General features: G+C 39.4%; 11 protein-coding genes across 11 annotated transcripts; 5 read left to right on the top strand and 6 right to left on the bottom strand.

Annotated features, from left to right (window-relative positions):
• The first annotated feature begins 798 nt into the window (after nucleotides 1-798).
• LOC6043421 lies at nucleotides 799-2,660 on the top strand. The gene is made up of 4 exons (XM_001858935.2): nucleotides 799-1,413; nucleotides 1,477-1,641; nucleotides 1,697-1,865; nucleotides 1,925-2,660. Exons 1-4 carry the CDS (start codon nucleotides 1,214-1,216, stop codon nucleotides 2,627-2,629), a joined length of 1,239 nt encoding a protein of 412 aa, XP_001858976.2. The 5' UTR covers nucleotides 799-1,213; the 3' UTR covers nucleotides 2,630-2,660.
• On the bottom strand, nucleotides 2,654-4,325 carry LOC6043420. The gene is made up of 4 exons (XM_001858931.2): nucleotides 3,792-4,325; nucleotides 3,564-3,732; nucleotides 3,212-3,511; nucleotides 2,654-3,156 (listed from the first exon to the last, which is right to left on the bottom strand). Exons 1-4 carry the CDS (start codon nucleotides 4,139-4,141, stop codon nucleotides 2,758-2,760), a joined length of 1,218 nt encoding a protein of 405 aa, XP_001858972.2. The 5' UTR covers nucleotides 4,142-4,325; the 3' UTR covers nucleotides 2,654-2,757.
• Nucleotides 4,326-4,926: 601 nt separating this feature from the next.
• LOC6043419 lies at nucleotides 4,927-6,840 on the bottom strand. Its single transcript, XM_001858926.2, has 3 exons — nucleotides 5,826-6,840; nucleotides 5,462-5,761; nucleotides 4,927-5,405 (listed from the first exon to the last, which is right to left on the bottom strand). Exons 1-3 carry the CDS (start codon nucleotides 6,354-6,356, stop codon nucleotides 5,007-5,009), a joined length of 1,230 nt encoding a protein of 409 aa, XP_001858967.2. The 5' UTR covers nucleotides 6,357-6,840; the 3' UTR covers nucleotides 4,927-5,006.
• Nucleotides 6,841-8,612: 1,772 nt separating this feature from the next.
• On the top strand, nucleotides 8,613-10,105 carry LOC6043418. The gene is made up of 4 exons (XM_038262347.1): nucleotides 8,613-9,099; nucleotides 9,160-9,325; nucleotides 9,384-9,861; nucleotides 9,922-10,105. The coding sequence occupies exons 1-4, from the start codon at nucleotides 8,687-8,689 to the stop codon at nucleotides 10,059-10,061; spliced, it is 1,197 nt and encodes a 398-aa protein (XP_038118275.1). The 5' UTR covers nucleotides 8,613-8,686; the 3' UTR covers nucleotides 10,062-10,105.
• Nucleotides 10,106-10,778: 673 nt separating this feature from the next.
• On the top strand, nucleotides 10,779-14,140 carry LOC6043417. The gene is made up of 4 exons (XM_001858916.2): nucleotides 10,779-11,938; nucleotides 11,992-12,188; nucleotides 12,623-13,769; nucleotides 13,885-14,140. The coding sequence occupies exons 1-4, from the start codon at nucleotides 10,867-10,869 to the stop codon at nucleotides 14,064-14,066; spliced, it is 2,598 nt and encodes an 865-aa protein (XP_001858957.2). The 5' UTR covers nucleotides 10,779-10,866; the 3' UTR covers nucleotides 14,067-14,140.
• A 270-nt stretch (nucleotides 14,141-14,410) lies between these two features.
• On the bottom strand, nucleotides 14,411-19,272 carry LOC6046748. Its single transcript, XM_038260832.1, has 5 exons — nucleotides 18,286-19,272; nucleotides 18,123-18,228; nucleotides 16,348-16,537; nucleotides 14,803-16,082; nucleotides 14,411-14,735 (listed from the first exon to the last, which is right to left on the bottom strand). The coding sequence occupies exons 1-5, from the start codon at nucleotides 19,213-19,215 to the stop codon at nucleotides 14,536-14,538; spliced, it is 2,706 nt and encodes a 901-aa protein (XP_038116760.1). The 5' UTR covers nucleotides 19,216-19,272; the 3' UTR covers nucleotides 14,411-14,535.
• A 272-nt stretch (nucleotides 19,273-19,544) lies between these two features.
• On the bottom strand, nucleotides 19,545-20,910 carry LOC6043413. The gene is made up of 2 exons (XM_038260831.1): nucleotides 19,802-20,910; nucleotides 19,545-19,744 (listed from the first exon to the last, which is right to left on the bottom strand). Exons 1-2 carry the CDS (start codon nucleotides 20,868-20,870, stop codon nucleotides 19,545-19,547), a joined length of 1,269 nt encoding a protein of 422 aa, XP_038116759.1. The 5' UTR covers nucleotides 20,871-20,910.
• A 5,765-nt stretch (nucleotides 20,911-26,675) lies between these two features.
• On the top strand, nucleotides 26,676-28,683 carry LOC6046750 (methylthioribose kinase). The gene is made up of 5 exons (XM_001863870.2): nucleotides 26,676-27,553; nucleotides 27,609-27,777; nucleotides 27,845-27,991; nucleotides 28,052-28,183; nucleotides 28,244-28,683. Exons 1-5 carry the CDS (start codon nucleotides 27,198-27,200, stop codon nucleotides 28,640-28,642), a joined length of 1,203 nt encoding a protein of 400 aa, XP_001863905.2. The 5' UTR covers nucleotides 26,676-27,197; the 3' UTR covers nucleotides 28,643-28,683.
• A 2,572-nt stretch (nucleotides 28,684-31,255) lies between these two features.
• Nucleotides 31,256-32,840, top strand: LOC6043410. The gene is made up of 5 exons (XM_001858882.2): nucleotides 31,256-31,700; nucleotides 31,778-31,946; nucleotides 32,007-32,153; nucleotides 32,210-32,341; nucleotides 32,398-32,840. The coding sequence occupies exons 1-5, from the start codon at nucleotides 31,315-31,317 to the stop codon at nucleotides 32,809-32,811; spliced, it is 1,248 nt and encodes a 415-aa protein (XP_001858923.2). The 5' UTR covers nucleotides 31,256-31,314; the 3' UTR covers nucleotides 32,812-32,840.
• Nucleotides 32,822-36,380, bottom strand: LOC6046753. The gene is made up of 3 exons (XM_038262345.1): nucleotides 35,615-36,380; nucleotides 33,127-34,768; nucleotides 32,822-33,071 (listed from the first exon to the last, which is right to left on the bottom strand). The coding sequence occupies exons 1-3, from the start codon at nucleotides 36,302-36,304 to the stop codon at nucleotides 32,842-32,844; spliced, it is 2,562 nt and encodes an 853-aa protein (XP_038118273.1). The 5' UTR covers nucleotides 36,305-36,380; the 3' UTR covers nucleotides 32,822-32,841.
• Nucleotides 36,381-41,443: 5,063 nt separating this feature from the next.
• On the bottom strand, nucleotides 41,444-48,028 carry LOC6043407. Its single transcript, XM_038265061.1, has 5 exons — nucleotides 47,693-48,028; nucleotides 42,410-42,744; nucleotides 42,202-42,348; nucleotides 42,001-42,150; nucleotides 41,444-41,941 (listed from the first exon to the last, which is right to left on the bottom strand). The coding sequence occupies exons 1-5, from the start codon at nucleotides 47,898-47,900 to the stop codon at nucleotides 41,528-41,530; spliced, it is 1,254 nt and encodes a 417-aa protein (XP_038120989.1). The 5' UTR covers nucleotides 47,901-48,028; the 3' UTR covers nucleotides 41,444-41,527.
• Between the last annotated feature and the right edge of the window lie 12,920 nt (nucleotides 48,029-60,948).

Genomic DNA, 60,948 nt, shown 5'->3' with positions numbered 1-60,948 from the left:
TTCCTCAATTCCTGACTAGGTTTTAAAAAAGGTTTTATCAAGGCTTTGAGGATGTTGTTAGGATTCAGTTGTAAAGCCTTGCACTCCTATGTAGGTTTTATAAATAGGCCGTGACAACCTTTTGGGTTTTAACAGAGGTTTATCGGGGTTCTGGGGAGGCTGTTACGACTTAGTGGTTTTAATGTTGGTTTTGAATGATAGGTTTTGAAGCGGTTGTGACAGCTTTGATAAAGCCTAAAATGTTATTTGGGCTGATGGATGAAACAAATTTTCTTTGCGTTTGGAAAATGAAAAAAAAAGCTTTGTGTGATGTGTTATATCAGATGTAAAGGACGTGTCTAAAAATTGTGTCTGATTAATTTTAGAAGAACTTTATGATTCTCGCTTACATTAAAGAAAATTAATTCTTGATATCAGATTTGACATGCCCCTGCTCAATAGATTTTGCAAAATGTATGTGAAAGCTACCAGCACCACCCTTCGTAAATTACTTCAATAGCTACAAACATCATCAAACGTACACTCAAACCCCGATGGTTTGACACCAACTGTTGTCAAACGAACGGGGTCACTTTTTAGTTTGACACCCCTTTTACACAGAGTTCACACACACTACTAAACGTTTATTTTGTTAGTGTGCGTGAGCGCCGTGTAAAAAGTGACAGTTCGTCACTTTTTAGTTTGACTTTGACCAACCAACGGGGTACAAACTAAAAAAGTGTCAAACGAAAAAGTGACCAACCACCGGGGGTTGAGTGTACGTGCAAGAATGGAACAAAAATAAAGTAAAATACAAAAATTACCAACACTAGAAAAAATACCACGTGTTGTGTTAAAGCCAACCATGCTTACCAAAACCCATTCACATAGAAACCATTCAGCAGTGGTGTGAATCAAACAAAACGAAAGTGAGTAGAGAGAACAAACAAAACTGAATGATTTCACTCAACAAACACAGGCTCAACATTTCGGCACATTCCACGCACGCACATGAATTGGTGAAGTTTTGGGCGAAGTATCGAGCTGCGTTTCATTTCATAACATTACCATTGACACACACTGCTGATATCGGCAATCAGTTACCGGCTCGCGCAGAGTAATTGGAGTCCCGCGGAGATCTCTTATCTCACCCCGAGTACGTACTAACTGATATAAAACAGGTCAGTTACGGTGGATCGCTCCGTTAGTGACAAAGTTGCTCAGCGCCCACACGATGGAGTCGAAAAGTATTCTCGAAAAGTACCCGTACCTGACGAAGGAATACCTGGAGGGTATTCTGCGCAGCGATCAGTGCGAAGGTTCGATTACGGTGAAGGACTTTGAGGTGGTGCCGGCGCTGGGAAAGGGTGAAAACTACTCCAGCGATATCCTGCGGGTTAAGGTGAACTATGTCACCGGCAGTAGCAATCATCGGTGAGTTTGAGTTTCTTTTGGGATGGTTTGGGTTAATTGGTAACGATGGGACTTGATTTCCAGCACTCAAAGCTACATCGTCAAGTCTTCGCTGGCAAGCGAAGGAATGGCTGAGATGTTGGAAGAGTACGACGTGTTTCATCGGGAGATTGGCGTGTACAAGAACGTGATGCCCAAGGTGGAACAGCTGCTGGCCTCCATCGGCTACACGAAGAAGTTGGCACCACAGTAAGTTTGGAGATTGAGGAGGGTTTGAATAGATGTAACGTTTGACTAATTTCAGAGCGCACGCGATCGTCTCGACGAACCCGAAGCACTTTGTCTTTGAGGATCTATCCCTCCAGGGCTATCGATCGGCTGATAGAAAGCAGGGCTTGAGTTACCACCAGCTAGAGATGGTTTTGGAGAAGGTCGCCAAGTTTCACGCTGCGACAGCGTTCCTGTTCGAGCAGGTAGTACTGAGTTGAATTCAACGCCCGATCGTTTTCTTGTTAATTCTTTCAAATCGTAGGACGAAGAAATCATGAAGGACCACAATTACCGGAACATCAACGAAGAGGTGCCCCACTTTTATCCACTGTTCCAGAACAGTATGGTGGCGTGTGCTGAGCAGGCTCGAAAGTGGCCAACCACGGCCAAAGCAATCGCCGATAAGCTCTTCAAGCTGGAGCAGACCGTCATCCCGAAGGGCTGCCAGGTGTACACCCGAGACAACACTACCTTCAACGTGCTAAACCACGGTGACCTTTGGGTGAACAACGTGATGTACAAGAACGATTTACGGGGCAACCCCGTGGACTGCACGCTAGTGGACTACGCGGTCGGGTTCTTTGGATCGCCTGCGATCGACCTCAGTTACCTGCTGTTTACGTCCTCGTCGGACGATGTCACGACGGAGCAGTTTGACTTACTGCTGCAGTATTACCACGCGGAATTGGTGGATTGTCTGGCCAAGTTGGGCTACTCGAAGAAACTTCCATCTTTGCTGGATATTCAGGTTGAGATGCTGCGGAAAGGGTTTGTTGGTATCATGTTTGTCACGTTCCTAATTCCGCTGCGGTTGATCGAAGATACGGCTAGTGCTGATTTGGGGCATTTGCTTGGATCTTCGGCGGAGGCCGTGGACTTCCGACGACGGATGTTCAGTCATCCCAAGTACCAGGGCAGGATGGAGTATCTGTTGCAATACTTTGATAGGAAAGGATATCTGGATTGATAACTGAGAAATAAAAAAACACGATCAACACAACGAAAAAAGTTTTGTTTTATTTTTACATATTTGACAACACTTAGACCTATAGTTGACCACCAAGATACTCTAGATTCTAGTAGAATTCCAACCAACTAATCCAACGCGCCGTTCTGCAAGAACATTGGCAACAACGGTTCTATGATCTCCCGATACTTCGGATTGTTGTAAAGTTGCCGCCGGTACTGCGTAGCATCCTTGCAGCTGTCGAAGGTGTTTTGGGCGGCGAGGAAGCTGGCGTACAAAAACGGCACGAAACACACGACGATCGCGACCTCCAGGAAGCCACATTTGACCAGATCTTCGTTGAGGTCGGCCAGTGTGGGAACCGGTCCGGCGTGACCAATCTGCTCGAGAGTTGCCACCAGCTGCTGGTGGTACAGCGCGATCAGTTCTTGCCGGTGACCATCGCGCGCCACACCTTCGCATACGAGGTACAGCAGGTAGAACAGATCGACTGCGGGACTACCGCAGAAGCTGAGCGTGAAGTCGACCTGTAACGTGAAAGGATTAATGGTATCGATTGCGGAGATCTTTACAAAATCTTACGAGTAGAATGTCCTGCAGCGATGACCTATTCTCGTCAAGCCTCATCAGCATGTTGTTGTAGTGAAAGTCTCCATGGTTCAGGACCTTAATCATACCGCTACTGTTCGATTGGTTGTAAATTTGGGCACCTCTAACAAAGAAATTGGGCAGCAAGTTCTTGAACTTCTCAGCATACACCTCGTAGCCCTCCCATTTAGCCAACTCTTCCGTGAAGATGTTAAAGCTTTCCTTCATAAATCTGGTACCTTTTGTTGGTTTGGCTTGAAACAGACCATGCGATAAGTTACCCAAGGTATCACTCTGAAATAATTTAGGTTTAAGACGTTCTTTTTGATTAAAACGACAAACGTACCTTCCCATCCTGCAGAAGCTTGTAGGACGCCGCGTGGAACTTTGCAAGCTTCGTACAGATCACTTTGGAGTTTTCCAGATCAAAAAGACCTTTGCGCGTTTCGTAGTCCAGGGATTGCGCATCTTCCAGAATGATAACCGGTTGCGGTTCAGTGGATGCGTATAGTAGGCTGGAAACGGTTCAAACGTTCAAAACTCCGATTACGATCGCCTACTAGATTGCACTTACTTCGGCGCCAGCTGCGCATCCGCAACGCCCGCCTTCTTCAGCATCTTCTGCATCGGACTCACCAGATTCTTGTACAGATTCAGCTCGTTCTCGAACGCCGAATCGTCCGGCTTTTGGTCCGTCTTGGACGCGATCAACTTCACCACCAGCGCCACAAACTCCATCTGCCCCTGGTGCTGATAGCTGACGTGCACCTTGTAGATCGTGCTGGCGTAATGTTCCGCAGCATTCGCGTGCAAGTTGATAAAGAAATCCTCCACCGTAACGGAAGCATCCTCCGTTGCTTCCCGCAGTATCCGCTCGAAGAAGGCACTGTTCAGCCAGGTGGTTGGATCTTTCTTAGCCGGCATACTGGAGTGAGCTCAAAACCCCGTTGTCCTAACGTCCTTGAAACAGCTGCGGCTTGCGCAAAAATGAATTAATATCAACTTCAGTCCCAGAAACGCTCACGTGGTACGCGGGCTTGAACTTGAATATCAACTAAACGGGTAGATCGGACACGGCAAGTGATTCAGAAGACGGTCTTTATTTACCAATTTTCATTTAAAAATAGCCCGAATATTGTCGCCGCGCTGGGAATGAAAATTTCCACGACAAAACAGCGGGCACAGCGTGAACCGTGATGCTTGGGAAAGTCGGAAAATTGATGATGTTAAACTGCGTTATACAGACGGGAATAGGTTGCAAAGTTTAAATTTCAAATGAGTCCGAGAATTGCTACCATGCGGTGAACATCTTGAGATAACGTGACTGGTAGACAGTTGATGTATTAGCAAATCGCATCATTTAAATCCCCAGGAAGCTGTTTTTTTTAATGATGTACAACTAATATTCACAAAAATATAATGTTTTAATCAGGCTGTGAAGTCGAGTACTGTTGAAGCGACTTGGACTCTGACTTCTGAAAATTTAGCAACTTTGACTCCAGCTACTGACTGACCACCGACTTTGACTTCGAATTCAACAACAACTCCCAAATAAGGTTGTTAAAAATTGGTCGATTTTGACTCCGGGTGCTTAAAATAATCCGACTCTGGCTTCAACACCGACTACACTGCCTATCCGGCTGCCGGCTTCAACTTCTTCAAAGGAGAAAATGCTTAAGTTCTATTCTTCGAGACACGAAAAATGAACATTCTGTGTAATATATGAATTTATTATACATTTAAATATTTTACTTCGTCATGAAGTATTGCTCATGTAAACCCACCCCCATCAATCCAGGAATCCCTTGTGCAAAAAGTTCAGCAACAGCGGCTCAATAATCTTCCGATATTCGGTCCCATTGTACAGCTGCCTACGGTACTGCTTCGCATCCTGGCTGTTATCAAACACGTTCAGCGCCGTTGCATAGTCGGCAAACAGGAACGGAATGAAGCACACCGCAATCACAACCTCCAGGAAGCCACACTTGAGCATGTCCTCGTTGAGCTCGAACAGCGTCGGAACCTTGCCGATGTGGCCAACTTTGGCCAGGGTCTCCACCAGCTGCCGATGGTAGTGGTAGATCAACTCCTGGCGGTGCTTTTCGCGCGTTTCACGATCACAAACCAGGTAGAGCAGATAGAACAGGTCGATTGCGGGGGAACCAACGAAGCTGAGCTGGTAGTCGATCTGGAATGGTTGTTGATTAGCACTCCTCAGGGTTTGTAATATTACAATCTTGTTACCAGCAGAACATCGGCAACGGACGTCCTGTCGCTGTCGAATCGAACCAGCATGTTGTTGTAGTGGAAATCGCCATGATTCAGCACCTTGACGGCAAAGCTGTTGTTGTGTTGATTGTAGATGGCAGCACCGCGGCTCAAGAAGGTTGGCAGCACACCTTTGATCTTTTCGGCGTACTTTTCAAAGCCACCCCACTTGGCCAGTTCCTCGGAAAATATGCCAAAGTTCTCCTCCATAAACTTGGTTCCAATGTTTGGTTTGGTCTGGAACAGTCCAGCGGAAAGATCACCGAAACTTTTGCTCTGAAATTAGGTAACACAATTAGTGTTATCAGTACAGGTGATAGCCCAATCACACTGATAATACCTCAATGTCCTGGAGTGCACAGTACGAAGCTGCATGAAATCTGGCCAGCTTCGTCGCGATGGCTTTGGAGTTTTCCAAATTCATCAAACCTTTGTGAAGTTCGTACTTTTTCGAAGTAACATCTTCCAAGATGATCACCGGTTGAGGCTCCGTAGATGCGTACAAAAATTTGGGAGCCAACTGCGCACCTTCAACCCCTGCCTTTTTCAGCAGATTCTGCATCTGGTTGAGCAGATTCTTGTACAGGTTCAGCTCATTCTCGAACGACGAGTCATCGGCAAGCTGATTCACCTTGGAAGTGATCAGCTTGATCACCAGCGCAATTGGCTCCACCTTGCCTCGCGAACGGTAGCTGACCTGCGCTCGGTAGATCGTACTGGCGTAGTGTTCTCCAGCGTTGGCATGCAGATTGATGAAGAAGTCCTCAACCACCAGACCCTTATCGTTGGTCACCTGACGTAGCACCTTCTCGAAGAACTCGTTGTTCAACCAGGTGGTGGGATCCTTACGGGTACTAACGGAACCGGGCATTTTCAACTCCAAGCCAAGAAACAATCAATTCAACCCAGTGAAGACTCTCAGGTGACTAAAATCGTGCAAAAACCCAAATCCAAGTTCGCTCGAAACCCGCTGTTTATAGCGCAATAACCTTTATCAAAGGGGCCAAAAAGTGATAAAAGTTAACCGTTAATTTACAATGTCCTACGCCGAATACCGGGACGACGGTTTGAGAACTCGTACGAAGATTATGAACTATTGCACTTGTTATGGTGTTGCTTTGGTGTCTATTGGCAAATAACAGCTGAGACCTGGCGGTCCCGGATCAGCGTCGTCACTTTTGTCTTGAATATATAAGCGAAACCCGTTATCACAGATAACAATTGCAATACAATTATCTGCTGACGTACGACTAGTATACCTGCTGTATCTGACACCAATTTCACGGATGAATCCAGCTCTTTTTGCCAAATTTATGGTCGTGTGCTGAATTTTTCTGTTGCTATTACGATACCAAACAATAAATATAACAATATATTTAAAAGGGTGACAATAGCGATGAAGAGAGATGTGCTAATAATACTAAAGAGAGGACTCGTATTGATCTTAAATTCTCAGGGATGTAGTTAAAACTAACCAAACCAGGTTTTTATCTAGGTTATTGCATTATATTTTCATATATATTTTTTTTCGTTTTATTTAGTTTTGACTTTTGATATTAATTCGAGTTCTGCGATCCAATTTTAGTCAAATTTGAATACACTCAAACCCCGATGGTTTGACACCAACTGTTGTCAAACGAACGGGGTCATTTTTTAGTTTGACACCCCATTTACACAAAGTTCACACACACTACCAAACCTTCGTTGTGATAGTGAGACTGAGCGTTACTTTTTAGTTTGACTTTGACCAACCAACGGGGTACAAACTAACAGAGTGTCAAACGAAAAAGTGACCAACACCGTCAAACCAGTTAACTGAATCCAAATTCTGAAACGGAATCTAATTAGAATCGTATAAAAATTCCGTTTCAAACGCAACAACCAGTTCCGTGTTCGAAGCGGTTGTTGCGTTTGAAGCGGAACTTGTGTACGATTCTAACTAGATTCCGTTTCAGTATTCGGATTGATTTGACTAGGCGGGAGTTGAGTGTACACTCAAACCCCGATGGTTTGACATCCACTGTTATCAAACGAACGAGTTCACTTTTTAGTTTGACACCCCTTTTACACGGAGTTCACACACACTACCAAACGTTTGTTTTGATAGTGTGCCTGAGCGCCGTATAAAAAGTGACAGTTCGTTACTTTTTAGTTTGACTTTGACCAACCAACGGGGTACAAACTAACAGAATGTCAAACGAAAAAGTGAACAACCACCGGGGGTTGAGTGTAGTTGATTGCCTATTAAACTGCAAAATGATTTTTTTTTAATGTTTGATCACCGCCATTTTGACCGCCACCTTGGATTTAAACATTTAAAATCACTTTAGCGCAGTTTAGGGGTCATACTTAAATACCCAGTCACGAAATATTCTAGCAGAGCTGGTTCTGCCAGAATCCTACTAGAACGATCGAACAATTCTACTAGAATGCTGTAAGAATATCCACCTCTGTTAGAACGCTGCTAGAATCCTGCTAAAGCGCCGTGAATGGGTTAGCTCGACAATCAAAAATAAGACAAGGAAAAAAAATTTTTCGTGATTCAATTAACCGAAGTTTCAAAAATCCGAAGTGAAATATTTTCGAAGCCTTCGGATAATCGAGTCTGAACTTTAATCGGAACTCGTAAAAATGGCTTTAAAAGGAGCTCTATAATATAATGGTCCAAAACCGGGCTTCCTCGGGGCTACCCTTTGATCAAAGATTGGCTCTTCATTAGGCTAAATCTCAAATTTGAGTTCATTTTGACCACCAGAAGCCCTCCCTCTAATATCTTGAAGTTTATATCAGAAAAATCGTCAAAACTTTTCCAGAATCTAACTTTAAAACCCTTTTCATTAAACAATGTTCAATCCGTTTACCCTATGGACTACAAACAGTTATCACGTCCAGTTTGTATCGATTATTTTGTTTATGACGAAATGATTTACAATAAAATAGAAATAGAATTGGGTTGATAACGTCACATCAGGGTGTCGATAACATCATCATGTTTAGGGCAGACTGGAATCACTGAGACGTTTTGAGATTTCCCCACATAATCTCAAACCACTTTCACCCCAATCTCCCGGTTGACAAACCTGCCACTGCACGCGCCCCTTCCGTCGGCGCTTGACCGTTATCGTGCTGCAATAGGCTGTATTGGTCAACTGCTTCAATTGCCAATCGATCAATCATCCAGGTGCCATGTAAGCCCTCGAGATGGGGGAGGATGTCGGTAAACATAGCTCTCGAGAGTATTCCAAAGTTGGCCGGACACGTCAGTCTTTGGGCAATCCCGTACTGGACAACATGGCGACCCAACTGTTAAACAACGACCTGTTTCTGAACGTGATCAGGAAGGCCCGGAACGATCCCTCGATCGTCCTCTGCCATGGGTGCAGACTTCGGTCTGATGGCGAGCACTGCGATCGTGGTGGGTTTGAGTCGTACAAGACTGCAATTCACTTCCGATCGAGCAGGTACCAGCAGGAACAGGCCGTCAACTTGACGGTGAAGATCGGTGCTGGAGGATCTAGCGAGGAAGATTCGCAGGAGGTCAGACTGTATGGAGAAGTGCTGCCTGCAATGGCTAAGGTGTTGAAAGAAGCTGGGATCGATCTTCAGTATCCAAGGCAAGTTTGGAAGCTTAGTTGTAGGGGGAACACTATTTAAATGAAGATCGTGCTTTGTAGATTAATACATGCGTCCAACAAACCTAATACGGTTCTGATATTGGAAGACATTCAATCTCTTGGTTGGATGAAAACGAATCAAACGTTTGCAACTTTTGAGGATGTTCTACCGGTTATTCAAAGCATAGCTGAGTTGCACGCGGTATCGTACTTCTTACACCAAACGGTAAGTTCGATATTGATCATATCGTATGGGCATCCACATACCATATTCCTGGTTTTAGTCTACCGATCTCTCCTGCTACGACGCATCGTCTGGCATCGACACCTCAATCGAAAGCAAGTTTGAGTCCATCTCCAACGAAATTAAATCATGGAAAAACTGCGAGGAAATCGCCTCAAAGTTTGAAGCCTTAAAATCTTCGTCAAAAGCCAAGCTTGCACAAGTCTTCGCGCCAAACCCCAAAGGCACCGGATACAACGTGCTGAACCACGGAAACCTCCAGCGGCAATGCTTGCGCTTTAAGCCGTCCGCTGGGACGATGCTGACCGATTACCGTTGCCACTGGGGCTCTCCGGCTTTCGATTTGATCTGTCTGTTGGATAAGATTGTGACACCTGCGCTGAAGGCAACCCATCGGCGGGAGATTGTGTACGCATACTATCAGCACTTTGTGCAAATTTTGGACGCGATCGGATATCTTGGGGTTGTTCCGAAGTTGGTCGAGCTGCAAATGGAGCTGCTGAGGAAGGGGGTTTTGGGTGAGATGATTCATCATTTAAAAATCAGGTTTGCAGAATATTCCTTTTTTCTATTTACAGAAGTCTTCCATGAAGTTGAACGAGCTGGCACAGGTTCGGATTTGATCAACGGCCACTCAGAGTCGAACGGTTTTTCAGGTCATGATCATATGAAATATTTATTTCATCAAGAGTTTTTACATAAAGGGTTATTAGGTTAAAAAAAAATTAAAAAAAGAATTACACACAAACCAAACTGTTGTTGAGATTTTTTAAACAAATGTGGCGTCAATCTTGTTTGAGAAGTCCAGGATAGATATGTTGAAAGTATGGTTTTTCGTTTATAATAGAATCGCCTCATTTCCAAAAGTTATTCCTTTTAATCTTTCTGGTTTTGGCGAGCAGTCTTGTCGAAAAAGAAAAACAGATTTTCTCTACTTCACCGACGTTTCGGCCTTTATTTTGAGGCCTTCTTCAGGGGGTTTACAAAAAATGTCAAGCTTTTACAATTTGTATGTGTTTGGTTGTGTTTTGTGTACTTACTAGTTGTCTGTTTCTTGTCAAAAATGTTTTAGTCCTATTGTCATTTTTAGTAAACCCCCTGAAGAAGGCCTCAAAATAAAGGCCGAAACGTCGGTGAAGTAGAGAAAATCTGTTTTTCTTTTTCGACAAGACTGGATCAAAACAAAATGGTTATTCCTTTTTTCATCCCTTTTTGTCTTCCGTATCTCGAAATTCCCTCCATTCATTCCAACTTCAAGAATTGAACAAGTGGCCACAAAACGTGACTCTTACCATTCCATGAAGCAATTTGCATTGTACAAATAGCTTAACCTGATGGAAAGTATTCTACTCTGCACATGCTTATCCAGCCCGTTATCATAACGCTTCCCGGCTGCACTCGTAAGGTATGATATATTTACTACACTTGACGAGGTGGTAAATCAACGGCACATCTGGTAAATGCACGTATAGAGTAGACCTAATGATAAACTATCAGAAGTATTGTGTCCAGTAGCGTTCAGAATGGCGGATGAGAAGAGTCCCTTGGACGTAGAGTCCGGCGATGTTCCCGACTGGTTGAATTCCGGGTATTTTGAGCAGTTATTGAGACGGAAGAAAGAGGACTCAACTATCAGGGTGCAATCACTGGATGTGAAGTATGCAATCCCGAGGGGGGAGAACTTTGTCAGTGTGATATATCGAGTTCAAGTTGTGTTCGATACGAAGAATCAACTGGCGGTCAATCGGAGTTACATTGTAAAAGGGATTTCCTCATCGGAGTTTACGGTTAAAAAACTTGGTGAGGGTAGCTACAACGTTTACGAAAAGGAGATGGACGTCTACGAGAGGATAATTCCGGAGCTCAATCGTCTGGCCAGATCACTTGGAGAGCGTTCAGAGTTGTATCCTTCAACGTTAGCAATCGATCGAGATAACAATGTGATAATCTTCGATGATCTGACACGAAAGGGTTTCGTCATGGGAGATAGAACTGTCGGGTTGGATCGAATACAGCTTGAAATGTCGTATAAATTAATGGCCATAATGCATGCGAGTTCGTTGAAACTGGCCGAGATGCAGCCCACGGTTTTCGATGGGTACACTACGGGGATGATCACTCGTGATACGGATGCTTTTTATGTATTTTATTATTCTACCTTGGATGTTCTGGCGGATGAGATCAGTACATGGGATCCGAAATGGCACTATTATGCAAACAAGATACGAAAGCTTCGCCCACACTTCATAGAACAAGGAATATCTGTGTATGAACAAAAACACGAAGATGATCTACGGGTGTTTGTCCATGGCGATCTATGGATTAACAACATGATGTTCAAATATGACTCCGATGGAATACCAACTGATGTTGTGCTGCTGGATTTCCAGTTCTGCTGTTATACCACTCCAGTTGTTGATTTGTGCTTTCTGTTCTTCTGCTCTGCAAATGATGAACTTAGGCAAACGTATTTCGAAGAACTCATGCAATACTATTACAATCATTTAGCGAACTACACCAAAGGACTAGGGTGTTCCAAAAAGTTCCCAACTTATCATCAATTTCAAAGGCAGCTTCTCAGCAAGTTATTCTACGGTATGTTAACCACTAACATTATCGAATTGCCATAATCTTAATCAATGCTATAGCTGTCTTTTGCAGTTTCATTTGCTTGCCGGTGCAAATCAACGAGGACTCGACGGATGCTGACTTTGAAGCTGTGCTGGGAAATGATGAAAAGTCGGCCCGATATCGGCGAACCATCATGGCCAACAAGCGGTACCATAGGATCCTCAAGGGACTGCTGCCGTTCTTCGACCGGAAAGGGTTGCTGGACAAGTTGGAATGAACTTTTGATATTTTACTATGTGAATGCACAGTTCAATTAATTTTACAATTGACGCATTTCTTAAGGACACCACATAATTTCCTTCTTTCCACACAGCGAAAATCGTTAATTGAAATAAGTGTTTTTGAAAAAAGATAAATATTACTTATTTCGAGGTTGTATTCTGAAATACTAAATCTGTACAGTTTTTTTAAAGCCGAATGGCAATAATGAAATAGAAGATGTTTATCTTTTTTTGAGCCGAAACTCTGGGAAAAGGGAATATACTTCCTCAATTAAACGTGTTTTTTTTCTTGGTATATTCACTTATATAAGAAACAATTAGCTAATTAAACTGTATCTTTTGCTGACACCAAACAGACAAGCCTGTTCAACAACCACGAACCTGCCATGGTCGTCAGTTGTACAACTCGAGCTCATCTCATCGATAGATCAGTTCTGTTAAGCACTCTCGCGTGAGCCGGTTTGAAGTGCCGTTGCATTCGCCAGCTTCGGCGCAGTTGTGTTTAGAAAACCCAAGTGTAGAGATGGCCACCACGGATGATGTGCCCAACGAGATCGTCCGCAGCTGGATCAACGTCGAGTATTTTACAAAAGTGCTGAAGGCACATTTTGGAGAGGAGGTCAAAGTGTTGGGTTATGCCCTGGAGCACGGAGCACCGAAGGGTCAAAATTTTATGAGTTCGATTATACGCGCCAAAGTGACCTACTGCAGCAGTGGTCAGAACGAACGAAACGAACGGAGCACAATTTCGGTAATTTTGAAAACCGGTTTGGAGTCGCCGGACCTGGCCGAAAGTGTTCAGTACGTGTTTGAGGTTGAAAAAGATGTTTACGGAATAATTATGCGCGAGATAAGGCAGTTGCTAGAGAGCAGTGGGGATTGCGGCAGTCTCTTTGGACCAAAGTTGATTTATGAGGATGACGATGCACTTGTGCTGGAAGATTTGTCCGAGCAGGGCTTCAGACAGCCTGACCGCCGATCGAGGCTGGACCTGGATCACTGCAAGTTGTTGATGCTCAAATTGGCCAAATTTCACGCTGCCACAGCTGTTTTGAGCCGGAAGAATCGCAACCTGTTTGAATTGCACATGACGAGTGGATTCTACGACGAGCAGAACCCAATTCGAAAGTACTACCAAAACTGCGTCAAAGAGTGCACCTCACTGGCGGCTACAATCCCCGACCTTGCCAACTATGAAGATTTCTTCGTTGATCTCGAATGCAGCGTAATTGAGCGTGAATGCAGTACCTATTACCGTGACGAGGACGCCTTCAACGTACTTAACCACGGTGATCTATGGCTGAACAATGTTCTCTGGAAGTACGACACGGAGGGAAAAGTGATTGATCTGTCCCTCATCGACTACCAGGAGTGTTTCTTCGGATCGCCAGGAATCGATCTAAACCACTTTCTCTACACTTCGGCCAACAACGACGTCCAGCGTAACGGATTTGATGAACTGGTGCAAATCTACGTCACCGAACTGCGATCATCCCTTGAAGCGTTCATGTACGACGCCCCTTTGCCGACGCTGGAAACGATCCAGCACGAAATGCATAAAAAACGTGATCACGGTAAGAAACAGATCTTCGCGCAAATAAATCGCACCTCCAATTAGCACATCAATGTCAAACCATTTAAGCTGTGGATTTGCTAATCACACTCTTCCTCCACCCTCCCACATTTCAGCTCTGGTCATGACGACCTGCATCGTCCCGGCGTTGATAATCGAGCGGACGGAATTGGCCACACCGGCGAACATGCTCGACGACAGTGAGGAAGCGCTGCAGGCACGGCGGGAAGTTTTCACCAATCCAAAGTTTGTGGAAATTTTAAAGTTTCTGCTGCCCAAGTTTGCAGGGGAGGACTAAAGATTTTCTTTTCTTTCTGATACATTTTTAAACTCTTGATTTTGTATGCATTTAAATAAACGTGATCAAAAGCATTTTTTTAAATTACTCTGATTATGGAAAGCCTACTCACTTGGAAAATAATCTGTAAAATTGGAGTGATTTGCGCATCTGAATCTGGCGATATCTTGCGAAAATCGGGCGCAATATCTGGAAGCTGTTTGGTAAAATATCAATCGGTTCAATTGGTTGAACCGTGCACGACCGGATTGTTGCATATTCGCCAGAGTGCTACTAAACCTTCAAAAGCTGGAGTCGGATTCGGAGACTCAGACGCTAAATCATTGGAAACTGGAGTCGAAATCATCATCTTTAAATAACTATTGTATTTAATTGAATAAACATCAATAACATTCCTCTCGCTTGGCCACACGATAACAAACTCCACACAACTCTGTCACAACAGACAAACCGCCAAGCGCAGTCGCCATCAGTCCAGCTTGTCCAGCAGGCCCTTCCGGTCGAAGAACGGCAGCAGTCCCTTAATGATCCTTTGGTATCGCTTGTTGCCCATTATCGTCCTACGGTATCGCTGTGACCGCTCGTCAATGCCGAGCAGCGCATCAAAGTCCGCATCCGTCGAGTCCTCGTTAATTTGCACTGGCAGGGCGATCATGCTGGAGTAGACGGCTGGAGGTTTTTGTTTTGAGGTTAGGATAGCTGGGTTGTTTCGATGTTCTAAGGGGGGTTTACTTACCGTAGAATAGTTTCTTGAGTAGCTGCTTTTGGAATTGGTGAAGTGTTGGGAACTTCTTGGAGTATCCTAATCTCTTGGTATAGCATGCTAGATGATAGTAGTAATATTGCATGAGTTCTTCGAAGCAGCTTTGCCGGAGTTCATCATTTGCGGAGGTGAAGAAGAAATAACACAGGTCGATCATGGGGGTGGCGTAGCAAGCAAACTGGAAGTCCAACAGGACGATATCAATTGGTTTTCTGTTGGAATCGTATTTGAACAGCAAGTTGTTAACCCAAAGATCGCCTTGCGCAAACACTCGCAGATCGTCGTCACTTTCGTGGTCAAATACCTTCAGACCCTGCTCTATAAAATGTGGGCGAAGCTTCCGTAGTTTATTCGAGTAGTAGTGCCATTTTTGATCCCACGTGCTGATCTCATTCGTCAAAGCATCGAAAGTTTCATAGAAAAATGGGTAGAATGCGTCCGTTTCGCGGGTCATCATTCCCGTGGTGTAGCGATCGAATATTGTTGGGTGCATTTCAGCGAGTTTTAACGACGTAGCGTGCAGCTTGGCCGTCAATTTCAGAGACATCTTCATGTGTGTCAAATCCAGCCCAACGGATCTGTCCGGCATGATGAATCCCTTCTTGGATAGATCGTCAAATATGATCACGTTATGATCGCGATCAACGGTCAACGCTGATGGGTACAGTTCGGAACGGTCTCCAAGTGATCTGGAAAGGCGCTTGAGCTCAGGAACAACCAGCTCGTACACATCCATCTCCTTTTCGTAAACGTTGTACTCGCCCAGCTTCTGAACGGCAAGATCTGTCAGTGCCATTCCTTTCACTATGTAGCTTCGACTAATCGAGAGTTGATCCTTTTTGTGGAACACAACCTGTACCCGGTAGATGACACTGGCGTAGTTCTCTCCCTTTGGTAGGGCATACTTCACGTCCACGGATTGCACCTTGATCGTAGAATCTCCCTTCACCTTCTTCAGCAGTTGTTCAAAGTATTCGGAGTTCAGCCATGCCGGAATCTCGCACAATTCTTCGATCTTGCTGGAGCACTTCTCTTCCGGCATTCTGGACGTGCTTCTGAACACCGAACTACTGATAATGCATCGTTTGGTCAGGGCTACGGATGGTTTTATACACCTTATACTTGCATTCGAGTCTTCGTGAAGATGCGTCTGATTTACGACTTCGTTGCATGTCCGAGATGGTTGCGGTCTCTGGATTGGATCAGTGTAATTTATTCCATTTAGATTTGCACTATTTGTAGAATGCATTTCGCTTCGCGAAGAAAGCTCGTATCACGAAAATGAGACGTGTATCTTCCAGCCAGGAGGAAATACGTGAAGTAATTTCGTCACTTGTAAGATCGACCTAGTTCTAGACTGACACGCGCCAACTTAAACCTACATGTCGTAACAAGAAGATCCAGCATGATATATTGCTTCCAGACTGTTTGGACTTTCGGTAAATAACTGTTTTTCGTTCAAAAACTCTTACTCATTGTTGAGCATCTTTTTATTTAAATTCAGTTATAATCTAAGCTCAATCAAAATAACCCAACAGGTCGAACCTGCACAAGGCTTGCTTCAGAATCGGCTCATACCGAGGGTTGGAGAAGATTTGTGCCCGGAAGGCCTCGCCGGCTGCGCTTTCCTGCAGGAACACGTCCATTTCAGCGTTCTCCGAGTTCTCCATCATGGCCAGCGGCAACAGACAGAACACCGCGTTGACACCTGGAAAGAGGGGGGATCGTGACGGTTGAGAGGTTAGGATGGCTCTTTTTCAACGGTTTAAAGATTCCTTTAGGTTTAAAATTCTAAGGTTTAAAAAAAAATATTCAAAGATTGAAAGATTCAAAGATTCAAAGATTTAAAGATTCAAAGATTCAAAGATTCAAAGATTCAAAGATTTAAAGACAAAAGAATTCGAAATTCTGATTATGAAAGAGTTCGAATTTCAGCGCTCCAGAGATTTAGAGTTAGAGAGATTTTAACATTCTGAGATTTTTTATAAATATTCAATGACTAGGTATTTTGAAAGTAATTAATTTTATGGGTCGCTCTAATGATACACCTCACACTCAAAAAACTCCACACGTTGATGCTACGTGAAAAATCACGTAACCCCGATTTTCCCCTCACTAGGCCCGTTTTACGTGACACACGTAAAAAAAAGGTGAATGTGTTCTGGCAAAAAATGTGTACACTTTGAAGTTACGTGGAAATCCTTATAATATTTTTCCACTAGGTTTATTCATGTAGCTTTTATGTGTTTTGAAATGTAACTTCAACGAGACTCGAGTGCGCCATTCTGTCAAATTTCTACGTGATTATTTTAGTATGAAAATTGATAGCGAACGGCAAAGGTCTGCAGCTGGAGTTGTTCTCGCCAAATTTATTTGAAAATGGGACAGACGGTAAGTTAAGTTAAGTTTGATTTATTTTAATTACAGCTATTTTTTCCTTTTTGCAGAATCTGACCTCTGGAAGTAATCATCTTCATTCCCAGCGGCCACTGGAATTCTGACCCGTTCCAACCTTAGCGGCCGGTGTTACCGTGGTGCTCAACGCCACCGAAAATTGCATGGACAAGGCCAACGGGTTTAGCTGAGTGTTCTCCGGAGGATTTCAAGTCTAGATTGCACAACTCGTTCTTGAGCATCCAACTGGTGGTCAGATCGTCTAGGCCGGATGCGTTGTCCTGGCCGGATGCGTCGTCCTGGCCTTGAAACGGGTTCCCGTGTGCATGCAGGCCGGCAGAGTCGGCTAACTAAACCACTGGTAAAAAGGTCTCATCGGTGTTTCCGGAAAATTCTAATCTTTACAATGTTTGTTAATTATTGAAAAATAAACCAAGTTTGTGCAAATTGAACTGACATCATTTTTATTTCTATTCGAAAAAATAAAATAAAGTGAGGCTAAACTGAAATCTACTACTACAAAAATCATATAACGTTTACTAAAACAAACACGTAGAAATCATCAATTGATTCATTTAGCTTTTACGTGTGAAACACGTAAAATCGATGTGAACTGATCTGGCCAAATAAATTCCGTTTCTACTAGAGTCATCTTGTAGAAGTTACGTGAAAACTTTAGTGGAAAAATACCACATAGCTTTTCACGTAACATCAACGTGAATGTTTTTTTGAGTGCACGAAAAAGGAAACAGAGGAAGGTAATTTATCTTATCGCGCATTGAATCGCCTAATGTACATGACGTAGGCTCTCATCAATTGCCAAGTGGAACAAATATAAACAGCAATTACGTTGACTATTATGGGACAATTAAAGCCGGTCAAGTTTGTGATATACATACTGTGAAAGCCAGTCCTAACCACCTCCACGTGGATGTCCTGTAAAGTGGGAATATTCCCGGAGTAACGAAGCTTCCGCAAGGTTTCCGTTAAAATGGTATGGTAATACTGAAAAAAGATTTCTATAAGGATATTTCACATTGAGAAAGTAAACAGAAACCTCACCCGAATGAACTCCAACCAATGTTTCTCCCGAATGTCATCCTGAACCGAGCCATTTAAAAAGTAGTTAAGATCAACTCCGGGAGACCCAAAGTACGCTAGCTGGTAATCGAACAGCAGTACATCGTTCAGCGCCACCTTGTCCTCATACCTGAACATCAGGTTGCTGGTCCAAACATCGTCGTGGTTCAGCACGTTGAAGACGGCGTCATCCCTGGTGTAAACCTGGCATCCTTTTGCGATTGTGGTTTTTGGAAGATTTCGTATTTTTTCCAAGATTTCGCAATACGAAGGATCGCTCCAACTCTCCAAGAGCTTCACCACTTGGCGGGCGCACATTTTGTAGAAGACCAGAAAGTCTTGCCGGTGCGGGTTAGTCGTGATCGCACCCTCCATAACTGGTTCCATTACTTCCGGTTCTTCTTGGTACACAACCGCTGAACCTGCGTGTAGTTTCGCTAACTTTCTTAGAACCAGCTTAGTCTGCTCTAAATTCAAGCCAATACGTCGATCGACCATTTGGTATCCACGTTCCTTGATATCTTCAAACACCAGCATGGTCTTCGGGTCATCCGTTGTATAGGTACAGGCTGGCGAAATTTGAACTGGATCCCCAATGCTTTGCAAAAGTTTGCTTATTCTGGGTAGAATATCTCGATACACTGCAATCTCCCTTGGAAAGATGTTGTTCTTCTCCATAATCTTCCGTTGAATATCACCCGATGGAATTACTTTCATAATTTTAGTACTTTTCTGGCATTTTCCATCCATTTCGTACTCAATTACCACTCGGTACATTTCACTGGCATAGTTGTCCCCTTTTTTCGTAGCGGCTTCAACTTTATGACCTACGACCTTAAACCGACACTCATTCGCACCTAGCAGGATTCGCTCCAATAAATCAGTGGTAATCCAATCTCCGTTGATCGCCATTATGCTGACACTTGACTTTGTGCAGAAACCTGACTGGACGTGTTGAAACTTGAACGATGAATGTAATCAAGAGTCGTCGCAAATTATGGCTATATTGGTGGTGACTTTGTTGCCGGCCGGCAACGCACCTTTGAGTGCTAGGGAATTAATGAATGGAATTACGGTGTGTGTGGAAGATGTTTGAAGAGAGTTTTCGGTAGCCTTAAACTTTGAAGTCGTTGTAGGAATATTCAGATGTAAATGACAAACGAAAATAAAAAATAATATTTAACTTTATTTATTTAACTTTTAAATTTCTTATGTTTGACATTTTCTATTGTATCATACGATCACTTCAATGTATCCAACAGTCCCTTCCTGTCGAAAACTGGCAGCAAAGCTTGTATTATCTTGTGGTATTTCTTGTTAGACATCACTGTCCGCTTGAACTGACGAGTTCGATCATCGTTTCCGGTGAGTCCTTCGAAATCGGCATCGCAAGTGACCTCGTTGATGGCGATCGGAAGTGGAACGATGCTGGAGTTGACAGCTGTTGAATAGATTGAAAATAATTATTTTGAATATCAAATAAAATGAGCAAAATTACCGAAAAACATCTTCTTCAATAAGTGTTGTTGAAATTGATGCAAAGTTTGTATCTTTTTAGAACAACCAAGACGATTCACATAATCCGAAAAGTTATTGTAATAGTACTGCATTAGTTCTTCAAAACAATTTTGCCGAATCTCATCCTTAGTCGAAGTGTAGAAAAAGTAGAGTAAATCCGCTGCTGGAGTCGTGTAGTTGCAAAACTGAAGATCCAAAAGTACAACCTCAACAGGTTTACCATCAGAATCGTTGAGAAACATCATATTGTTAGTCCAAGGATCTCCATGGTTCAGCACGCGTAGATCAACTTCGCATTCGTGATCGGTTACAGCAAGACTGTTTTCGATAAAGTATGGTTGCAATTTCTCCAGTTTGCCGCAATAGTATTGCCACTTTGAATCCCACGTTTTCATCTCTTCGATTAACGCATCAAAACTAGACTGAAACATTGAATACAACGCACTTGTGTGACGAGTCAGGATCCCAGTATTAAATCGATCAACTATCTCCGGCTCCATCTCAATCAATTTCAAAGAACAAGCGTGCAGTTTAGCCAATCCCACCAGAACCTTCTTGGTGTGCTCCAATCCCAAACCACTCACTCTATCCGCCATTACGAATCTTCCGTGGTTCAAATCTTCAAAGATGATCGCATCGTGCTCTCGATCAACGGCCAACGTCTTCGGAAACAGCTTGGAACGATCACCAATCGAGCGCATCATTTTATCGATCTTCGGAATCACCAACTCGTACACGTTCATTTCCTTCTCGTGAACATTGTAATCCTTCATTTTTAGGTTGGCCGCCCCATCCGTGGGGGTGTACTTGACGATGTAACTTTCGTCGTGAAGGGGTTGAGATTTGCTTTGAACCTTTAGCGCAGATCGAAAAATTATACTGACGTAATTTTCACCCTTGGACAGTGCGTAGCTCACATCTATTGAAGGCACCCTGATTGAAAAATCATTGCGTTCTTTTACGAGAATGTTCTCAAAATAAGTTGCATTTAGCCACTCGGGAATTTCGTCCGTTGAAAAAGGCATAGTTACAACGATATTGTTGGACATTAGAAGAGCCTATCTAGTATGAGTTCTAGTAACGATGAAGATAAACTGGTCTATTCCTTTCTGCCAGAGATATTCAAGTCCATCTGGGCTCGGTACGTGAGAAAATTATTTATGACATTGTTTACAACCTAGTTTTTAAAGATAATTTCAAAGTCAGCTTGTTTAGCAGATATTGTAAGTTATTGTTATCATGTTAGGACTGAATAAATCCTAATATTTTCACTTTTGTTCGAAGATGATAAAAACTAAAAACTAAAAACTAAAAACTAAAAACTAAAAACTAAAAACTAAAAACTAAAAACTAAAAACTAAAAACTAAAAACTAAAAACTAAAAACTAAAAACTAAAAACTAAAAACTAAAAACTAAAAACTAAAAACTAAAAACTAAAAACTAAAAACTAAAAACTAAAAACTAAAACTAAAAACTAAAAACTAAAAACTAAAAACTAAAAACTAAAACTAAAAACTAAAAACTAAAAACTAAAAACTAAAAACTAAAAACTAAAAACTAAAACTAAAAACTAAAAACTAAAAACTAAAAACTAAAAACTAAAAACTAAAAACTAAAACTAAAAACTAAAAACTAAAACTAAAAACTAAAAACTAAAAACTAAAAACTAAAAACTAAAAACTAAAAACTAAAAACTAAAAACTAAAAACTAAAAACTAAAAACTAAAAACTAAAAACTTAAAACTAAAAACTAATAATTAAAAACTAAAAACTAAAAACTAAAAACTAAAAACTAAAAACTAAAAACTAAAAACTAAAAACTAAAAACTAAAAACTAAAAACTAAAAACTAAAAACTAAAAACTAAAAACTAAAAACTAAAAACTAAAACTAAAAACTAAAAACTAAAAACTAAAAACTAAAAACTAAAAACTAAAAACTAAAAACTAAAAACTAAAAACTAAAAACTAAAAACTAAAAACTAAAAACTAAAAACTAAAAACTAAAAACTAAAAACTAAAACTAAAAACTAAAAACTAAAAACTAAAAACTAAAACTAAAAACTAAAAACTAAAAACTAAAAACTAAAAACTAAAAACTAAAAACTAAAAACTAAAAACTAAAAACTAAAAACTAAAAACTAAAAACTAAAAACTAAAAACTAAAAACTAAAAACTAAAAACTAAAAACTAAAAACTAAAAACTAAAAACTAAAAACTAATAATTAAAAACTAAAAACTAAAAACTAAAAACTAAAAACTAAAAACTAAAAACTAAAAACTAAAAACTAAAAACTAAAAACTAAAAACTAAAAACTAAAAACTAAAAACTAAAAACTAAAAACTAAAAACTAAAAACTAAAAACTAAAAACTAAAAACTAAAAACTAAAAACTAAAAACTAAAACTAAAAACTAAAAACTAAAAACTAAAAACTAAAACTAAAAACTAAAAACTAAAAACTAAAAACTAAAAACTAAAACTAAAAACTAAAAACTAAAAACTAAAACTAAAAACTAAAACTAAAAACTAAAAACTAAAAACTAAAAACTAAAACTAAAACTAAAACTAAAAACTAAAAACTAAAAACTAAAAACTAAAAACTAAAAACTAAAAACTAAAAACTAAAACTAAAAACTAAAAACTAAAAACTAAAAACTAAAAACTAAAAACTAAAAACTAAAACTAAAAACTAAAAACTAAAAACTAAAAACTAAAAACTAAAAACTAAAAACTAAAAACTAAAACTAAAAACTAAAAACTAAAAACTAAAACTAAAAACTAAAAACTAAAAACTAAAAACTAAAAACTAAAACTAAAACTAAAAACTAAAAACTAAAAACTAAAAACTAAAACTAAAACTAAAAACTAAAAACTAAAACTAAAAACTAAAACTAAAAACTAAAAACTAAAAACTAAAAACTAAAAACTAAAAACTAAAACTAAAAACTAAAAACTAAAAACTAAAACTAAAACTAAAAACTAAAACTAAAAACTAAAACTAAAAACTAAAAACTAAAAACTAAAACTAAAACTAAAAACTAAAAACTAAAAACTAAAAACTAAAAACTAAAAACTAAAAACTTAAAACTAAAAACTAAAACTAAAAACTAAAACTAAAAACTAAAAACTAAAAACTAAAAACTAAAACTAAAAACTAAAAACTAAAAACTAAAAACTAAAAACTAAAAACTAAAAACTAAAAACTAAAAACTAAAACTAAAAACTAAAAACTAAAAACTAAAAACTAAAACTAAAAACTAAAAACTAAAACTAAAAACTAAAAACTAAAAACTAAACTAAAAACTAAAAACTAAAAACTAAAAACTAAAAACTAAAAACTAAAACTAAAAACTAAAAACTAAAAACTAAAAACTAAAACTAAAAACTAAAAACTAAAAACTAAAAACTAAAAACTAAAACTAAAAACTAAAAACTAAAAACTAAAAACTAAAAACTAAAAACTAAAAACTAAAAACTAAAAACTAAAAACTAAAACTAAAAACTAAAAACTAAAAACTAAAAACTAAAAACTTAAAACTAAAAACTAAAAATTAAAAACTAAAAACTAAAAACTAAAAACTAAAAACTAAAAACTAAAAACTAAAAACTAAAAACTAAAAACTAAAAACTAAAAACTAAAAACTAAAAACTAAAAACTAAAAACTAAAAACTAAAAACTAAAAACTAAAAACTAAAAACTAAAAACTAAAAACTAAAAACTAAAAACTAAAACTAAAAACTAAAAACTAAAACTAAAAACTAAAACTAAAAACTAAAACTAAAAACTAAAACTAAAAACTAAAAACTAAAAACTAAAAACTAAAAACTAAAAACTAAAACTAAAAACTAAAAACTAAAAACTAAAAACTAAAAACTAAAAACTAAAACTAAAAACTAAAAACTAAAAACTAAAAACTAAAAACTAAAAACTAAAAACTAAAAACTAAAAACTAAAACTAAAAACTAAAAACTAAAAACTAAAAACTAAAAACTAAAAACTAAAAACTAATAATTAAAAACTAAAAACTAAAAACTAAAAACTAAAAACTAAAAACTAAAAACTAAAAACTAAAAACTAAAAACTAAAAACTAAAAACTAAAAACTAAAAACTAAAAACTAAAAACTAAAAATTTAAAATTTAAAATCTAAAAACTAAAAACTAAAAACTAAAAACTAAAAACTAAAAACTAAAAACTAAAAACTAAAAACTAAAAACTAAAAACTAAAAACTAAAAACTAAAAACTAAAAACTAAAAACTAAAACTAAAAACTAAAAACTAAAAACTAAAAACTAAAAACTAAAAACTAAAACTAAAAACTAAAAACTAAAAACTAAAAACTAAAAACTAAAAACTAAAAACTAAAACTAAAACTAAAAACTAAAAACTAAAAACTAAAACTAAAAACTAAAAACTAAAAACTAAAAACTAAAAACTAAAACTAAAAACTAAAAACTAAAAACTAAAAACTAAAAACTAAAAACTAAAAACTAAAAACTAAAAACTAAAACTAAAAACTAAAACTAAAAACTAAAAACTAAAAACTAAAAACTAAAAACTAAAAACTAAAAACTAAAAACTAAAAACTAAAAACTAAAAACTAAAAACTAAAAACTAAAAACTAAAAACTAAAAACTAAAAACTAAAAACTAAAAACTAAAAACTAAAAACTAAAAACTAAAAACTCATGAAGAGAATTGTCAATTAGGGAAACAGCACGTAATTCCGTTGAGCACCATATCCAGAGTTCTTTTTGTTATGCACCAATTAACTATTGAGCAATTCTCTACGAAATCGGTCTTTTTTCTTAAATTTTAATTATTGTATTTTTTAATCCGACTGAAACTTTTTTGGTGCCTTCGGTATGCCCAAAGAAGCCATTTTGCATCATTAGTTTGTCCATATAATTTTCCATACAAATTTGGCAGCTGGCCATACAAAAATGATATGTGAAAATTCAAAAATCTGTATTTTTTGAAGGAATTTTTTGATCGATTTGGTGTCTTCGGCAAAGTTGTAGGTATGGATATGGACTACACTGAAAAAAATGATACACGGTAAAATTTTTTTTTATGATTTTTTATTTAACTTTTTGTCACTAAAACTTGATTTGCAAAAAAAACACTATTTTTATTTTTTTTTATTTTTTGATATGTTTTAAAGGACATAAAATGCCAACTTTTCAGAAATTTCCAGGTTGTGCAAAAAATCTTTGAGCGAGTTATGAATTTTTGAATCAATACTGATTTTTTAAAAAAATCGAAAAATTGGTCGCAAACATTTTTCAACTTCATTTTTCGATGTAAAATCAATTTTGCAATCAAAAAGTACTTCAGTGAAATTTTGATAAAGTGTACCGTTTTCAAGTTAAATCAATTTTTAGGTGACTTTTTTGAAAATAGTCGCAGTTTTTCATTTTTTAAAATTGGTGCACATGTTTGCACACCTTTGAAAAAAAAATTTTTTTGAAAAGCTGAGAAAATTCTCTATATTTTGCTTCTTCGGACTTTGTTGATACGACCTTTAGTTGCTGAGATATTGCCATGCAAAGGTTTAAAAACAGGAAAATTGATGTTTTCTAAGTCTCATCCAAGCAGCCCACCATTTTTCAATGTCGATATCTCAGCAACTAATGGTTCGATTTTAAATGTTAAAATATGAAACATTTGTGAAATTTTCCGATCTTTTCGAAAACAATATTTTCGGAATTTTCAAATCAAGACTAACATTTTAAAAGGGCGTAATATTGAATGTTTGGCCCATTTGAAATGTTAGTCTTGATTTGAAAATTTTTAAAATATTTTTTTCGAAAACATCGGAAAATTTCACAAATGTTTCATATTTTAACATTGAAAATCGGACAATCAGTTGCTGAGATATCGACCTTGAAAAATGGTGGGCTGTTTGGGTGAGACTTAGAAAACATCAATTTTCCTGTTTTTAAACCTTTGCATGGCAATATCTCAGCAACTAAAGGTCGTATCAACAAAGTCCGAAGAAGTTTCAAAAAAGTCACCTAAAAATTGTTTGAACTTGAAAACGGTGCACTTTATCAAAATTTCACTTAAGTACTTTTTGATTGCAAATTTGATTTTACATCAAAAAATGAAGTTGAAAAATGTTTGCGACCAAATTTTCGATTTTTTGAAAAAATCAGTATTGATTCAAAAATTCATAACTCGCTCACAGATTTTTTGCCCATTCTGGAAATTTCTGAAAAGTTGGCATTTTATGTCCTCTAAAACATATCAAAAAATAAAAAAAAATAAAAATAGTGTTTTGTTGCAAATCAAGTTTTAGTGATAAAAAGTTAAATAAAAAATAATAAAAAAAATTTTACCGTGTATCTTTTTTTTTTCAGTATAGTCCATATCCATACCTACAACTTTGCCGAAGACACCAAATCGATCAAAAAATTCCTTCAAAAGATACAGATTTTTGAATTTTCACATATCATTTTTGTATGGCCAGCTGCCAAATTTGTATGGAAAATTATATGGACAAACTGATGATGCAAAATGGCTTCTTTGGGCATACCGAAGGCACCAAAAAAGTTTCAGTCGGATTAAAAAATACAAAAAAAATCGAGTGACCGAAATCTGAGAGAATTGCTCTATTGTCTTTCATATCTTTATAGGACCTAATAAAAAAAAACTCTAGATATGTGCTTTGACGTTCAATTACAGTTTCTACACAAAAAAAGTGCAAATTTGAACTAAACATCCTTTTTCGTGAAAATTGTTAAAAATCACCATTTTCAAATTGCGATATTTCTGGAACCGTACAAGGTTGATCCAGGATTCATTTATAAAAGAAATATTGTTTTGACCTCACAAAAAAAAGTTATATGTTTTTGGAAGTTATTGAATTTTTAAAGCTTGAGTTTAATAACTAGCTTTAAATACCTTACATCAGCGATTCTCAACCTTCTTCTATGCTGGTACCCCCTACCATGTAAATCAAGTAGGCTCGGTACCCCCGTTGAGAATCGCTGCCTTACATAAAATATATTGCAGATATTGCAGTTTGAAAATAGACTTTTTAACTATTTTCGCCAAAGGGCGAAACTTTTGGGTGCTAAATAAAACGGGGTGGTCCGGTTTGGATGCAAATCGAGATTCTTGCTTGGTTTTTTTGGTATCAACAGCCCCTTCAGATTTGAGCTTGAAAATTTTTTCTTCGAAACATGATGAATTTGAAGAAATGATTTAAATAATGTTGAGTACTCGCAAACCAACTAGCTATCCCAGAGCGAACGACCCACCCCAACTCTCGCATCCAAAAATATGCCATTATTAGTTCACAATCAGCAGTTCAGTACAGCTGGTCAGCGTGGCCGTTACGCGATTTCTCTTGCGCAAAGCAGTCTTACACGATGGCGACCGATTGTGAAATAACATGGCAGGAGGCAGCGTTTTTCGTGGACGTCGTTGGTACCGATTTGAACCTCCCGCATGATGCCTTTTGCATTGTGGATCTTCAGATTTCGGGTGCTACGGCCAAACCGGCCGGTTTTATGTCACTGATCCATCGCGTCAAGTTGCGAATTAGGCTAGCTGGTGGAGAGGAAAGGACGTTGAGTTACGTGGTGAAAGAGAAATCGGACCAGGTTTTCGGTGGGGAAGTCGTTGATGTGATGCAGGTATTCCCGAAAGAGATTGAGGTGTACGAGAAGTTTATTCCGGCTTTTGAGGAGCTGTGGCGACGAGATGGTGTCAAGTTTGGACCGAGGTAAGGTTGAATTTTAAAATTTACGAAATCGGAATGATACGAAATTTCTTTGCAGAGTATTCAAAACCACTACCTCACCTTTCACCGTAATTGTGATGGAAGATTTAAGAAAGGACAACTTCACCATGAAGGAGAGTTGCGAAGGACTCAGTTTAAAGGATTGTAAAAGAACGGTTCAAAAGTTGGCACGGTTTCATGCAGCTTCCGTCGTTTATTTTGAACAGGTTTGTTTGCATGTTTTACGATTGGAACCGAAAAAGATGTTCTTACAAATGAGTGTCTTTCTTGTAGAATGGATTTTACCCAGATGAGTTCATGGAAGGCATGTTCAGTGATAGCTTTATCGACATTTTCGAACCATTTTTCGCTCCATTGTTAAACTCTTATCTTCACGCACTGGAGGAGCTACAATATCCCGCAGACATTTTAGAAGCAATTGTAATGTCATGAAAATGACTTATTTCTGATCTTATGAAGACAAACCATCCTTTTTTGTAGCGACGTTATAAGGGAAAGATATACAGCGCTGTTAGTAAACTATTTCAAACGGATAAGTGCAAATTCAAAGTACTTAACCATGGAGATCCATGGGTGAACAACATTCTGCTTAATGACAAAGATGTCCTGCTGGTTAGTATATCGACGGAATCCTTAGTCAATACGTAACACAAAACTTAAAATATCCACCAGGTTGACTACCAAATCGCATTCTACGGTTCGCCGTCCTTCGACCTGCTCTACTTCATCACCAATTCGGCCTCGAATGAAATCCGCACCTCAAAGTTTGATCATCTCATCGAGTACTACCACCACAACCTAGCCGAAGGTCTTCAACGTCTAAATTCCAAAACCACTACCCCGACACTTCAAGAACTGCACGAAGACATCCGGGCGCACGGTTTGCTCATGTGTGCCCTTTCGATGGATGGGGCGATGATGGCGCTGTTTCCGGACAAAGATTTGGAATTGATGTGTGCCGAAACGTCGGCGGGAGTGGCATATCGCAGAAAACTGTATGCCGAGCCATGTGTGGTTGCCATGTTGGAGCAGTTGGTGCCGTTTATTTGGGAAAGGGGGTTTTTGAAATGATACTATAATAAAATTTAAAAAAGATTTAAAATATTTTGCTGGATAATCATTTTTCCAAAACTGACCAATGATCATGTTCCAGTTTCATTTGCAAAGTTAATATTAGACTTTGTAGGTATTATTAAAAATCTAAGTGATTTTTTCAGCAGTTATTCGCATTTTTTCTCTGTTTAATGCTAGCAGAGCAATTCGCTACGAAATCGGTCGATTCTGTGCATTTTTATTTTTTGTATTTTTTTATCTAGCTCAAACTTTGGCGGGGCTTTCCTATGTCCTGAAAAGCCATTTGGTGTCTTTGGTTCGCCATACAATTTTGGCAAAATCTGGTATTTGAAGGAATTTTTTGATCGGTTTGGTGTCTCCGGCAAAATTGTAGGTAATAATGAGGACCACTAAGAAAAGAATGGTACCGTAAACAGGGGTAACTTTGATAGGATTTCAAATTGTTTTTGGAATATTTTCCAACAGGTAATGTTTTTCTCAAGATTATTATTTTTAAAACATGTAGGCCACACAAAGTCCATGCACTATTATGAAAACAAAAATGTTCAATAGTGTTTAGAAAAATAGTTACGTTAAAAATTCTTAATTTAAATTCCGGGGTGACTTTGATAGTCATAGTTTTTCTTGTTAAAATCATATTTTAGATGTTCGGGTCTCCTACGAAAGGCCGAATCTCAAAAGGCTGAATCCCGAAAGGCCGAAATTCAAAAGGCCGAATTACTCGAAAGGCAGAATTCTCATAAGGCTGAATCCCAAAAGGCCGAATCTCATTAGGCAAACCGCGCCCAAAAATGCGGAAACGCATTCCAAAAGAAGTTATTTTTATAAGCCATGGTTATGGAACAAAAATTGGTTTCAAAATTAAAAAGGCATAACTTTCTAGCATTGCTACTTAATTGAATTTTTAAAGTTTCTATTTATTTGATGCAAAACATTAATTGTAATTATTTGAATTCATTTAAGTACTTGGTGACGAATGATCAAATGTCGGTTATCGTCATCATAATTCAATAAACAAAAAGATTGAAACACTTTTGAAATGCTGTAATTCATTCTACTCTACTCACTTGTATGCATGGTAACAATATGATCGATAAAGCTAAACAGAATTTACTCATTATGTTAAGTACTTCTCTTAAAATTACAAAAAAGAACACAGTTTGTTCGTTTACTGTATCTTTGAACATCATAATCAACGAAAATCGTGAAAATATAAACAAAATTCTGAATTCCATAATCATAACCATTTTGAGTTTCGGCCTTTTAAGGCAATCCCAGATGTGTTCAAACTTTATTTGTACGTTAAATGTACTATCACTAAAGTAGCTCATATAGTTTTAAAGAAAAAAATAATCAATCTTTATATTTAGTTAACTATGTTTATAAGCTTTTTTACGAAATACATATAAATTTTAGGTAAAATTGTTAAAAGTCGGAATTATGCCTGAAATTTGTTAAAACTAGTTTTGTTTATAAAATTGTCGATTTATATTGCATTATATACTGTATTCGATGCACGAATCACAAATTTGTTCAAGTGAAATCGCCCATTAATTCGGAGACTTTTTTTAAATTGTGTTCAAAAATACATGTTACTTATTATTTACAAACTTATTTAACCTTCTCCTAGTGGAAAATTGTCCAAAGAATCCGAAAATTCATTCAGTTTTCCGATTCAAAATCATGTTCATTGAAAAAATCATGACTCTTTGAGAAGTTTAAAATAATGACTTTCATCAACATTTTTTTAACTTTAGTTGTGTTTTAGGAACAGTTCTTCTTGATGTAATTGTACTCTTCATTTTGCGGAAAAATTACCGCAAACCTATCAAAGTCACCCCGTTTTACGGTACACGGATTATTATTATTTTTTGTAGTTTTTTTTAATTTAATCTCCCAACATTTGTAAAATTTTCTGATCCCATAGAAATTTTTTTTTAAATTTTGGAATCAATTTCATCATTTCAAAAATACTTTGTATTGAATATTTGCTCTTTTAGGATAGTTATTCTTAATCTAAAATTAAAAAAAAAAAAAAAAAAAAACAGAAGATTTCACAAATGTTTTTTATCATTGAAAAAATGACCATTTGTTCTGAGAGAGTATTGAAAAATAATAGGCTGTTTGGATGAGACTGTTTCTTTTTCTTTTATTCGTTGAATTGCAGTAACCAGAGGTCTAAACTTCAATGCTATCGAAAATTTTCTCAACCTTGCGAATAAAAATGTTTTCAGAAATAGACAATCATGGAAACTATTTGAAAAAAAAAAAAACTAAATGAAATACCTGTTTTTTTTTTGTTAATATTGTAGTGGATTTATCTTGAAAACGGGGCACTTTATAAAAAAACTATGTAAAGAACCTTTCAATTAAAATTTAAATAAAAATTTCTGTTTAAAAAAAAATCCAAATATCTCCATATTTTTCTAAGTTTCAAAAGCTGCGGTCGATTTTTTCCAAAAATCAGATTTAAAAAAAAAAATCATTACTCGGCGGCAGATTTTTCTCAAAAATATTTATGGGCTGGCACGTCAGTTCGTCAGTGGTACCACCCCATGCGACCTGTTTGTTATCACGCACGTCCTGCCGCCTATATGGCGCGAAGGCCTAATCAGTTCGTTCTGCAGCATTAGATAAGTCACCAGTTGTGTATCAGCTGGACATCGAGCATGACCTCGACGGGTAGTGAACTCTCTTCCGCGCCATCCGCTGAATGTTGGCGAAATGCCAAGTTTTTCGAGGATGTGGTCCGGGCCGATTTGAACGCGGATGCTTCCGAAGTTGTTCACGTGGTCGACGTTCAGGTTGCAAACGCCAACGCCAAGGTCGAGGGCTACATGTCCCTGATGCACCGAGCTGCGGTGGAGTTCCAAGTCGGAGGTGCCGGGGTGGTTCAAACACGGTCCTACATCGTGAAGGAGAAGTCTAGCAAGGTATTTGGGGGTGACTTTGTGGAAAAGTTAGCTGTTTTTAGCAAAGAGATTGAGATGTACGAGACATTTCTACCAGCATTTGAGGAGTTTTGGGGTGAAGCAGGAATTCAATTCGGTCCCAGGTATGGTAGAATAGCAACAATGTACGCAAAACATCCAATTTAAACTAATCAACGGCCTTGGTTTGTGATACTTTCAGGGTACTCAAAACGGTCTCTACGCCATACACGGTGATTGTGATGGAAGATTTGAAGTCCAAGGGTTTCTCTATGAAGCAGCGTACTGAAGGGTTGAGTTTGGAGCTTTGTGAACAGGTGCTTAGCAAAGTGGCCAAGTTTCATGCAGCTTCCGTTGTTTACTACGAACAGGTAACAATATTTTATCATCGCATTGAAAGTTTTAAATTACATTTAAATTATTTTGTTCAGAATGGACCATATCCGGAAGATTTTAAAGAGGGCATTTTTTCTGAGAAGCTGAAAGAAGACATGGAGGCTTATTGTGCACCACTATTAGAATCCTACATCCAAGCTATGGAGGATTTGGGCTTCCCTTTGGAAGTTAGGGAAGCACTTGTAAGTTTACCTTTTACTGATTATTTTAAATATGGTAATTTTATCCTTTTTTAAAGAATTTTTACAGAGGTAAACTGTACTCCTACTTGTGCAAACTGCTTGAACCGGATCCAGCTAAGTTTAACGTGCTAAACCATGGAGATCTTTGGGTTAACAATTTACAGTTCAGTGAAACTGAAGTTCTGCTGGTATGAAGGGTTTTCTCTTAATGTCATCAGTGAATGAAATGTCTGTTTTCTTCTAGCTGGATTACCAAATTGCAGTCTACGGTTCACCATCTTTGGACCTGCTGTATTCCATCATCAACTTATCGGCTTTAGATGTTCGCACGGACAAGTTCGATCATCTTATTGAGCACTACCACAGCGAATTGGCCAAATCTTTGAATGTTTTGAACGCCAAAACTACGATTCCCACACTACAAGATATTCAAGAAGATGTCCGGCAGCACGGATTCCTGGCCTGTTTAATGTCGATGGAGGGCCTCCTGATGATTCTGGTCCCAGAGGTGGAGCTCAACATGGAAATGCTAGGCTCCAGTACCGAAGCTGGTTTTGAATACAGGAAGAGCTTTTACTCCAATCCGCGAGTTAAGAGCATGCTAGAGAAGCTGGTTCCGTTCATGTGGGAGAGGGGCTTCTTGAAAATGGCTGAATAAAATGACTTGCTTGTTGATTTTAAACTTTATTTAAACTGTTTTCTTCGAAACCGCACACACGGAAGCGTCCTCCGCGAAGGCTCCCTTCTTCTGGAAGAATGGCAGCAGTTGTTCCATCGAGCGCAGGTACCGTTCGTTACCGTACATCTCCTTGCGGCACCGTCGACCGGTTTCGTTGTCCATAAACATGGCCTCCATGTTCAGGTCACCGGTGGGCTCGACGTGGCACAGCGAGTTCACGCCAAACATTGTGGCGGCACCTAAAAATTGGAATTTGTGAGATTCTTGGAGGAATTGGATAAATATAAGACTAACCGTAAACAATCCGGTCGTAAAAGTCCATCTGAAGCTTCTTCAACGTCGGAAGAGGTTTGCTGTAGCCAAGCACTGTCAAGTTGGACACCAGCTGCTCGTGATAGTATCGAATAAAGTGGTTCAGCTTCGCCAGTTTGATGTTCCCCTTAACCGAAGTGAACAAGAAGTAGTTCAAATCCAGCACCGGTGAGCCGTAGAAGCACATCTGGAAATCAACAAGCGCAGCATCTTCCAAGCAACCGTCACTACCGTACTGGAACATGGTGTTGTTGATCCAGAAGTCACCGTGGTTCAGCACGTTAAAGCCGTCAGGGTCAACCACCAAGCAGTCCATCGTTCTGCTGAACGCAACTGCACGCAGCTTCTCCAAATCTTCCAGGTATTCTTTGGTAGAAGCATGCTGCCTAAGTTCCTCGAGACAAGCATTGTAAGCCGGCGTGAACATGTGCTCCATCATTTGCATGTTCTTTTCATTGTACAGACCGTGTGCAAATATTTCTGGGAAGCCACCGTTCCGAACTCCATACATAGCGGATGCAGCGTGAAACTGGGCTAGCTTCTCCAGAATCCGCTCCGTGTGTCCCTGATCCAACCCGTCCTGTCGCTTCACCGGTTTGTACCGCACACTGCGAAGATCCTCCATCACAATCACATCGCTGGGAACCTTCTCACAAGTCTTCAAGCAGCGAGGTCCAATCTCCACACCAATATCTTTGTCCAGGTACAGTGCTTCAAAGGCCGGTATTAGCTTCTCGTACATCTCAATCTCCTTGGCAAACGGATTCAGCGCATCACTGAACTCCGCCGCCATCCCCGTTGGCCTGGTCTTGACAATCACCGAAAATGACTCTTCCGAATTGTTCGCCTTGTTCTCAACGTTAATCTTGCAGCGATACATGACCGACCCGTAGTTGTCTCCCTTGCTGGTGGCGATGCTCACCTCGAGCTTCGTGATGTAGTAGTTCCCATTTCGCAGGTGAAGCTTTTTCTCAACGACGTCGTTGAAGAACTCCCGCCGGAACCAACCGGGCAGGTTCAGGTAATCACTACAAACCCCGCTCGGAGTTTGGTACCCACTGTGACGAATATCAAAGGCACCGTACTCGCAGAAGAACGGCAACAGTTCCGTCATCTGCCGCACATACTCCGGTGTGCTGAACATCTTCTCCCGGAACAACCTGCCCGCGTCGTCAGCCGACATCATCGTATCAATGGAGGCATTCTCCGTCTTCTCCATCAGACAGATCGGAAGCACTCCGAAGCAAGCCGCGAATCCGTACGCGATGTGATCGATAAAGTCCAGGTGGAGTTCCTTCAGGGACGGAATTGGCTTCGAGTACTCGAGCAAGTTCAAATTGTTCGTCAGATTGCGGTGGTAGAAATTGATCAGGTTGTCCAGTTCCGGCAGCCGGATGTCCCCTCGCACAGAGGTAAAGATAAAGTACAGCAGATCCAGGCTTGGTGAGGCCCATACGCACATCTGGTAGTCTACCGGAACTAGGGTGGCGATGGTGCTGTCGGCATTGTATTGGAAGAGCAGATTGTTGCACCATGCGTCGCCGTGATTCAGCACGTTGAAGCCGTTTGGGTTGGCGCGACTGATTTTGATCAGTTCGTCCAGCATTGATAGTGAGAAGTCTTGCTGTGAGGGATGAGAGAGATTCACGTAAAATTTAATACGAGATTAATTCTAGATTTTGTTTTGTTTTTTTAAAGGACGGAAAACACCGAGGAAAACACCTATTTAGGTAATTTTTAAATGTTAAACTAGCCCACAATTGGTTGAAAATGTTGTTTAAAAAAAGTATGAATGTAACACAAACTGAAAAATTTAAACAAAAATGAAAAATTTGGTTTAAAAACCCTAAATTAATCCACCTTGAGGTGGTTGATGCCTTGAGTGAATACATTCACTCAACATGTTAAACACATTAACTTTATTACTGCCAAAATCCTATCCAGTGATTGTTCGCATGATAGAACCGGAACATCGTCATTTTAATATGGTTTTTGAAGTAGATACTTAGCTAAACATCTTGATTTATAGATATTGATTTATAGAACCCCAAGCCGGATCGAATGAGACCAACAAGATTGAAATCTGTGCAGCGAGGAAGGCAAAAAATAAAAATATTGCAAAATATCGTAAAATTGGTAAATTTTAACCCCCAACTCCAAATTTAAGTAACATTGGATGTGCGTGCTGTATTGAGTGAACAACATTTATTTAACACTTTCATCAACTTCCCACAACTATTCAAACAGTGAGTTCAGAGACGCGCGAGTCGCTAATTCGTTTCAAACATTTCAAACCCGGTTATGAATGATAAGGCGTCACCATATTGAGCAAAACAACCGCAGCGTCATTTGCTTTATAAGTGTGGCAGTATCTAATCACAATTTTTGCTGGCTTTAGATAGATTCATTATTTAGACCAGCTTTAGAACGGTCTTTCGATTTCAACCCAATTTGACCTTCAGATACTCACCATAATCTCAGCATAGTACTCTCCATTCGGCCACAAACGCACCATTTTTACCGACGTTTCCATGTGCGGTCTCATGTGCGCCTCAAAAATCGCCTTCGACCTCACGTTGTACATTCCCTCGTCGAAAACGGCACTGAAGGGACCTTTCTGCTCAAACAGCACGGCCGATGCCGCATGAAACTGGGCCAACTTCTTCAGAACCACTTTCGTGTGCTCCAGGTCGAGTCCTTCGCGCCGGTTTACCATCCTAAACTGTCGATCGTTGAGGTCTTCCAGCACCAGACTGTCCGTTGGTCGCGTCTCGTTCTTGTAGCACTTTGGTCCAAACTCCACGTAGATTCCCTTCTCCCGGTAGAGTTGCTCCAACGCCGGAATAATGTCCGCGTACATTTCCTTCTCCTTGGGGAACACATTCATCATCTGGATCATCTCCTCGGCCATGCCCATATTGACCAGGGCCTTCACGATCAACGACAGCTTCTTCGAAGAACCATCCTTACAGCTAACACCGACCGCCACTCGGTACAGCTTCGAGGCGAAATTATCGCCAGCCTCCGTGGCCGGCTTAACGTCGAGAGCGTCAATTGTGAAATCATCTTCGCACAAGCCAAACTTTTTGGCCACAACTTCATCGAAATACTCTTTCGTCATCCACGACGGGACTTGAGCGGTTGGTGGGACGGCAGCCATCGTGTTCAACGTTCAGCAGTTAACTGGACAATTGCGACGTTCTCTCGCGACTAGGAAGAGCAAATGTAGTCGTTCATTAATGATAAACGTATTGCGTCATTTTTAACGACAGGTATGGGACGTTCCCATTCGATGTTAGCTGTACTGACCCTTGGTCATATTGTATGGATAATGAATAAGATTTCATCAATTTGGTTGACGTATTTGAATATTGCATTATTAGTACTTCTTGCGAAATCATGCTCTGCAAAAGATAGCCAAATTTTGTTATCAGGGTGTTTTTTTTATGCTATCGACAGTTGTGTGACGTATCCGTTTTATTTTGATTGAACCTCGCTTATCGGACACTGATAAGATTTGCCACATTTACCTTTTTAGGAAAGAATAGTGATATGCAAATGTCTTCGGAAATGACTGTTCATTTTAAAACCGTTTTGTCATTCTTCGAGATGTTTCATGACTTAACAAATCGAAATAGTAGTTTATGCAACAAGTTGCAAAACGAGGATTTTTTCAGCACGAGTCGTACATTTATACAACGAGGTTCACCGAGTTGGATAAATACGAAGAGTGCTGAAAAAATCAAGTTTTGCAACGAGTTCCATACAACATTTTTTGCAATTCCAAAAAACACACACTGAGTGAAATTTTATGTCAAATTTTCATGTATTTTGTCAATAAATCGTTTAAATCAAAAAAATGTTGAAAAGTGTTACTTTTCGAAACAAGTGCTAAAAAGTTCAACACTTTTCAGCATTTATTTTGAAAAGTGTTGCTATTCGATTCTGTTATTTTTGGCTATTTCGTCGTTCAAGAATGACAGGAAAAGTAAGTAGTTTCACGATGGAATTGCAAAGATAACTTTAATCACTTAGAAAAGTTTTGAACTAAAATTATTTACTGGTACTGGTTACCAGGGTTACCAAGTCAAAATTAGAAAAATCTGGCAAAATATCGATAAAAAATCTGGAAAAATCTGGCAGTCGAAAATTTAACCATTCTCAATGGTGAAGGGGAGGTAGGACATGGATAAATTAAAAGTTTGTAGAATTCAGATGGTTTAATTGATTTTATGACCTCAAAAATGTTTTATTAACACTCCCTCTAAAAAAAACTTTTTTTTTTTTCAATTAAATTAGCTAATTTTGATCAAAAAATTGATCACAATTGGCATATAATGAAAAATCGGGCAAAATCTGTCAAAATCTTGCACTGAGAAGGATGAATCTTTATTCTGGCTGACACTTGAAAAATCTGGCATTCCCAGATTTATCTGGCAACCTCTTAACTCGATGCTTTAAAAATATTTTGAAAAAAAAGATGAAAATTGTACAACAAGCTTTAATTGATAGAATTGGTCCAAATTCACCATAAAATCAGTTTTAAATTTTTCAAAATAAAGCATATCTCACTCGAATTAAATTTATATTTTTTTCTAAGATTTCACTTTAATTATACTTTGTATAACAAATATTTACAATTAAACTTCATCAAACAAATTGACAGTACTGACCAAAAAAATGAACCAAAACCATTTTGAAAATAATATCCATAAGTATACCATAGTTTGTATTTTTTCAGTTTTATATTGACATTGCTCTCCGCGTTCAAGCCTTCGCACTCCTAGGTTCGAGCAGAAACTTGCAATAGAGACCACAAAAGACCCGGGGGTCGTTAATGTGGATGGTTTGATTTTTGATTTTTGCAACTTGTTTTGTAAAACTTATGATAGACTCTTGCTTGCTCACTTCCAATTGAGCTATTTATGTCTCGATTCCAGTTGAAAACGCTTTTTGAGCTGCAATTGAACGTCATAGTGCTGATATGCCAACAAAACAGCACAACTTGAAATTTTTGAAGTTGATGTTTTTAAAAGCTTCAGTTTTGTCAAGGTATGACAAATTCGGGCTAACTGAACATGCTCGAATCGACTGAATTGATTTTTAGTAAATTCCCTACCAATAAATAAGATTTCAAATTTCGGGTATAAAATGGTATGGAATCATCTTGAGCAACCATGCGCGCACCCACGTTCATCGCATGGTTGCTAAACATGATTCTTTAGATTTATACCCGAAATTTACAATTCTATTTATTGGCAAGAAATTCACTTGAATTCAATTCTGTCCATTGGAGCGTGGTTTTGGAGACCAAATTTACAATACCTTGAAAAAATTGAAGCGTTTACTAACATCAACTTCAAAAGTGTCGAGTTGTGATATCCGAAGTAAACTTTTGTTGATAGTAGAGTATGAAAAGCAAGTACAAATTTTTAATGTTTATGTGACAAAATGTCCAAAAAATAATAAGAGCCCAAATAAAAAAAAAATCTAATCAACTTAAAAAATTCATAAAATACCGCCAACAGGGCTAACGTAAATGGGATTTCAATTTATTTTTCAAATATTATCCAATCAGAAAAACATGCCTCACGATTTTTTTAATCGTGTTTTAGGGTAAGCCACGCAATGCTAATGTTGTTTTTATATTGTGCATAAAAATCGTAGCAAATTGGTATTGTAAGATCCGGAGTGACTTTGATAGCATTTTTTTTTTGTACAGATTTCAGTTAACAGTGTGCAAACTAAATTGATTACTTAAAGTGGATCATATTTTATGTTACTTTTAATGTTCCATTTAAAGAAAATAACACACACAAGTAAATATTTATTTTACTCAATTAACGTATTTGAATGCTTGAATGTTTTTTTTCAGATTTTTTGCCATCAAAATCCAATTTGAAGCATGAATAAAATATTGTCGACACTACTCAGCAAATAGTAGTAATAAAAATGCTAATACATTTGTTTTGTTCTAACTCTTCCAATAACTTGAAACTTAGAAACTAATTTTATGTGTTTTTTTAGGAAAAATTGTGTAGAAAAATTGTGTCGGGAACCGTGGTGTAGGGGTAAGCGTGGTTGCCTCTCACCCAGTCGGCTTGGGTTCGATCCCAGACGGTCCCGGTGGCATTTTTCGAGACGAGATTTGTCTGATCACACCTTCCGCCGGATGGGGAAGTAAATGTTTGCCCCGGTCTAACCTAGAGGGTTAGGTCGTTAGCTCAATCCAGGTGTAGGAGTCGTCTCCCTGGGTCCTGCCTCGATGGAGTCGCTGGTAGGCAGTTGGACTAACAATCCAAAGGTCGTCAGTTCGAGTCCCGGGGTGGATGGAACTTAGGTGTAACAAGAGGTTTGCAGTTGCCTCAACAATCAAACCTTCGGACACCTAGTTTCGAGTAGGAATCTCGCAATCGAGAACGCCAAGACAATGCTGTAGAGCGAATAATTTGATTTGGTTTGTGTAGAAAATCAGATAAAACATCCCGCTTTCCGATTTGAAATAATTTTCGTCAAGCATTTATGACACTCTGTGAGCATTTAAATAAATGTATTTATCAATGTTGCCATAATTCGATGCATCTGTGCTCTCAAGCTAAACTAAATAGGAAAAACAGCAAGCTTAGTACAAAAGAGCACAGAGTCATCGAATTATAGTTAACTAACTTCTACAATTTTCAAACTATGTTGGAATCAACTTCTTGAAGTATTCTGATGACGCCTAAGCTGAGTATGGTTTTATAATGTATTAAATTCATATTTATCATTTTGCAAAAAAAAAACAACAATCTATCAATGTCAACCCGACATTCAAAGTCACCTCGGTTTACGGTATACTCCCCTCTTCCTCCAAGACCTTGACCAGAGTCCTTTTAATGAACCCTGAAATATTTTCTAGCGTTTACCCGCCATTCATTGGCTGATTTACCCCTCTAACGATCATTATTTTGTTTCGAAAATTATAATTTTTTTCCTATCGAAGAACCTACCATTATAATTTCGTCGTGCGATCTTGCCGCATGTGCATTATGGGCCAAATTGAGTTAAGCCTGCCTTAAAGATCACGGTATGATTGAAGCAAAATATTATAAATTGTGATGACCCATGATAGATTTATACGTAGGAAGTTGTTTTCACTTTCCAGGTTTAGAATATGTACGATTCAAAATATGATATCGCTGAAAAGAGTACTTTGTTTTGGGAATCAGGAGGAAATCCACATTTTTCGAGAAAACTTAACACGTAGGGCAAACTTCAAATGCTTTTTTCTCAGCTTGCTGTTTTTGCATATGCGAACATGGGCAGTACAGACGCCTGGACTAATTAAAAATAATAAATAATAATAAAAAAATTTTTTTTTTATTTATAGTAATTTTAGGATAAATAAATAAATAACAAATAATAACCCTCTACTGCCCCAAATTTTTTTTCGATTTTTTTATTTTTCCCGTGAGGTCATTTCCTCCTTAGCCGATTTTAGTTAAATTGATAAACAAAAATAATTCAGAGATTTAATTTGTGTATTTAACAGATTTTTTGGATAAATCCATTTTATTTCAGGGGTACGAGGTTAAATATTTCTTTTGTAAAACCCATTCTAAAAATAAACACATCTAATCTAATTTAATCTAATCTAACCCTACACACAAAAAAATATTTCCGAATGTTACATCATTTATGATGTAACACTTTTGCACGTCATAAAACATTTAAATTTAAATGCAATTTGATGTAAATTTACAACAAATTATACGTAAAAACATGATTTTACGTGTGATTCAACCGTTTGCGTCGAATCTCAAGTTTACATCAACTGAGTTTACATGTGATTCATTTTTTCCGTGACGAGTAAATTCACATATTTTTTTCTGTGTAGCACTGCCAGTCTTTCGAGGGCATCCTGGAAAATGCCTTAGGTTGATTAACGCCTAGCATCCTCTTGTCATTATTAACAATTGCAGTGCCCCAATGCAATAAATTGCTTTGAAACATCACAAACGTTAAAGCGGCCAGGCCAACTGCGTAAAGTTTACCGCAAAGATGATTCGTTGAAGTGGGTTGAGTTTGAGCACGAATGTTCAAACAACAACGCAATTCTGAATCTACAGGGGAGGAAGAAACGTGGGGATCCCCCGCTCACGTTCCTGTTAGTTATAGCAATTAATCGTTGGAAGCACCATGCTAAGAAGTTTTGGTGCTCCGGGACCCTCTGGGATGGGACATTGTATTTCCACAAATGCCCTTGACACTTTTGCCATGGTTATAGCGCCACAACTCGCTCTAAAATAAACACATGAAATAAAATTATAAATGGGTTCTTTTGCACTTTATTTGCTCTTATTAAAATCTTCCATATTCCAAAGTAAAACATAACAACTCCACCTCATTCATGATCCAAATACCCCCGCAGATCAAACATCTTCAGCAGTGGTCTCAAATGTTGATGATACAGAGGATTGTTGAACACATCGTGCCGAAACTGCACATTTTCCTCCTCCTCCCCAACAAATCCGGCAAAATTGGCATTTTCACTCTTGTTGGCCAGCACCACCGGCAGGATTCCGTACAGGCATTGCATTCCGAAGTAAGCCCGCTTCAGCATCTCGATGTGGATGTCCCTCAGGGTGGGAATCCGCTCTGGGTAGCCCAGCTTTCGAAGGCTTTCCGCCAGTTGATTCTGGTAAAATTGGATCAGTTCGTCAAAGTGGTTCGTTTTCAGCTCCAGTGTTGTTGAAGAAACGATGTAGTAGAATAGTTCCAGCACTGGCGAACCGTAGTACGGGCCTTGGAAGTCAATCTGTAACATTTTTACAACATATTATTTTGTATTTTTAAAAAGGGATGTTTTCTTCTTACCAGCAGGACATCCCTAGGATCACCCGACTCGTGGTAGCTGAACATGTGATTGTTCGTCCAAACATCACCGTGGCAAAGTGCAACAAATCCTGAATCATCTTTCTTGGTCGCTTCAAACAATTTGTCGAAAGTGTCCTTCATATTTCCGGTCTAAAATTGTTATTGTTTGAAATTTTCAATTAAACTTTATTGATTTATTACCATTTTGGGTTTGAATTTGTCGCACTCCTCCCAGGAACTGAGAGAATCCAAAAATACTGGCGTTATAGCGTTGAGGAATTTGTCGAAGAAATCTCTTGCTGTTTCTTGTACCATTCCATTGTTGAACAGTGCGTTGATTGGTCCATTCTGATGATAAGATTATTATTTATAAAAAAAACCATCTTAAAATATCACTTTTCCAGCTCACCTTCCTGTAATCCACCGCTGTCGCCGCGTGATACTTGGCCAATTTGTCCAACAGCAAGTGGGCATGCTTAAAATCGGCTCCCTTCTGCCGGTTGGCCACCCGGTAACCCGAAGCGCACAGGTCATCCAGCACGATGATGTCCACCTCACCCTCGATCGTTTTCCAGCAGCGCGGTCCAAACTGAATTTCCGTTCCCGCCTTGGCCCACTCGGCTTCCATCTTGGGCAGAACCGTGTCGTAGGCAAACTTCTCCTTCGTGAACACTCCGAATTCCTTCAGGGCCGGAACCGAAATCATTGCCTTAATGATAACGGCTAGGTTTTTAGTTGTTCCGTCTGAATTGAATAGATAGTTAAAACATAAATAATAAGTTTTCTTAGGACACATTCCGGCGTTGCAATGTCATGAAATTTTCTTTGTTTTTCGAAATATGTCTCCTAGCTCTCTCAATTTATCACAAAACTATGCACATTTTGCATGAGTTGAAAGCTTAAACATTCAACTATGTTTGGCTGATAAGTGTACTTCATCAGATAAATCCTTCGAATAACGCCATGCGTTTAAAAAAATATATTATAAACCAGCATTTTCAAAATGTTTGGGGTAACTTGATCCTCCTTCAACATTTTGACGAAAAAAAATGTTTCGTATCCATCCAAACTATTTTTTCTGTAAGATACAGCAATTTCACATAAATCCTTTGCGTTTGTTTTCAAAATATAATAGGTTTAGTACCGTAAACTGGGGTCAATCGGGACACATGGGGCGAATTGGGACAGCAGTTTTTACCATTTTGGAGCACAATATTTTGATTTTTCTGGTTGGTTTCGGTTAGAACAGATTCAGGCCAACAAAATGTATACATCCATATCCAAATTTAAAAGCTTTAAGTGCTCTAAAAACTGCTGTCCCTATTCAGACTGTAGTCCCGATTCACCCCAGATTACGGTTTATACAATATTCAAAAACCTAAAATAATTTTATTTCATTTTATTTTTTTGATCATGTTTACCAAAGTTGGTTATTTTTGTTTACAAAGCATTAGAAAAATGGTTCAAACTACAGTAAGTCATCTACAAATATGCTAAGGGAATCCATGTACGAAATATTAAACCAATCAATTAAACTTAAGGCTGATTTTCAAATCAAAATCAAATTATTCGCTCTACAGCATTGCCTTGGCGTTCTCTATTGCGAGATTCCTACTCAAAACTAGGTGTCCGTAGGCTTGATTGTTGAGGCAATAGGGACGTGGCGTTACATCGTGCTGCCATCTGGTTTTTTTAAGTGCAAGAGTGGAAAAGTACTGAGTCATAGTCTAAAAATAGACGGCGTCCTATCTCGCCCAGCAAAATGAAGTCGATAAAGTAGTCGGTTTCGATGCAGAAAAAGTGGAAAATGTGGTCTAAAAATAGCGACGCCATCCCCCTATTGCAAACCTCTTGTTACACCTAAGCTTCCATCCACCCCGGGATTCGAACTGACGACCTTTGGATTGTGAGTCCAACTGCCTACCAGTGAATCCACCGGATTGACCTAGCGAACTAACCCTCTAGGTTAGACCGGGGCCAACATTTACTTCCCCGTCCGACGGAAGGCGTGGTCAGACAAATCTCGTCTCGAAAAATGCCACCGGGACCGTCTGGGATCAAACCCAAGCCGACTGGGTGAGAGGCTACCACGCTTACCACTACACCACAGTTCCCGGCTGATTTTAGTGACTTTAAAAATGTGGGGATCAATTGTTCCTAAACGCACTTTTCAAACAATTGATTGTAAAAATAGTAGGACGATGAATTCAACATCAAATGCGTAAGCGTTTTGTAGTTTATAAGCTTATCATACAATTCATGTATAAAAAACTATGTTTTGAATAAATTTTAATTGATTTTCATACACATGAAAACAAAGAAAAAATATCTCTTGAAGGTTTTTTGCAGTACATTTTACACAAATGTGTGTAACTCAATCCGAAGATTTTTTTTTCTTTGTAATCTACAATGAGTTTATGTCAATTTCGCACAAATTTCTAGAGCAAAGCTATTTTTTACACAAACGCTGACGAGATACAAGCTAGGGATCAAGTGTTTCCGGGGATCAAGTCTCCCCACTCTCCCCTAAATATTTTTTCAACGTCCTTGAATAATACAAGGCAAATATTTTTGATTTTCATGATTCGATTATGAGAAATTTTAACTATCCAAAGTATTTTTTTCGCGAGGACTCCGAACATTTGAGTCTGAAATGTACTAAATAAAAATTGAAATACCCTGTTTACAAAAACTTTTTTCTAATTTATATTAAGGCTGGTACAAATATTTTTAAAAGTTTTTGTCACCCCCCCCCCCCCTTCAAAATTGGCCCGAAAAATCAGGGGGCAAAAAAAAAAATTACAATAAACTTCAAAATTTTAATGGAAATTCAAGTGCAACCAGCTGAAATCAAATTAAAATACATTCTCCTGCGTTTAAAATCATTTTTAGCATGTTTGGGTTTATGAAAAGTCTTAAGATTTTTGAAAATTTTCGATGCAAAATCTTTTTTCGATACAATTTTGTTTTTGTCAGATCTCAAATTTTTTGAAAACTAATGATTGCAAAACAACTGAACTAGTGTAAAATGCATTTTAAAACACTTTTTTCATTTAAATGTGAAGACTATGGCTTGTTATTTAAATTTTTATATTTTTTTATTTTTTTGCCCCCCCCTTGACCTCGGCCAGGGCCGAGGGACAAAAACTTTTTTAAATATTTGCATCGGCCTAATTCAATGGAAAAGAAATGCAAAATGTTGGAACAGTTAAACTCTTTATCTACTAAGCTCGCGAAAAACTGGGTTGTTTCTATATAAAAAAAATCCGAGTTTTCCTCGTGGTGATATTCGAAGTGTTAATAAAAATATAAATTTAATTGAACAACACTGCCCCTGATCGCATAAATGTCCCATATGCTCTTTCATCGCTTTTGAGTTGTTGATGCAGTAATTTACAGTTTGACCAAACCAACGTTTAATTCAGATACTCATGCCGAACATTTTGCCAGAGAAGCTCATAGAAATATGATTTCTATAATCGATGCCTCTGTGCTCTCGTATGCTAACCAGCAAGCTTAGTACAAGAGAGCACAGAGGCATTGAAATACTTTTTAAAATACAAAAAAACCATGCAAAAAAGTTTGTACGCCTATCGAAATATCAATGAAAATTTTTTTTTTTTTTGAAGATAAATCATCATGGAAAACTTATGTGACACCCAAAGGCTCGATATCTGTGCCAATTTTGGCAAAAATATCATAGAAATTGATAGCTTAACATTGTAAACCCATGCTTGAAAAATTTGAGCATCGTAGGATTAAAACAGCTAAAGCTATTTGAATTTTTTTATAATGATGTGTTTTGATCTAATTTTGAATTTTCAATATGATTTTTGGACAATATAAAAAGCATTTATTGATATTGTAAGTGTTGATTTATATAGTTTTCCCATAATCTTCATTATTCTATAGGTAGATGAGTCCAAAACCATTTAAAATTGTATTTTTAATTTAATTTTATGCAAAAAGCGTGGTCGGGGCAAAATGCACCGCTGTGATGCTCTTTTATAAAAACAGCAACACTAGATGTGGTTACTAGTGAAAACTGCTTTTACCCGGTGCATTATGCCCTATTGTTGTGATACATTTTGCCCCGTTGTTGTAGTGCATTTTGCCCCAATGTTGTGGTGCATATTGCCCCGCATGATTGTTTGGAATGAATCAAAAATGTTTTAGAAATTTGCATGTTTAAACAAATTTGAGGGTTTTCAAGACTTTTTTTTCACATGGATGAAGAAGAATAAGAGTTGTTTTAGAACATTTAACAAAATTCTTCCACAGAATTGATGTTATGGTTGAGAAATCACAGTTTTCCCTTAGGGGGTGCATATTACCCCCTCTTCCCCTATTTTTAATTTAATTTTATGCAACCGCTGTGATGCACCTTTGTAGGAGAACAGGGGGTAATATGCACCCCCTAAGGGAAAACAGTGAGTTCTCAACCATAACATCAATTCTGTGGAAGAATTTTGTTAAATGTTCTAAAACAACTCTTATTCTTCTTCATCCATGTGAAAAATGTCTTTGAAAACCTCAACATTGTTTAAAAATAGCAGATTTCCAAAAATATTTTTGATTCATTTCAAACAACCATGCGGGGCAATAAGCACCGCAACATTGGGGCAAAATGCACTACAACAACGGGGCAAAATGCACCAAAACATGGGGCAAAATGCACCGGGTAAATGCAGTTTTCACTAGTCACCACTAGATGACACCGCTGTTTTACAAGGAGCTTCACAGCGGTGCATTTTGCCCCGACCACGCTTTTTGCAGAAAATTTAATTAAAAATGCATTTTGATGTTTTTGGACTCATCTATCTACAGAATAATGAAGACTTTGGCAAAACAAATATGCCTCAACACTTACAATAACAATAAATGCTTTTTATATTGTTCAAAAATCAGAATGAATGTTCAATGAAAATTAGATGAAAACGCAACAATTTGAAGTTTTGCAAATAACTTAAGCTGTTTTAAAACCACGATGCTCAAATTTTTCCAGCATGGTTTAGCAGTAAGCTTACAATTTCTATGATTTTTTCCCCGGAAAATTCTTCCAAATACCGAGAAAAGCAGGGGGTGCATTTTGCCCTGGGGGTGCATATTACCCCCTCTTCCCATAAAAACAGCTGTGACATCTAGTGGTGACTAGTGAAAACTGCTTTTACCCGGTGCATTTTGCCCCAATGTTGTGGTGCATATTGCCCCGCATGATTGTTTGAAATAAATCAAAAATGTTTTTAGAAATTTGCTATTTTTAAACCATTTTGAGGGTTTTCAAGACTTTTTTCACATGGATGACGAAGAATAATAGTTGTTTTAGAACATCTAACAAAATTTTTGCACAGAAATGCTGTTATGGTTGAGAAATCATAGTTTGCCCTTAGGGGGTCCATATTACCCCCTCTCCCCCTAAAAGAAAAACAGCAATAAATTGATTCTAAGATCAGTAAGAAAAATCTCAACTGCCGTACAAACAGATTTAAACTCATGCATTTTTAAATTTTCATCTAAAGTCAACTACTGTCATTTCGTGGATCACTTCTATCAGCATTTATCTCTATAACCGTCTCTAATAACAGCGTTTGTATTTGCCATTACTTCCCGCCACCATACCCATCCACTAAAGCACAACTGCCAATCAACAATGGAAAAACAATGTTAGTAGAAAAACGAGTTGAAAAATCACCGCCACACTCAGCATCCACGTTGGCACGGTACAGCATCGAGGTGTAATTCTCGCCGGCGCCCCCCGTCGGAATGATGGCCCTGACCTTGACCACGAATTGACCCCGCTCCAGGCCGTGCTTCTCCACGAAAATGTCCTCGAAAAACTGCTCATTCAGCCAGTCCGGGATGGGCGATTTAACCGCGGTGGTCTCCAATTCTGATGTCATCTTGTTTAAGTGGTGTTTAGTTGGGTAATTAAAAAACAAAACTTCAAATTTTTAAGGGCACACCACGATACCGCGCAACCAGCTGATTCAAACGCACGATGCTAACTGAACTGAACGTTTTGCGAGCGAATCTGTTGGTTGGTTGGTGCGCGTCTCTCACGCGAATAGAATTTATCTTTTTTTTTTCTCTACGCCAACAGTGAACGGAACACGACTACACAATTAGAAGGTGTGTGTAGATTAGATGTGGTCGTGTGGGGGCCAGAGTGAGAAACACACAATGCTCGATGATATAGTGACAATGAATTACCGCTGGTCGTAATAACTAATGTAATAGAATGATCGTAAGTCTTTAGGGGAATGTGGGGCAAGACGACCACATGGGGCAAGAGGAACAATTGCTCGTACAGCCGTAATTTCTACAATTTTGATTATTTCCAGTATGAGGAATTCTTGCTAGCAATGCATTGTTATCCGAGCATTCGTTGGTGAAGGTTGTCTGAATCAACATGACTCGTCGCGTCCCGGCGCAAAACGCCGGCAATATTGCCCTACCTGCGGCTCAAGCAGGCAAAAAAGTGGGAATTTCCAAAAGGAAGGTTGAGGCCTCAACTGATGGCCAAAACCGGGGATTTCCAAAAGGAAGGTGCTTTTGGAAGTGACATCGAACAGCAAAAAGACGAAAAAGAGCGACGGTACTGTACCGATGGATGAGGAGGAGGAGAACTCTTCGTCGCACGAGGAGCAGCTATTGAAGAACAACAAGTTCGCTGGACTGCCTGACGAGGACCAGGTAGCGGAAGCAAAGGAGAATGAAGTGAAACAGCGAAAGGAAGAAACTGCCTTTTATGTGAGGCAATCAGCAGCAACGATCGACTTTCGAGCGGGGCTGGTTGAACTCATCAAGTCTGGGAAAGTCCTAGGCAACATTCGTCTGTGTCAGGACGGATTTAAGGTGCTGGTGCAATCCAGGCAGCACTATCAACTGGTCAAGGACCTTGACCGAAAACGAGGCGGAGTACTTTACCCATGATGTCGTCATGGATAAGCCGTCAAAATCGTCGTCAGAGGTCTGTACGACATGCCAGTGGAGGAATTAGCTGCCGAGCTAAAAGTTTTGAAACTGGATGTGTTGGCCGTGCACAAAATGAGCCGACGCAACAAAGACATCAAGTACCGTGACCAGCTCTACCTGCTGCATTTGGCTAAGGGATCGACGACGCTTCCTGAGCTGAAGGCAATTCGAGCGGTTTTCAACATTATCGTGTCGGGAGCGATACCGACCAGTGCATCGTGACGTCACACAATGCTTCAACTGCCTGGGCTTCGGGCACGGAGGTAAGAACTGCCACCTGAAGCGTCGTTGCGCCAAATGTGGTACCGATGCGCACATCACATCCCAGTGCATCCAAGATTCGCTGGTGAAGTGCCTCAACTGCAACGGTGAGCACTCGTCAACCGACCGAAAGTGCCCCAAGAGAGCTGAGTTCGTGAAAATTCGGCAGCAAGCATCGACGAAGAATCAGCCTCAGCGTCGTAGAACTCCTCCAGCCCTGGTGGAGCAAAATTTTCCACCTCTTCAACCGCGACGCCAGGTCCCGAACTTGGCACCGTTGCCGTTGGATCCCAGGAAGAGAGCTGAGATGAATCATCCACGGCCGGGTTCCAGCCAGGAGCCGAGACCGCCACCACCGGGCTTCAGCCAGGAGCCAAGACCAACCCAAGAACCAGCAGTTGAGGAAAATGGTAATGATCTTTACACCTCAACCGAACTCCTCAATATTTTCAAACAGATGTCCGCTGCACTGCGTGGATGCAAAACCAAGACCCAGCAGATTGAAGTGCTGACCTCGTTCGTCATCCAGTATGGATCGTAGGTCCCTCAAGCTGCTGAATTGGAACGCTTGCTCCATTAGGAGGAAGAATTTAGAGCTGGTGGATTTTCTTCGCGAGAAGGAGATCGACGTAGCTGCCATCACGGAAACTCATCTGAAGCCCGGTGAAAAAGTTTATCTGCAAAACTACAAGATCGCGACGCAGCTCGACAGGACCACCTCTGGAGGAGGAGGTGTGCTTGTCGCTGTTCATCGTGATCTCAAGCCACGCCGGCTGCCACACTTTAAGCTGGACATCATCGAGGCCGTTGGGGTGGAAATTCCCACTTCGGTTGGCCCAGTACTCTTCATTGCTGCATACTGCCCACGTCAGGTGAATGCCAGAGATGGTTCAGCAGCAAAACTGAAGAGCGATATCCAGAAGCTGACACGGCGGAGCGCAAAGTACATCATCGCTGGTGACCTCAACGCGAAGCATGAAGTTTGGGGCAACAGCAGGAGGAATCGGAACGGAGTGATTCTGCACAACGATCTGCAAAACGGATACTACAACGTTGTGAGTCCGGATCGTCCAACGAGGGTGGCTCGGTCTGGGAATCACTCAATCATCGACTTCTTCATTACCAATATGGCTGAGAACGTGGCTCATCCTGAGGTGTTTGAAGAGTTGAGTTCTGATCACTATCCGGTGGTTGTGGAGGTTGGAGCTTCCGTTACTCCGCAGCGGCAACCAACCCGGAAAGATTACCACAACGTTGACTGGCAGCAGTTTCAGCAAGTGGTAGACAGCAACATCGACTATGATCAACACCCGGAAACTTCTGCCGATATTGATCGTTCGCTGGAGGTGATCCAGCAGGCTATCAACCAAGCAGAGGCTGCCAACGTTCGGGAGGTTCCTGTTAATTTTAAGGTAACTGATATTGACGTAGATACTAAACACTTGATTAGACTTAGGAATGTTTATAGGAGACAATATCAACGGACTGGGGACTATGACAAAAGATTTCAGTGAACAATTTGAACAAAATCATACAAGACCGACTTGACAATATCAGAAATCAAGAATTTTCAAAACATGTAAGCCAGCTTGGGAATTATTCAAAACCATTTTGGAAACTTTCAAAAGTTCTTAAAAACAAACCAAAGCCTATTCCTCCTCTTATTGTTGAGGATTCTCCTTTGATTACATCCGAGGAAAAGGCAAATGCACTTGGGCTTCATTTTGTTAGTTCTCATAATCTTGGCGCTTCCATGACCAGCCGTAAAGAAACATCAGTTGCCAATAGTATTTCAACAATCAATGACTCTACCTTTGAATTTCCTGCAGATTCCCATGTTTCTGGTGAGGAAGTCAAAGTTGCAGTTAAACAAATGAAAAATATGAAAGCTCCTGGCTTTGATAACATTTTAATCTAGTGTTGAAAAACAGAGTGATCAGTTCTTTCAACATCTAGCCAATATTTTCAATAAATGTTTGCAACTTGGTTACTTCCCTACCAATTGGAAGCTGGGCAAAGTCATACCAATTTTGAAGCCTCAAAAGATCCAACATCGCCAACAAGTTATCGTCCCATTAGTCTTTTGAGTAGTCTGTCCAAACTCTTTGAGAAGGTCATCTATTCAAGGCTTTTGGATTTTACCAACGATAATAATATAATTTTGAATGAGCAGTTTGGCTTCCGAAAGGGGCATAATACTGCTCATCAGCTTACGAGAGTAACTAAAATCATCAAGCAGAACAAGCTTGAGTCTAAATCAACTGCTATGGCTTTGTTGGATGTTGAGAAGGCTTTTGACAATGTTTGGCATGATGGTTTGATACATAAACTGTATTTATACGGTTTTCCAATGTATCTTATCAAAATTATCCAGCACTATCTTTCGGAGAGATCGTTCAAGGTTTTTCTGAATGGGATTGCTTCTGGATTATTCAACATTGATGCTGGGGTTCCCCAAGGAAGTATTCTTGGCCCACTTCTGTACAATATTTTTACATCTGATTTGCCTACTCTTCCTGGTAATGGTGTGTTGTCACTTTTTGCTGATGACACTGCCGTTATTTATAAGGGTAAAATAACCAGATATTTAGTTGGCCGTCTTCAGAAGGGTCTTGACGTTCTTTCCGAATACTTTGGCGACTGGAAAATTCGCATAAATGCAGCCAAAACTCAAACCATCATTTTTCCACTTTCCAAATCGGCCAGATTTGCCCCAAAGGATGATGTTTTGATTAAAATGAATGATGTTTCGATACCCTGGTCAAAGGAAGTTGTCTATTTAGGTCTCATACTTGACTCGAAACTTTTGTTTCGGCAGCATGTAGACAAAATATTGAACAAGTGCAGCATTCTCATCAGGTGTTTGTATCCTTTAATTAACAGAAAATCAAAGCTTTCTTTGAAAAATAAGTTAGCAGTTTACAAACAAATAATTTACCCCGTTATTGAGTATGCAGTACCTGTTTGGGAGTGTTGCGCTAGAACTCATAAATTGAAGCTCCAGCGTGTCCAAAACAAGGTACTCAAAATGGTTTTGAATGTTCCTGGCTGGACAAGATCAAGTGAGGTTCATGAATTAGCAGAAGTAAAAATGTTGGATCAGAAGATTCAAGAGAAATGTTTGAAATTCAGGGAAAAATGTGCTATTTCTGAATACCCCTTGATTCAAGGATTGGTTTAGTTTATGGTAAGTTTAAGTTAGTTTTAGGTTAGGTTATGTTTTCTTGACATTTTTTTTTCCTCATTGTACCTAGTGTTACAAAAATGATAAATCATATACTTTTAAAGTTATGAAAATAAATAGTGTTTAAATCACGAAAAGCAAACTAAAGCTGAAGAGCCACAGCTGACCACTTATTATGTAAACCAAATGTAATTATTATAAGAAAGATTCAATAAAGTATATTTAATTAAAAATTTGCTAGCAATGCAATTAGCTGATTCTACTAGCACATAACCGCTTAAACGACGTAAACGCCACAGAGCATAAGAGCAGTTCTCTAGGATTTCGGTCATTCGTTTTTTTTGTATTTTTTAATCCGACTGAAACTTTTTTGGTGGCTTCGGTATGCCCAAAGAAGTCATTTTGCATCATTAGTTTGTCCATATAATTTTCCATACAAATTTGGCAGCTGTCCATACAAAAATGATATGTGAAAATTCAAAAATCTGTATCTTTTGAAGGAATTTTTTGATCGATTTGGTGTCTTCGGCAAAGTTGTAGGTATTGTTCGGTACAACCGAAGGCTGAAACCCCGCCGCGTTTCCGACCCGAAGACCCACCGTGTTACGCCAATCTGCTTGACCGACGAGCGAGAAACGTCACTCATTGCGAGAGGCCAAACAAGTCCACGTCCAACCTTCGATCGAGAAGGACACACAGCAGCAACAAAAACAGTTTTTTAGAGTAGCAGGAGGAGGAAGAGGAAAGTGGGAAAAATAAAGTTAGAAAATTAAGATCTACGGTGTTTTTTCCTCCTGCGTGCCTACGCTCCATACAGTCCAACACTCCCATGTCGGCCAGGCCCGAACATGGTCTCATCGAACCGGAATTGAACCCCGCCCAAGCCTCCAAAAGTGAAATCACTGGATTCAACCGGGACTAGTCCAGCCGTTCCGGAAGCGTCTGGAATACGTCTATCAAGCACTCCTGTACAAGTTCCCCACCCGCTGCCCCATCGCAGCTCGACGTTTCCGAGCGACTGTCCAGCCGTGGAAGTCATCGGAAGTCGGATTCCCGGAAGTGAACTCGCGCGGATGCACAAAGCCGGCGAGTTGTTCCTGCCCAAGTTCCCCCCTGCTGCCCCATCGCAGCTTGACCGGTTTCGAGCGACTGTCCCACCGCGGAAGTTGCCTGAATTCGGATTCCCGGAAGTGTCCACCCTAGGAACTTCCTCCAAGCAGTTCACCCGACGAACTGCTCTCGCGCGGATGTACAAAGCCGTTGCGTCATCCCACTCCAAGCATTCCCGGAACAACCCATTCCGAGCCGAAACCGCGTACAAACTAGCTTGCGCGTGTGTGTATGTGTCTCCGCCAAAAAGTGTCGTCGTCCAGCCGAGGAGGCGAACTTTCCCCGACCAAACAGCAGCCACTGTCCGACCGATAACAGGTGCCTCGACGTTGACTTCCTTAGACCAAAGGGAAGTAGCCATGGACTCCACAACAAAGAAGAAGCTGACGGATGCGTTCCGGCAGCGCTACCGAACGGAACGGAAAGTAATTTTCGTTCAAGAACTGCTGCTTGGTCTGTACGAACCGACGCTGGCACAGTTGACGGTGCTATACGAGTTTTTGGTGAAAACGTACCGAGAGCAGAGCCGACATCACCTGCAAGTCATCGGACTTATTCCGGACGAATGTCTCGCCGCGCAAGAAGTCGAATTCGAGAAGTACGACGCGCTGTTCTTCGAAGTTGCTACAGCGCTAGCAGAGTTGCAAATTGAAGCCGAACAAACCGTACCAAGTGTAACCACGCCGATCGCCGCCAACAGACAGCGCCTGCAAGCAAAAGCATGGCTGAAGCAGATGCTTAAAGCCTGGGAGTCCAACCAAGTGGACATCCGTGATTCAGGCATCGAAACCCAAGCACCGGAGAGTCAGGAGGTGGTCTTGCGAGACTGCGGTCTTTCAAAGCCCAAACCCTCCACGAACAAGCAGAAGTGTACGGAAGTTAGAAGCCATCACCGATCGCGTGGCTACGTCAGTTGAGGAAATGCTGCTCCCACAGCACGCATCGAACGGATCAATGCCAGAATCTGTTTCCAAGACCATTTCCGCCTCGCTCAACCAGGGTCCGACGTCCTACAACCAGTGTCGAGACGTCGTGCACCAAGCCACCAAGCCTTTCGAAACCAGATCCGATCCAGCTGTATGCCGAGTTTCTCCTGGAAACTCCAGAGATGTCGCCGCCAGCGCGAGTCCTGAACCATTGCTGCCAGCCAAGTTATGTGATTCCCTGCCGAGTGGAGTTACAAGCCAGCGTCGAGACACCCAGTCTGACACGTCCAACGAAAGGAACCGGAAGCATTTCGTGGAACCACCCAAACAAGATCCAGTAAGCCACCGTGTGTCTGCTGGAATCCACGAAGACGTCGCCGCCAGTGCGAGTCTCCAGCCACTGATTCCAAGCAATCTTGTGGACATCCAAGTCGCCATCACCACGAAGCATGACGAAATCGTAAATGCCGAACCACTGTTGCCAGCAACGGAACTTGTCCGAGACCAACACAATGAAGCAAATCACAGCTGTGTCCCGTGGGACAGTAGCCCCGAAGTGACGAGCAGGCTGGTGAAAGTGCCACCTGTCGTCATACACGATGCACTTGTTCTGCGTAGTGTTCACCCGGACGGAAAATCCTCGGCGGTGTTCGACCCAAGTTCGAAACCTGCGAAGCCAACCAATCCCCAAGGACATCACCGCGCCAACCAGGATGGCGGTCTCATTCCGGGAAAAGACCCGCTAGCGCCGTCTGAAGTGAAGGCCCCGGACAAACTCGAGCATATCCATACCACGCCAAACAGTCAACCTCAAACCTTTGATGCCCATCCAAGCGGCCGTCAAACTGTTCGTATCACCAGCAGAACGATGCCCCATTCCTGCGTGCCAATATCACGCCACGACCCAGTCACACCCACGCTGACCGGGGCCGACCAGAGCAAGCCTGAAGCCAACAGATGTTCTAGGATTGTCCATTCCGTAACAGCGTTCTCCACAACCACGGTGGACTTCTACATCACACTCAAGCATTGGAATCCGGCCAAAGCGTTGTCCCAACGACATGCTTGCCGGGCCATGTTCGTGACCAGTGCCCCCAAGAAGCGGTTTGTCGTCAAAGCACCAGATCGAACCGAGGACTTGGCACACAAGGGAAGTGCTGGGAGACAGACACTACGACATGAAAATGTGCTCCAAGAACCACGCCCCATCTGCATTCAGCAGCCGTTGAAAGACCACAGCAAATCGGACTTCAACCGAAGTCAAGCTCCTTACGAGTTCTGCAAGCCAAGGAAGAGGCTACTGCGGATTCTGGACGACCTAACAACAAGAGGCGCGCCTGTAGAAGATCCAACGATCGTCTGTATCCTGACTCATCCTTGGGCACGGGAACAAAATCGCCCTTCATTGTCACTGCAGAATCAGACCAGGTGCAGCCACTGCAACAGGAAGTGGTGGTACTCCGACGACGAGGTCAACCAACGCTGTGTCCACAGCGACAGCGGCCCCAGACTAAGGTCCGAATCCGCAAGCACACTCAAAACCAGATTAACCGCGTCCAACCGCGGCAGATGACAGTCCCGAAGTACCAAACGCTGATGCAGACTGCGGCAAAGGCACCAGACAAACGTGAACTTCCCTTTCCAAGCAGCGTATCCCCGGCAACAGCGCATTCCACGTCAACGAGCAGCGGCGTCTCGAGGACTTGGGTTTCATCGGAGAACTTGAGAAGTGCAGCCGATCATCCCACTCCTGGTCCTACGCCGAGCGTGGATCGTCCAACGTCTTCGTAGTCCACCAGTCGAGAAAGCCAAGCCACAAGTCAACAAGTAATCAGGAGTCGTCAGCATCATCACCTGAAACCAGACCGCTCCTGATCGCACTAGAGCCAAGCCAACCAGTCCAGATGAATCTCGTGATCGCAATTCTCGGCATCCAGGTAGCCACGAACCGCCCAGCCAAGATGAACTGTTCCAGCGAACCGTCGATCGCAGGCGCAGGTTCTGGCATCCGACAACCACCGGACGAACTGTCACATGAGCCCAAGTCAGCTCAACCCAGCAAGCGCAGAAACAACTTCCGAGGGATTCACGCCGTCCTACCGGCCATCGAAGACGTCGGCGAGCGACGAGAACCGGCGGACCAATCCGCAGCCATCCACCGGAAGCGTTGTGTGGGCTAACCAAAGAGTTGAGATCAACGGGGGAGTATGTTCGGTACAACCGAAGGCTGAAACCCCGCCGCGTTTCCGACCCGAAGACCCACCGTGTTACGCCAATCTGCTTGACCGACGAGCGAGAAACGTCACTCATTGCGAGAGGCCAAACAAGTCCACGTCCAACCTTCGATCGAGAAGGACACACAGCAGCAACAAAAACAGTTTTTTAGAGTAGCAGGAGGAGGAAGAGGAAAGTGGGAAAAATAAAGTTAGAAAATTAAGATCTACGGTGTTTTTTCCTCCTGCGTGCCTACGCTCCATACAGTCCAACACTCCCATGTCGGCCAGGCCCGAACAGGTATGGATATGGACTACACTGGAAAAAATGATATACGGTAAAAAAATTGGTGATTTTTTTATTTAACTTTTTATCACTAAAACTTGACTTGCAAAAAAACACTATTTTTATTTTTTTTTATTTTTTGATATGTTTTAGAGGACATAAAATGCCAACTTTTCAGAAATTTTCAGGTTGTGCAAAAAATCTTTGAACGAGTTATGAAGTTTTTAATCAATACTGATTTTTTCAAAAAATCGAAAATGGTCGCAAAATTTTCAACTTCATTTTCGATAAAATAATTTGCAATCGAAAAAGTATTGTAAAATTTGATAGTGCACGTTTTCAAGATAAACATATTTAGGTGACTTTTGAAAATAGTCGCAGTTTTCATTTTAAATTAGTGCACATGTTTGCACACTTGAAAATATTTTTGAAAGCTGAGAAAATTTCATATTTTCAGCTTCGACTTTGTTGATACGATCTTGTTGCTGAGATATTGCAACGTTGGAAAAACAGGAAAATTGATGTTTTTTGTCTCACTCAGCCCACCATTTTTCAATGTCGATATCTCAGCAACTAATGGTCCGATTTTCAATGTTAACATATGAAACATTTGTAAAATTTTCCGATCTTTTCGTAAACAATATTTTCAAAATTTTCAATTCAAGACTTACATTTTACAAGGGCGTAATATTGAATGTTTGGCCCTTTTGAAATGTTAGTCTTGATTTTTGAAAATATTGTTTTCGAAAAGATCTGAAAATTTCACAAATGTTTCATATATTAACATTGAAAATCGGACCATTAGTTGCTGAGATATCGACATTAGAAAATTGTGGGTTGTTTGGGTGAGACTTAGAAAACATCAATTTTCCTGTTTTTAAACTTTGCATTGCAATATCTCAGCAACTAAAGGTCGTATCAACAAAGTCCGAAGAAGCAAAATATAGAGAATTTTCTCAGCTTTTCAAAAATATTTTTTCCAAAAGTGTGCAAACATGTGCACTAATTTAAAAAAATGAAAAACTGCGACTATTTTCAAAAAAGTCACCTAAAAATGGATTTATCTTGAAAACGGTGCACTTTATCAAAATTTTACTAAAGTACTTTTCGATTGCAAATTTGATTTTACATCGAAAAATGAAGTTGAAAAATTTTTGCGACCAATATTTCGATTTTTTGAAAAAATCAGTATTGATTAAAAAATTCATAACTCGCTCAAAGATTTTTTGCACAACATGAAAATTTCTGAAAAGTTGGCATTTTATGTCCTCTAAAACATATCAAAAAATAAAAAAAATTAAAAATAGTGTTTTTTTGCAAATCAAGTTTTAGTGATAAAAAGTTAAATAAAAAAATCACCAAATTTTTTTTTACCGTGTATTATTTTTTTCCAGTGTAGTTCATATCCATACCTACAACTTTGCCGAAGACACCAAATCGATCAAAAAATTCCTTCAAAAGATACAGATTTTTGAATTTTCACATATCATTTTTGTATGGACAGCTGCCAAATTTGTATGGAAAATTATATGGACAAACTAATGATGCAAAATGGCTTCTTTGGGCATACCGAAGCCACCAAAAAAGTTTCAGTCGGATTAAAAAATACAAAAATTAAAATTGAAGAAAAAATACCGATTTCGTAGAGAATTGCTCATAAGAAAGAATGAAGTTTTTTCCAAAACCTTTGTTTTCTTATAATATTTGGAAAGTACAAAATAAGGCTTAGGGTTCGTTTTAAGGCTCATTTTATCAAAATGCTATTTTTCCTAGATCAGTAGTGTCCCTACCAATGACTTGCACCTATTATAAAGTATGATTTAACTTTTGGTTACTTTTGTTGAGAGCTTTTAAAAAATCATGTTCAGGTGGGGCAAGTGTACCATATGGATTTTTAGTATGGAAAAAAATACGAATTGCTGCAACAACATATTTTATTGTGAAATAAATACATAAAAGTACTTAAAAACTGATAAAAAGAGCGGCTGTGGCTGACTGGTTACGGTGTTCGCTTTGTAAGCGAATGGATCTGGGTTCGATGCCCATCTGCTCCCAACGAGAAAGTTAAGAACACATAAAATTTGAAAATGAACGAAAAATCATAGTCGCTCTAGGCGGGGTTCGAACCCCCGTCCTATGGATTGGTAAGCAAAAATGCTAACCACTAGGCCATGACGACTTGGTGAGCGTGGACTGGAATTAGGAATACTGTTACAGAGAGCGAGTTGTGGCGCTATAACCACGGCAAAATAGTGTCCTGGGCATTCGTGGAAATACAATGTCCCATCCCAGAGGGTCCCGGAGTACCAAACCTTCTTAGCATGGTGCTCCCAACGAATACAACCAAATCTCGGAGCGTATGGTGGTGTGTCCCCACGCTTCTTCCTCCCCTGTCGATTCAGAATTGTGTTGTTGTTCGAACACTCAGTGCTCAAACTCAACCCAATTACGAGTCATCTCTGCGATACGGCTTTACGCAGTAGGCCTGGCCGCTTTAACGCTTGTGATGTCTCAATGCATTTCAATGCAATAGCGCACTGCAAATGTTAATAAATGACAAGAAGAGTGCTAGGCGTCATCTAACCTAAGGCACTCTCCAGGATACCTTCGAAAGATTGGCTGCGCTAGGGTCTGATTAGATTAGATTAGATTAGATTAGAAAAGTACTTAAAAACTGATAAACAATTGTTAAATAATGTCCATACAAAATATAGTGATATCATGAAAATTTACTATTTATCATCTAAGTCATAATTTTTTTTCGTAAAAACGATCAAATTTTTAGTAAAATATTATTTTTTAATCTAAAAATGAAAGAAACGTTTCAAATACATTCTAATCTGATGTATCTAAGTGATAACAGTTCAATGGTTAGCAAATTAACATGTTTGTTCATGCATTGTTCCTCTTGCCCCAACGGGTTGTTCGTCTTGCCCCACTATTTGAGTAGAACGGACGGAAAATCAAAAATTTTAAAATCAATTTTTTACATTAAAAAACCGGATTTTTTTTTAAAAAAAACTTGTACTATCAAAGTCTCAACCAAGACCTGAAATAAGATGATTATAAAAAAAATCGACAGATTTTTTAACGTTTTTAAAGGGTTATAACGGGCATTTCCTTAGCTTGTTACACTTGCCCCACTTTCCCTTAATTCAGCCCACTTAGGAATCATTATATCAAGTCCTCAAAAAAAATATATATATATAAAAAAACGTGACGAACAAGTTTTCTTAGTAAATAAAAATTAAAATAATAATAATAATAATTTAGTTTTATGAAGAAATGTGCTATCACAATTTAATTTTTAAGGGCATGGAAAATGCTAAACTAGCGTTTTATAATATTCCCAATTTCTAAAACGTTCAAATTTAACTTTTGTTTCGCCACTATGCGGGAAAAAAGGAAACTTGATACTTATTTGACATTTTTTTTTTTTTTTACATTTCCATTACGCGTTCCACATGTATATAACTATTGCCAAATTAATTTATCTCAAATCAAATGTTGAATATAATTAAATCAAATTCAAACTTAACCCAAAAAATATCAAATAAAATTTGAATATTAAAAAAATGTTTGGATCCAAACTGGGAAATAAATTAATTAGCAATTGAAAAATAATGAACACTTTAATTTCGTTTTTTTAATAACCAAGATTTTGAATATAGTTGTGTTTCTAAACTTTTGATAATTTTGAAACCCACGATGTTATAAAAAAAAGTATCCAACACTTCTAAACATTAAATTAGATTATATGGAAAACCTACGATCCTCCTGCAAAATTTCAAATTCACATTTAAATTAATACATCAAATGTAGCCAAATTTCAGCTCCATAGATAAAGAGAAAGTGTGGCAAAACTATGCTCAAAGTTAAAAGTTCTTGAATTTGATGGATTTTTTGAATCACTAACTTACTTCATTTTGAAAAACTATCTTAATTAAAACAAAATTACAAACCTTAGATCTCAATACAAATAAAAAATGGTAC

Source organism: Culex quinquefasciatus, chromosome 3, assembly GCF_015732765.1.
Source record: "Culex quinquefasciatus strain JHB chromosome 3, VPISU_Cqui_1.0_pri_paternal, whole genome shotgun sequence".
Taxonomy (NCBI): Eukaryota; Metazoa; Arthropoda; class Insecta; order Diptera; family Culicidae; genus Culex; species Culex quinquefasciatus.
The sequence above is the reverse complement of the archived record's forward strand: the minus strand, read 5'-3'. Positions and strand labels throughout refer to the sequence as shown.

Bases quoted from the DNA above. Each gene is read 5' to 3' on its own strand.
- LOC6043413 (XM_038260831.1), bottom strand. From the start codon at position 20,870: ATGTCCAACAATATCGTTGTAACTATGCCTTTTTCAACGGACGAAATT. The intron at 19,745-19,801 runs GTAATTTTGCTC...TCTATTCAACAG, and splicing joins ATTGAAGAAGATGTTTTTCG to CTGTCAACTCCAGCATCGTT.
- LOC6046753 (XM_038262345.1), bottom strand. From the start codon at position 36,304: ATGGCTGCCGTCCCACCAACCGCTCAAGTCCCGTCGTGGATGACGAAA. The intron at 34,769-35,614 runs GTGAGTATCTGA...CATCCCTCACAG, and splicing joins AGTACTATGCTGAGATTATG to CAAGACTTCTCACTATCAAT. The intron at 33,072-33,126 runs GTTAGTCTTATA...TCCAATTTTTAG, and splicing joins TTACGACCGGATTGTTTACG to GTGCCGCCACAATGTTTGGC.
- LOC6043420 (XM_001858931.2), bottom strand. From the start codon at position 4,141: ATGCCGGCTAAGAAAGATCCAACCACCTGGCTGAACAGTGCCTTCTTC. The intron at 3,512-3,563 runs GTACGTTTGTCG...AAATTATTTCAG, and splicing joins AGCTTCTGCAGGATGGGAAG to AGTGATACCTTGGGTAACTT. The intron at 3,157-3,211 runs GTAAGATTTTGT...TTCACGTTACAG, and splicing joins CGCTGCAGGACATTCTACTC to GTCGACTTCACGCTCAGCTT.
- LOC6046750 (XM_001863870.2), top strand. From the start codon at position 27,198: ATGGCGACCGATTGTGAAATAACATGGCAGGAGGCAGCGTTTTTCGTG. The intron at 27,554-27,608 runs GTAAGGTTGAAT...ATTTCTTTGCAG, and splicing joins GGTGTCAAGTTTGGACCGAG to AGTATTCAAAACCACTACCT. The intron at 27,992-28,051 runs GTAATGTCATGA...CCTTTTTTGTAG, and splicing joins CAGACATTTTAGAAGCAATT to CGACGTTATAAGGGAAAGAT.
- LOC6043418 (XM_038262347.1), top strand. From the start codon at position 8,687: ATGGGGGAGGATGTCGGTAAACATAGCTCTCGAGAGTATTCCAAAGTT. The intron at 9,100-9,159 runs GCAAGTTTGGAA...CGTGCTTTGTAG, and splicing joins ATCGATCTTCAGTATCCAAG to ATTAATACATGCGTCCAACA. The intron at 9,326-9,383 runs GTAAGTTCGATA...TCCTGGTTTTAG, and splicing joins CGTACTTCTTACACCAAACG to TCTACCGATCTCTCCTGCTA.
- LOC6046748 (XM_038260832.1), bottom strand. From the start codon at position 19,215: ATGGCGATCAACGGAGATTGGATTACCACTGATTTATTGGAGCGAATC. The intron at 16,538-18,122 runs GTATGTATATCA...CCCTCTTTCCAG, and splicing joins GGTTAGGACTGGCTTTCACA to GTGTCAACGCGGTGTTCTGT. The intron at 16,083-16,347 runs AGCTTAGATTAT...TTCTTCGCGAAG, and splicing joins CTGTTGGGTTATTTTGATTG to CGAAATGCATTCTACAAATA.
- LOC6043407 (XM_038265061.1), bottom strand. From the start codon at position 47,900: ATGACATCAGAATTGGAGACCACCGCGGTTAAATCGCCCATCCCGGAC. The intron at 42,745-47,692 runs GTGATTTTTCAA...TATTCAATTCAG, and splicing joins CGTGGATGCTGAGTGTGGCG to ACGGAACAACTAAAAACCTA. The intron at 41,942-42,000 runs GTAAGAAGAAAA...AAAATGTTACAG, and splicing joins ATCCTAGGGATGTCCTGCTG to ATTGACTTCCAAGGCCCGTA.
- LOC6043419 (XM_001858926.2), bottom strand. From the start codon at position 6,356: ATGCCCGGTTCCGTTAGTACCCGTAAGGATCCCACCACCTGGTTGAAC. The intron at 5,762-5,825 runs GTATTATCAGTG...ACCTAATTTCAG, and splicing joins GTGCACTCCAGGACATTGAG to AGCAAAAGTTTCGGTGATCT. The intron at 5,406-5,461 runs GTAACAAGATTG...CAACCATTCCAG, and splicing joins CCGTTGCCGATGTTCTGCTG to ATCGACTACCAGCTCAGCTT.
- LOC6043410 (XM_001858882.2), top strand. From the start codon at position 31,315: ATGACCTCGACGGGTAGTGAACTCTCTTCCGCGCCATCCGCTGAATGT. The intron at 31,947-32,006 runs GTAACAATATTT...TATTTTGTTCAG, and splicing joins CCGTTGTTTACTACGAACAG to AATGGACCATATCCGGAAGA. The intron at 32,342-32,397 runs GTATGAAGGGTT...GTTTTCTTCTAG, and splicing joins GTGAAACTGAAGTTCTGCTG to CTGGATTACCAAATTGCAGT.
- LOC6043417 (XM_001858916.2), top strand. From the start codon at position 10,867: ATGGCGGATGAGAAGAGTCCCTTGGACGTAGAGTCCGGCGATGTTCCC. The intron at 12,189-12,622 runs TGAACTTTTGAT...TCTCATCGATAG, and splicing joins GGTTGCTGGACAAGTTGGAA to ATCAGTTCTGTTAAGCACTC. The intron at 13,770-13,884 runs GTAAGAAACAGA...CCCACATTTCAG, and splicing joins GCATAAAAAACGTGATCACG to CTCTGGTCATGACGACCTGC.
- LOC6043421 (XM_001858935.2), top strand. From the start codon at position 1,214: ATGGAGTCGAAAAGTATTCTCGAAAAGTACCCGTACCTGACGAAGGAA. The intron at 1,414-1,476 runs GTGAGTTTGAGT...CTTGATTTCCAG, and splicing joins ACCGGCAGTAGCAATCATCG to CACTCAAAGCTACATCGTCA. The intron at 1,866-1,924 runs GTAGTACTGAGT...TTCAAATCGTAG, and splicing joins CAGCGTTCCTGTTCGAGCAG to GACGAAGAAATCATGAAGGA.